Genomic DNA, 72,089 nt, shown 5'->3' with positions numbered 1-72,089 from the left:
GATTTCCTTGATGGCACTCCAGAGAAACCCCAAGAACACTGTTTCAAGGCTAGAGGGATCCTGAGGTCACTGTAGCAACACGAAAGAGCTCCGTGGGCCAAAAATCTACACGAGATGAGAGGTTAGTCCCTGGTTTCGACTCCCGAGGAATACCACCTTACCACAAGCACCTCAAGAGGAGGCTTCTCTCAGCTCTAGGTATGTGAGAGGGACCCTGAGTTTGCGGCCTCAAGTGGAATGGACACCGCGATGCCCTGACGCGAAATAAGGCTGGATATCCCTGCAGTGACTTGAATGCAGGCTCGTCTTGCATCTCCCAAGATGAAAGGATGTCTGAATCCCCTGTGGAGACCACAGAGAAAGACCTAGTTCCCCACCTCATCGCGACCGGAGGCCTCACATCCTTTGAAAACTACAGAGGTACGCGGAGATCAGTGCCTCCAAAGGAGACGATGCCTGACTCCTCGTGAAACTTGATAGGAGTCCCAGGATTCCTGTGGCACGTGGAAAGGGACCCTTGGTCTCCCGCCTCAGCTGGAGAGGCGTTAAAATTGCCGTGCCAAGCCTCGAGGAGAATCCCGAGTTGTCCCTCGCAACTAGGCAAGAGTCATGACGTGGCTGAACAAACACGTGGGTGGAAGGGCCATCCCCGTCGTAACTCGAGAATATACCCCAGGTTCCCGCCGCAACTCGAGAAAAACCATGAGACTTCCCCCTCGCCGCGAGATGAGGCCCGATTCCCCTGCACTGCGTGCAGAGCAATTCCGTGTTGCACATCACACATGAAAGGAGCCTTGATTTCCTTGATGGCACTCCAGAGAAACCCCAAGAACACTGTTTCAAGGCTAGAGGGATCCTGAGGTCACTGTAGCAACACGAAAGAGCTCCGTGGACCAAGAATCAACACGAGATGAGAGGTTAGTCCCTGGCTTCGACTCCTGAGGAATACCACCTTACCACAAGCACCTCAAGAGGAGGCTTCTCTCAGCTCTAGGTATGTGAGAGGGACCCTGAGTTTGCGGCCTCAAGTGGAATGGACACCGCGATGCCCTGACTCGAAATAAGGCCGGATATCCCTGCAGTGATTTCAATGCAGGCTCGTCTTGCATCTCCCAGGACGAAAGGATGTCTGAATCCCCTGTGGAAAGCACAGAGAAAGACTTAGTTCCCCACCTCATCGGGACCGATAGCCTCACATCCTTTGAAAACTCCAGAGGTACGCGGAGATGAGTGCCTCCAAAGGAGACGATGCCTGACTCCTCGTGAAACTTGATAGGAGTCCCAGGATTCCTGTGGCACGTGGAAAGGGACCCTTGGTCTCCCGCCTCAGCTGGAGAGGCGTCCCAATTGCCTTGCCAAGCCTCGAGGAGAATCCCGAGTTGTGTCTCGCAACTAGGCAAGAGTCCTGACGTGGCTGAACAAACACGTGTGTGGAAGGGCCATCCCCGTCGTAACTCGAGAATATACCCCAGGTTCCCGCCGCAACTCGAGAAAAACCATGAGACTTCCCCCTCGCCGTGAGATGAGGCCCGATTCCCCTGCACAGCGTGCAGAGCAATTCTGTGTTGCACATCACACATGAAAGGAGCCTTGATTTCCTTCATGGCACTCCAGAGAAACCCCAAGAACACTGTTTCAAGGCTAGAGGGATCCTGAGGTCACTGTAGCAACACGAAAGAGCTCCGTGGACCAAAAATCAACTCGAGATGAGAGGTTAGTCCCTGGCTTCGACTCCAGAGGAATACCACCTTACCACAAGCACCTCAAGAGGAGGCTTCTCTCAGCTCTAGGTATGTGAGAGGGACCCTGAGTTTGCGGCCTCAAGTGGAATGGACACCGCGATGCCCTGACTCGAAATAAGGCCGGATATCCCTGCAGTGACTTGAATGCAGGCTCGTCTTGCATCTCCGAAGATGAAAGGATGTCTGAATCCCCTGTGGAGACCACAGAGAAAGACCTAGTTCCCCACCTCATGGCGACCGGAGGCTTCACATCCTTTGAAAACTCCAGAGGTACGCGGAGATCAGTGCCTCCAAAGGAGACGATGCCTGAGTCCTCGTGAAACTTGATAGGAGTCCCAGGATTCCTGTGGCACGTGGAAAGGGACCCTTGGTCTCCCGCCTCAGCTGGAGAGGCGTCCCAATTGCCTTGCCAAGCCTCGAGGAGAATCCCGAGTTGTGTCTCGCAACTAGGCAAGAGTCCTGACATGGCTGAACAAACACGTGGGTGGAAGGGCCATCCCCGTCGTAACTCGAGAATATACCCCAGGTTCCCGCCGCAACTCGAGAAAAACCATGAGACTTCCCCCTCGCCGCGAGATGAGGCCCGATTCCCCTGCACTGCGTGCAGAGCAATTCTGTGTTGCACATCACACATGAAAGGAGCCTTGATTTCCTTCATGGCACTCCAGAGAAACCCCAAGAACACTGTTTCAAGGCTAGAGGGATCCTGAGGTCACTGTAGCAACACGAAAGAGCTCCGTGGACCAAAAATCAACTCGAGATGAGAGGTTAGTCCCTGGCTTCGACTCCAGAGGAATACCACCTTACCACAAGCACCTCAAGAGGAGGCTTCTCTCAGCTCTAGGTATGTGAGAGGGACCCTGAGTTTGCGGCCTCAAGTGGAATGGACACCGCGATGCCCTGACTCGAAATAAGGCCGGATATCCCTGCAGTGACTTCAATGCAGGCTCGTCTTGCATCTCCCAGGACGAAAGGATGTCTGAATCCCCTGTGGAAAGCACAGAGAAAGACTTAGTTCCCCACCTCATCGCGACCGATAGCCTCACATCCTTTGAAATCTCCAGAGGTACGCGGAGATCAGTGCCTCCAAAGGAGACGATGCCTGACTCCTCGTGAAACTTGATAGGAGTCCCAGGATTCCTGTGGCACTTGGAAAGGGACACTTGGTCTCCCGCCTCAGCTGCAGAGGCGTCCCAATTGCCCTGCAAAGCCTCGAGGAGAATCCAGAGTTGTCCCTCGCAACTAGGCAGGAGTCCTGACGTGGCTGAACACACACGTGTGTGGAAGGGCCATCCCCGTCGGAACTCGAGAATATACCCCAGGTTCCCGCCGCAACTCGAGAAAAACCATGAGACTTCCCCCTCGCCGCGAGATGAGGCAAGATTCCCCTGCACTGCGTGCAGAGCAATTCCGTGTTGCACATCACACATGAAAGGAGCCTTGATTTCCTTGACTGCACTCCAGAGAAACCCCAAGAACACTGTTTCAAGGCTAGAGGGATCCTGAGGTCACTGTAGCAACACGAAAGAGCTCCGTGGACCAAGAATCAACACAAGATGTGAGGTTAGTCCCTGGCTTCGACTCCTGAGGAATACCACCTTACCACAAGCACCTCAAGAGGAGGCTTCTCTCAGCTCTAGGTATGTGAGAGGGACCCTGAGTTTGCGGCCTCAAGTGGAATGGACACCGCGATGCCCTGACTCGAAATAAGGCCGGATATCCCTGCAGTGACTGGAATGCAGGCTCGTCTTGCATCTCCCAAGACGAAAGGGTGTCTGAATGCCCTGTGGAGACCACAGAGAAAGACCTAGTTCCCCACCTCATCGCGACAGGAGGCCTCAAATCCTTTGAAAACTCCAGAGGTACGCGGAGATCAGTGCCTCCAAAGGAGACGATGCCTGACTCCTCGTGAAACTTGATAGGAGACCCAGGATTCCTGTGGCACGTGGAAAGGGACCCTTGGTCTCCCGTCTCAGCTGGAGAGGCGTCCCAATTGCCCTGCCAAGCCTCGAGGAGAATCCCGAGTTGTCCCTCGCAACTAGGCAGGAGTCCTGACGTGGCTGAACAAACACGTGTGTGGAAGGGCCATCCCCGTCGTAACTCGAGAATATACCCCAGGTTCCCGTCGCAACTCGAGAAAAACCATGAGACTTCCCCCTCGATGCGAGATGAGGCCCGATTCCCCTGTACTGCGTGCAGAGCAATTCCGTTTTGCACATCACACATGAAAGGAGCCTTGATTTCCTTGATGGCACTCCAGAGAAACCCCAAGAACACTGTTTCAAGGATAGAGGGATCCTGAGGTCACTGTAGCAACACGAAAGAACTCTGTGGACCAAAAATCAACTCGAAAAGAGAGGTTAGTCCCTGGATTCGTCTCCAGAGGAATACCACCTTACCACAAGCACCTCAAGAGGAGGCTTCTCTCAGCTCTAGGTATGTGAGAGGGACCCTGAGTTTGCGGCCTCAAGTGGAATGGACACCGCGATGCCCTGACTCGAAATAAGGCCGGATATCCCTGCAGTGACTTCAATGCAGGCACGTCTTGCATCTCCCAGGACGAAAGGATGTCTGAATCCCCTGTGGAAAGCACAGAGAAAGACTTAGTTCCCCACCTCATCGCGACCGATAGCCTCACATCCTTTGAAAACTCCAGAGGTACACGGAGATCAGTGCCTCCAAAGGAGACGATGCCTGACTCCTCGTGAAATTGATAGGAGTCCCAGGATTCCTGTGGCACTTGGAAAGGGACACTTGGTCTCCCGCCTCAGCTGGAGAGGCGTCCCAATTGCCCTGCCAAGCCTCGAGGAGAATCCCGAGTTGTCCCTCGCAACTAGGCAGGAGTCCTGACATGGCTGAACACACACGTGTGTGGAAGGGCCATCCCCGTCGTAACTCGAGAATATACCCCAGGTTCCCGCCGCAACTCGAGAAAAACCATGAGACTTCCCCCTCGCAGCGAGATGAGGCCCGATTCCCCTGCACTGCGTGCAGAGCAATTCCGTGTTGCACATCACACATGAAAGGAGCCTTGATTTCCTTGATGGCACTCCAGAGAAACCCCAAGAACACTGTTTCAAGGCTAGAGGGATCCTGAGGTCACTGTAGCAACACGAAAGAGCTCGGTGGACCAAGAATCAACACGAGATGAGAGGTTAGTCCCTGGCTTCGACTCCAGAGGAATACCACCTTACCACAAGCACCTCAAGAGGAGGCTTCTCTCAGCTCTAGGTATGTGAGAGGGATCCTGAGTTTGCGGCCTCAAGTGGAATGGACACCGCGATGCCCTGACTCGAAATAAGGCCGGATATCCCTGCAGTGACTTGAATGCAGGCTCGTCTTGCATCTCCCAAGAAGAAAGGATGTCTGAATCCCCTGTGGAGACCACAGAGAAACACCTAGTTCCCCACCTCATCGCGCCCGGAGGCCTCACATCCTTTGAAAACTCCAGAGGTACGCGGAGATCAGTGCCTCCAAAGGAGACGATGCCTGACTCCTCGTGAAACTTGATAGGAGTCCCAGGATTCCTGTGGCACGTGGAAAGGGACGCTTGGTCTCCCGTCTCAGCTGGAGAGGCGTTCCAATTGCCCTGCCAAGCCTCGAGGAGAATCCAGAGTTGTCCCTCGCAACTAGGCAGGAGTCCTGACGTGGCTGAACAAACACGTGGGTGAAAGGGCCATCCCCGTCGTAACTCGAGAATATACCCCAGGTTCCCGCCGCAACTCGAGAAAAACCATGAGACTTCCCCCTCGATGCGAGATGAGGCCCGATTCCCCTGTACTGCGTGCAGAGCAATTCCGTCTTGCACATCACACATGAAAGGAGCCTTGATTTCCTTGATGGCACTCCAGAGAAGCCCCAAGAACACTGTTTCAAGGATAGAGGGATCCTGAGGTCACTGTAGCAACACGAAAGAACTCTGTGGACCAAAAATCAACTCGAAAAGAGAGGTTAGTCCCTGTATTCGTCTCCAGAGGAATACCACCTTACCACAAGCACCTCAAGAGGAGGCTTCTCTCAGCTCTAGGTATGTGAGAGGGACCCTGAGTTTGCGGCCTCAAGTGGAATGGACACCGCGATGCCCTGACTCGAAATAAGGCCGGATATCCCTGCAGTGACTTCAATGCAGGCACGTCTTGCATCTCCCAGGACGAAAGGATGTCTGAATCCCCTGTGGAAAGCACAGAGAAAGACTTAGTTCCCCACCTCTTCGCGACCGATATCCTCACATCCTTTGAAAACTCCAGAGGTACGCGGAGATCAGTGCCTCCAAAGGAGACGACGCCTGACTCCTCGTGAAACTTAATAGGAGTCCCAGGATTTTTGTGGGACGTGGAAAGGGACCCTTGGTCTCCCGCCTCAGCTGGAGAGGCGTTCCAATTGCCCTGCCAAGCCTCGAGGAGAATCCCGAGTTGTCCCTCGCAACTAGGCAGGAGTCCTGACGTGGCTGAACAAACACGTGTGTGGAAGGGCCATCCCCGTCGTAACTCGAGAATATACCCCAGGTTCCCGCCGCAACTCGAGAAAAACCATGAGACTTCCCCCTCGATGCGAGATGAGGCCCGATTCCCCTGTACTGCGTGCAGAGCAATTCCGTCTTGCACATCACACATGAAAGGAGCCTTGATTTCCTTGATGGCACTCCAGAGAAACCCCAAGAACACTGTTTCAAGGATAGAGGGATCCTGAGGTCACTGTAGCAACACGAAAGAACTCTGTGGACCAAAAATCAACTCGAAAAGAGAGGTTAGTCCCTGGATTCGTCTCCAGAGGAATACCACCTTACCACAAGCACCTCAAGAGGAGGCTTCTCTCAGCTCTAGGTATGTGAGAGGGACCCTGAGTTTGCGGCCTCAAGTGGGATGGACACCGCGATGCCCTGACTCGAAATAAGGCCGGATATCCCTGCAGTGACTTCAATGCAGGCACGTCTTGCATCTCCCAGGACGAAAGGATGTCTGAATCCCCTGTGGAAAGCACAGAGAAAGACTTAGTTCCCCACCTCATCGCGACCGATAGCCTCACATCCTTTGAAAACTCCAGAGGTACACGGAGATCAGTGCCTCCAAAGGAGACGATGCCTGACTCCTCGTGAAATTGATAGGAGTCCCAGGATTCCTGTGGCACTTGGAAAGGGACACTTGGTCTCCCGCCTCAGCTGGAGAGGCGTCCCAATTGCCCTGCCAAGCCTCGAGGAGAATCCCGAGTTGTCCCTCGCAACTAGGCAGGAGTCCTGACATGGCTGAACACACACGTGTGTGGAAGGGCCATCCCCGTCGTAACTCGAGAATATACCCCAGGTTCCCGCCGCAACTCGAGAAAAACCATGAGACTTCCCCCTCGCAGCGAGATGAGGCCCGATTCCCCTGCACTGCGTGCAGAGCAATTCCGTGTTGCACATCACACATGAAAGGAGCCTTGATTTCCTTGATGGCACTCCAGAGAAACCCCAAGAACACTGTTTCAAGGCTAGAGGGATCCTGAGGTCACTGTAGCAACACGAAAGAGCTCGGTGGACCAAGAATCAACACGAGATGAGAGGTTAGTCCCTGGCTTCGACTCCAGAGGAATACCACCTTACCACAAGCACCTCAAGAGGAGGCTTCTCTCAGCTCTAGGTATGTGAGAGGGATCCTGAGTTTGCGGCCTCAAGTGGAATGGACACCGCGATGCCCTGACTCGAAATAAGGCCGGATATCCCTGCAGTGACTTGAATGCAGGCTCGTCTTGCATCTCCCAAGAAGAAAGGATGTCTGAATCCCCTGTGGAGACCACAGAGAAACACCTAGTTCCCCACCTAATCGCGACCGGAGGCCTCACATCCTTTGAAAACTCCAGAGGTACGCGGAGATCAGTGCCTCCAAAGGAGACGATGCCTGACTCCTCGTGAAACTTGATAGGAGTCCCAGGATTCCTGTGGCACGTGGAAAGGGACGCTTGGTCTCCCGTCTCAGCTGGAGAGGCGTTCCAATTGCCCTGCCAAGCCTCGAGGAGAATCCCGAGTTGTCCCTGGCAACTAGGCAGGAGTCCTGACGTGGCTGAACAAACACGTGGGTGAAAGGGCAATCCCCGTCGTAACTCGAGAATATACCCCAGGTTCCCGCCGCAACTCGAGAAAAACCATGAGACTTCCCCCTCGATGCGAGATGAGGCCCGATTCCCCTGTACTGCGTGCAGAGCAATTCCGTCTTGCACATCACACATGAAAGGAGCCTTGATTTCCTTGATGGCACTCCAGAGAAGCCCCAAGAACACTGTTTCAAGGCTAGAGGGATCCTGAGGTCACTGTAGCAACACGAAAGAACTCTGTGGACCAAAAATCAAATCGAAAAGAGAGGTTAGTCCCTGTATTCGTCTCCAGAGGAATACCACCTTACCACAAGCACCTCAAGAGGAGGCTTCTCTCAGCTCTAGGTATGTGAGAGGGACCCTGAGTTTGCGGCCTCAAGTGGAATGGACACCGCGATGCCCTGACTCGAAATAAGGCCGGATATCCCTGCAGTGACTTCAATGCAGGCACGTCTTGCATCTCCCAGGACGAAAGGATGTCTGAATCCCCTGTGGAAAGCACAGAGAAAGACTTAGTTCCCCACCTCTTCGCGACCGATATCCTCACATCCTTTGAAAACTCCAGAGGTAACCGGAGATCAGTGCCTCCAAAGGAAACAATGCCTGACTCCTCGTGAAACTTGATAGGAGTCCCAGGATTCCTGTGGCACTTGGAAAGGGACACTTGGTCTCCCGCCTCAGCTGGAGAGGCGTCCCAATTGCCCTGCCAAGCCTCGAGGAGAATCCAGAGTTGTCCCTCGCAACTAGGCAGGAGTCCTGACGTCGCTGAAGAAACACGTGGGTGGAAGGGCCATCCCCGTCGTAACTCGAGAATATACCCCAGGTTCCCGCCGCAACTCGAGAAAAACCATGAGACTTCCCCCTCGCCGCGAGATGAGGCCCGATTCCCCTGCACTGCGTGCAGAGCAATTCCGTGTTGCACATCACACATGAAAGGAGCCTTGATTTCCTTGATGGCACTCCAGAGAAACCCCAAGAACACTGTTTCAAGGCTAGAGGGATCCTGAGGTCACTGTAGCAACATGAAAGAGCTCCGTGGGCCAAAAATCAACTCGAGATGCGAGGTTAGTCCCTGGCTTCGACTCCAGAGGAATACCACCTTACCACAAGCACCTCAAGAGGAGGCTTCTCTCAGCTCTAGGTATGTGAGAGGGACCCTGAGTTTGCGGCCTCAAGTGGAATGGACACCGCGATGCCCTGACTCGAAATAAGGCCGGATATCCCTGCAGTGACTGGAATGCAGGCTCGTCTTGCATCTCCCAAGACGAAAGGGTGTCTGAATCCCCTGTGGAGACCACAGAGAAAGACCTAGTTCCCCACCTCATCGCGACAGGAGGCCTCAAATCCTTTGAAAACTCCAGAGGTATGTGGAGATCAGTGCCTCCAAAGGAGACGATGCCTGACTCCTCGTGAAACTTGATAGGAGACCCAGGATTCCTGTGGCACGTGGAAAGGTACACTTGGTCTCCCGCCTCAGCTGGAGAGGCGTCCCAATTGCCCTGCAAAGCCTCGAGGAGAATCCCGAGTTGTCCCTGGCAACTAGGCGGGAGTCCTGACGTCGCTGAAGAAACACGTGTGTGGAAGGGCCATCCCCGTCGTAACTCGAGAATATACCCCAGGTTCCCGCCGCAACTTGAGAAAAACCATGAGACTTCCCCCTCGATGCGAGATGAGGCCCGATTCCCCTGTACTGCGTGCAGAGCAATTCCGTCTTGCACATCACACATGAAAGGAGCCTTGATTTCCTTGATGGCACTCCAGAGAAACCCCAAGAACACTGTTTCAAGGCTAGAGGGATCCTGAGGTCACTGTAGCAACACGAAAGAACTCTGTGGACCAAAAATCAACTCGAAAAGAGAGGTTAGTCCCTGGATTCGTCTCCAGAGGAATACCACCTTACCACAAGCACCTCAAGAGGAGGCTTCTCTCAGCTCTAGGTATGTGAGAGGGACCCTGAGTTTGCGGCCTCAAGTGGAATGGACACCGCGATGCCCTGACTCGAAATAAGGCCGGATATCCCTGCAGTGACTTCAATGCAGGCACGTCTTGCATCTCCCAGGACGAAAGGATGTCTGAATCCCCTGTGGAAAGCACAGAGAAAGACTTAGTTCCCCACCTCATCGCGACCGATAGCCTCACATCCTTTGAAAACTCCAGAGGTACACGGAGATCAGTGCCTCCAAAGGAGACGATGCCTGACTCCTCGTCAAACTTGATAGGAGTCCCAGGATTCCTGTGGCACGTGGAAACGGACACTTGGTCTCCCGCCTCAGCTGGAGAGGCGTCCCAATTGCCTTGCCAAGCCTCGAGGAGAATCCCGAGTTGTGTCTCGCAACTAGGCAAGAGTCCTGACGTGGCTGAACAAACACGTGTGTGGAAGGGCCATCCCCGTCGTAACTCGAGAATATACCCCAGGTTCCCGCCCCAACTCGAGAAAAACCATGAGACTTCCCCCTCGCCGCGAGATGAGGCCCGATTCCCGTGCACTGCATGCAGAGCAATTCTGTGTTGCACATCACACATGAAAGGAGCCTTGATTTCCTTCATGGCACTCCAGAGAAACCCCAAGAACACTGTTTCAAGGCTAGAGGGATCCTGAGGTCACTGTAGCAACACGAAAGAGCTCCGTGGACCAAAAATCAACTCGAGATGAGAGGTTAGTCCCTGGCTTCGACTCCAGAGGAATACCACCTTACCACAAGCACCTCAAGAGGAGGCTTCTCTCAGCTCTAGGTATGTGAGAGGGACCCTGAGTTTGCGGCCTCAAGTGGAATGGACACCGTGATGCCCTGATTCGAATTAAGGCCGGATATCCCTGTAGTGACTGGAATGCAGGCTCGTCTTGCATCTCCCAAGACGAAAGGGTGTCTGAATCCCCCGTGGAGACCACAGAGAAAGACCTAGTTCCCCACCTCATCGCGACAGGAGGCCTCACATCCTTTGAAAACTCCAGAGGTATGCGGAGATCAGTGCCTCCAAAGGAGACGATGCCTGACTCCTCGTGAAACTTGATAGGAGACCCAGGATTCCTGTGGCACGTGGAAAGGTACACTTGGTCTCCCGTCTCAGCTGGAGAGGCGTCCCAATTGCCCTGCAAAGCCTCGAGGAGAATCCCGAGTTGTCCCTGGCAACTAGGCGGGAGTCCTGACGTCGCTGAAGAAACACGTGGGTGGAAGGGCCATCCCCGTCGTAACTCGAGAATATACCCCAGGTTCCCGCCGCAACTCGAGAGAAACCATGAGACTTCCCCCTCGCCACGAGATGAGGCCCGATTCCCCTGCACTGCGTGCAGAGCAGTTCCGTGTTGCACATCACACATGAAAGGAGCCTTGATTTCCTTGATGGCACTCCAGAGAAAACCCAAGAACACTGTTTCAAGGCTAGAGGGATCCTGAGGTCACTGTAGCAACACGAAAGAGCTCCGTGGACCAAGAATCAACACGAGATGAGAGGTTAGTCCCTGGCTTCGACTCCAGAGGAATACCACCTTACCACAAGCACCTCAAGAGGAGGCTTCTCTCAGCTCTAGGTATGTGAGAGGGATCCTGAGTTTGCGGCCTCAAGTGGAATGGACACCGCGATGCCCTGACTCGAAATAAGGCCGGATATCCCTGCAGTGACTTGAATGCAGGCTCGTCTTGCATCTCCCAAGAAGAAAGGATGTCTGAATCCCCTGTGGAGACCACAGAGAAACACCTAGTTCCCCACCTCATCGCGACCGGAGGCCTCACATCCTTTGAAAACTCCAGAGGTACGCAGAGATCAGTGCCTCCAAAGGAGACGATGCCTGACTCCTCGTGAAACTTGATAGGAGTCCAGGATTCCTGTGGCACGTGGAAAGGGACCCTTGGTCTCCCGCCTCAGCTGGAGAGGCGTTCCAATTGCCCTGCCAAGCCTCGAGGAGAAAACCGAGTTGTCCCTGGCAACTAGGCAGGAGTCCTGACGTGGCTGAACAAACACGTGGGTGGAAGGGCCATCCCCGTCGTAACTCGAGAATATACCCCAGGTTCCCGCCGCAACTTGAGAAAAACCATGAGACTTCCCCCTCGCCGCGAGATGAGGCCCGATTCCCCTGCACTGCGTGCAGAGCAATTCCGTGTTGCACATCACACATGAAAGGAGCCTTGATTTCCTTGACTGCACTCCAGAGAAACCCCAAGAACACTGTTTCAAGGTTAGAGGGATCCTGAGGTCACTGTAGCAACACGAAAGAGCTCCGTGCACCAAGAATCAACACAAGATGAGAGGTTAGTCCCTGGCTTCGACTCCTGAGGAATACCACCTTACCACAAGCACCTCAAGAGGAGGCTTCTCTCAGCTCTAGGTATGTGAGAGGGATCCTGAGTTTGCGGCCTCAAGTGGAATGGACACCACGATGCCCAGACTCGAAATAAGGCCGGATATCCCTGCAGTGACTTGAATGCAGGCTTGTATTGCATCTCCCAAGAAGAAAGGATGTGTGAATCCCCTGTGGAGACCACAGAGAAAGACCTAGTTCCCCACCTCATCGCGATCGGAGGCCTCACATCCTTTGAAAACTCCAGAGGTACGCGGAGATCAGTGCCTCCAAAGGAGACGATGCCTGACTCCTCGTGAAACTTGATAGGAGTCCCAGGATTCCTGTGGCACTTGGAAAGGGACACTTGGTCTCCCGCCTCAGCTGGAGAGGCGTCCCAATTGCCTTGCCAAGCCTCGAGGAGAATCCAGAGTTGTCCCTCGCAACTAGGCAGGAGTCCTGACGTCGCTGAAGAAACACGTGGGTGGAAGGGCCATCCCCATGGTAACTCGAGAATATACCCCAGGTTCCCGCCGCAACTCGAGAAAAACCATGAGACTTCCCCCACGCCGCGAGATGAGGCCCGATTCCCCTGCACTGCGTGCAGAGCAACTCCGTGTTGCACATCACACATGAAAGGAGCCTTGATTTCCTTCATGGCACTCCAGAGAAACCCCAAGAACACTGTTTCAAGGCTAGAGGGATCCTGAGGTCAATGTAGCAACACGAAAGAGCTCCGTGGGCCAAAAATCAACTCGAGATGAGAGGTTAGTCCCTGGCTTCGACTCCAGAGGAATACCACCTTACCACAAGCACCTCAAGAGGAGGCTTCTCTCAGCTCTAGGTATGTGAGAGGGACCCTGAGTTTGCGGCCTCAAGTGGAATGGACACCGCGATGCCCTGACTCGAAATAAGGCTGGATATCCCTGCAGTGACTTGAATGCAGGCTCGTCTTTCATCTCCCAAGATGAAAGGATGTCTGAATCCCCTGTGGAGACCACAGAGAAAGACCTAGTTCCCCACCTCATCGCGACCGGAGGCCTCACATCCTTTGAAAACTCCAGAGGTACGCGGAGATCAGTGCCTCCAAAGGAGACGATGCCTGAGTCCTCGTGAAACTTGATAGGAGTCCCAGGATTCCTGTGGCACGTGGAAAGGGACCCTTGGTCTCCCGCCTCAGCTGGAGAGGCGTCCCAATTGCCTTGCCAAGCCTCGAGGAGAATCCCGAGTTGTGTCTCGCAACTAGGCAAGAGTCCGGACGTGGCTGAACAAACACGTGTGTGGAAGGGCCATCCCCGTCGTAACTCGAGAATATACCCCAGGTTCCCGCCGCAACTCGAGAAAAACCATGAGACTTCCCCCTCGCCGCGAGATGAGGCCCGATTCCCCTGCACTGCGTGCAGAGCAATTCTGTGTTGCACATCACACATGAAAGGAGCCTTGATTTCCTTCATGGCACTCCAGAGAAACCCCAAGAACACTGTTTCAAGGCTAGAGGGATCCTGAGGTCACTGTAGCAACACGAAAGAGCTCCGTGGACCCAAAATCAACTCGAGATGAGAGGTTAGTCCCTGGCTTCGACTCCAGAGGAATACCACCTTACCACAAGCACCTCAAGAGGAGGCTTCTCTCAGCTCTAGGTATGTGAGAGGGACCCTGAGTTTGGGGCCTCAAGTGGAATGGACACCGCGATGCCCTGACTCGAAATAAGGCCGGATATCCCTGAAGTGACTGGAATGCAGGCTCGTCTTGCATCTCCCAAGACGAAAGGGTGTCTGAATCCCCTGTGGAGACCACAGAGAAAGACCTAGTTCCCCACCTCATCGCGACAGGAGGCCTCAAATCCTTTGAAAACTCCAGAGGTATGCGGAGATCAGTGCCTCCAAAGGAGACGATGCCTGACTCCTCGTGAAACTTGATACGAGACCCAGGATTCCTGTGGCACGTGGAAAGGGACCCTTGGTCTCCCGTCTTAGCTGGAGAGGCGTCCCAATTGCCCTGCAAAGCCTCGAGGAGAATCCCGAGTTGTCCCTCGCAACTAGGCAGGAGTCCTGACATGGCTGAACACACACGTGTGTGGAAGGGCCATCCCCGTCGTAACTCGAGAATATACCCCAGGTTCCCGCCGCAACTCGAGAAAAACCATGAGACTTCCCCCTCGCCGCGAGATGAGGCCCGATTCCCCGGCACTGCGTGCAGAGCAATTCCGTGTTGCACATCACACATGAAAGGAGCCTTGATTTCCTTGATGGCACTCCAGAGAAACCCCGAGAACACTATTTCAAGGCTAGATGGATCCTGAGGTCACTGTAGCAACACGAAAGAGCTCCGTGGACCAAGAATCAACACGAGATGAGAGGTTAGTCCCTGGCTTCGACTCCTGAGGAATACCACCTTACCACAAGCACCTCAAGAGGAGGCTTCTCTCAGCTCTAGGTATGTGAGAGGGATCCTGAGTTTGCGGCCTCAAGTGGAATGGACACCGCGATGCCCTGACTCGAAATAAGGCCGGATATCCCTGCAGTGACTTGAATGCAGGATCGTCTTGCATCTCCCAAGAAGAAAGGATGTCTGAATCCCCTGTGGAGACCACAGAGAAACACCTAGTTCCCCACCTCATCGCGACCGGAGGCCTCACATCCTTTGAAAACTCCAGAGGTACGCGGAGATCAGTGCCTCCAAAGGAGACGATGCCTGACTCCTCGTGAAACTTGATAGGAGTCCCAGGATTCTTGTGGCACGTGGAAAGGGACACTTGGTCTCCCGCCTCAGCTGGAGAGGCGTCCCAATTGCCCTGCCAAGCCTCGAGGAGAATCCCGAGTTGTCCCTCGCAACTAGGCAGGAGTCCTGACGTGGCTGAACAAACACGTGGGTGGAAGGGCCATCCCCGTCGTAACTCGAGATTATACCCCAGGTTCCCTCCGCAACTCGAGAAAAACCATGAGACTTCCCCCTCGATGCGAGATGAGGCCCGATTCCCCTGTACTGCGTGCAGAGCAATTCCGTCTTGCACATCACACATGAAAGGAGCCTTGATTTCCTTGATGGCACTCCAGAGAAACCCCAAGAACACTGTTTCAAGGATAGAGGGATCCTGAGGTCACTGTATCAACACGAAAGAACTCTGTGGACCAAAAATCAACTCGAAAAGAGAGGTTAGTCCCTGGATTCGTCTCCAGAGGAATACCACCTTACCACAAGCACCTCAAGAGGAGGCTTCTCTCAGCTCTAGGTATGTGAGAGGGACCCTGAGTTTGCGGCCTCAAGTGGAATGGACACCGCGATGCCCTGACTCGAAATAAGGCCGGATATCCCTGCAGTGACTTCAATGCAGGCTCGTCTTGCATCTCCCAGGACGAAAGGATGTCTGAATCCCCTGTGGAAAGCACAGAGAAAGACTTAGTTCCCCACCTCATCGCGACCGATAGCCTCACATCCTTTGAAATCTCCAGAGGTACGCGGAGATCAGTGCCTCCAAAGGAGACGATGCCTGACTCCTCGTGAAACTTGATAGGAGTCCCAGGATTCCTGTGGCACTTGGAAAGGGACACTTGGTCTCCCGCCTCAGCTGCAGAGGCGTCCCAATTGCCCTGCAAAGCCTCGAGGAGAATCCAGAGTTGTCCCTCGCAACTAGGCAGGAGTCCTGACGTGGCTGCACACACGTGTGTGTGGAAGGGCCATCCCCGTCGGAACTCGAGAATATACCCCAGGTTCCCGCCGCAACTCGAGAAAAACCATGAGACTTCCCCCTCGCCGCGAGATGAGGCCCGATTCCCCTGCACTGCGTGCAGAGCAATTCCGTGTTGCACATCACACATGAAAGGAGCCTTGATTTCCTTGACTGCACTCCAGAGAAACCCCAAGAACACTGTTTCAAGGCTAGAGGGATCCTGAGGTCACTGTAGCAACACGAAAGAGCTCCGTGGACCAAGAATCAACACAAGATGAGAGGTTAGTCCCTGGCTTCGACTCCTGAGGAATACCACCTTACCACAAGCACCTCAAGAGGAGGCTTCTCTCAGCTCTAGGTATGTGAGAGGGATCCTGAGTTTGCGGCCTCAAGTGGAATGGACACCGCGATGCCCTGACTCGAAATAAGGCCGGATATCCCTGCAGTGACTTGAATGCAGGCTTGTATTGCATCTCCCAAGAAGAAAGGATGTGTGAATCCCCTGTGGAGACCACAGAGAAAGACCTAGTTCCCCACCTCATCGCGATCGGAGGCCTCACATCCTTTGAAAACTCCAGAGGTACGCGGAGATCAGTGCCTCCAAAGGAGACGATGCCTGACTCCTCGTGAAACTTGATAGGAGTCCCAGGATTCTTGTGGCACGTGGAAAGGGACCCTTGGTCTCCCGCCTCAGCTGGAGAGGCGTTCCAATTGCCCTGCCAAGCCTCGAGGAGCATCCCGAGTTGTCCCTCGCAACTAGGCAGGAGTCCTGACGTGGCTGAACAAACACGTGGGTGGAAGGGCCATCCCCGTCGTAACTCGAGAATATACCCCAGGTTCCCGCCGCAACTCGAGAAAAACCATGAGACTTCCCCCTCGCCGCGAGATGAGGCCCGCTTCCCCTGTACTACGTGCAGAGCAATTCCGTGTTGCACATCACACATGAAAGGAGCCTTGATTTCCTTCATGGCACTCCAGAGAAACCCCAAGAACACTGTTTCAAGGCTAGAGGGATCCTGAGGTCACTGTAGCAACACGAAAGAACTCTGTGGACCTAAAATCAACTCGAAAAGAGAGGTTAGTCCCTGGATTCCTCTCCAGAGGAATACCACCTTACCACAAGCACCTCAAGAGGAGGCTTCTCTCAGCTCTAGGTATGTGAGAGGGACCCTGAGTTTGCGGCCTCAAGTGGAATGGACACCGCGATGCCCTGACTCGAAATAAGGCCGGATATCCCTGCAGTGACTACAATGCAGGCTCGTCTTGCATCTCCCAGGACGAAAGGATGTCTGAATCCCCTCTGGAAAGCACAGAGAAAGACTTAGTTCCCCACCTCATCGCGACCGATAGCCTCACATCCTTTGAAAACTCCAGAGGTACGCGGAGATCAGTGCCTCCAAAGGAGACGATGCCTGACTCCTCGTGAAACTTGATAGGAGTCCCAGGATTCCTGTGGCACTTGGAAAGGGACACTTGGTCTCCCGCCTCAGCTGCAGAGGCGTCCCAATTGCCCTGCAAAGCCTCGAGGAGAATCCAGAGTTGTCCCTCGCAACTAGGCAAGAGTCATGACGTGGCTGAACAAACACGTGGGTGGAAGGGCCATCCCCGTCGTAACTCGAGAATATACCCCAGGTTCCCGCCGCAACTCGAGAAAAACCATGAGACTTCCCCCTCGCCGCGAGATGAGGCCCGATTCCCCTGCACTGCGTGCAGAGCAATTCCGTGTTGCACATCACACATGAAAGGAGCCTTGATTTCCTTGATGGCACTCCAGAGAAACCCCAAGAACACTGTTTCAAGGCTAGAGGGATCCTGAGGTCACTGTAGCAACACGAAAGAGCTCCGTGGACCAAGAATCAACACGAGATGAGAGGTTAGTCCCTGGCTTCGACTCCTGAGGAATACCACCTTACCACAAGCACCTCAAGAGGAGGCTTCTCTCAGCTCTAGGTATGTGAGAGGGACCCTGAGTTTGCGGCCTCAAGTGGAATGGACACCGCGATGCCCTGACTCGAAATAAGGCCGGATATCCCTGCAGTGACTTCAATGCAGGCTCGTCTTGCATCTCCCAGGACGAAAGGATGTCTGAATCCCCTGTGGAAAGCACAGAGAAAGACTTAGTTCCCCACCTCATCGGGACCGATAGCCTCACATCCTTTGAAAACTCCAGAGGTACGCGGAGATGAGTGCCTCCAAAGGAGACGATGCCTGACTCCTCGTGAAACTTGATAGGAGTCCCAGGATTCCTGTGGCACGTGGAAAGGGACCCTTGGTCTCCCGCCTCAGCTGGAGAGGCGTCCCAATTGCCTTGCCAAGCCTCGAGGAGAATCCCGAGTTGTGTCTCGCAACTAGGCAAGAGTCCTGACGTGGCTGAACAAACACGTGTGTGGAAGGGCCATCCCCGTCGTAACTCGAGAATATACCCCAGGTTCCCGCCGCAACTCGAGAAAAACCATGAGACTTCCCCCTCGCCGTGAGATGAGGCCCGATTCCCCTGCACAGCGTGCAGAGCAATTCTGTGTTGCACATCACACATGAAAGGAGCCTTGATTTCCTTCATGGCACTCCAGAGAAACCCCAAGAACACTGTTTCAAGGCTAGAGGGATCCTGAGGTCACTGTAGCAACACGAAAGAGCTCCGTGGACCAAAAATCAACTCGAGATGAGAGGTTAGTCCCTGGCTTCGACTCCAGAGGAATACCACCTTACCACAAGCACCTCAAGAGGAGGCTTCTCTCAGCTCTAGGTATGTGAGAGGGACCCTGAGTTTGCGGCCTCAAGTGGAATGGACACCGCGATGCCCTGACTCGAAATAAGGCCGGATATCCCTGCAGTGACTTGAATGCAGGCTCGTCTTGCATCTCCGAAGATGAAAGGATGTCTGAATCCCCTGTGGAGACCACAGAGAAAGACCTAGTTCCCCACCTCATGGCGACCGGAGGCTTCACATCCTTTGAAAACTCCAGAGGTACGCGGAGATCAGTGCCTCCAAAGGAGACGATGCCTGAGTCCTCGTGAAACTTGATAGGAGTCCCAGGATTCCTGTGGCACGTGGAAAGGGACCCTTGGTCTCCCGCCTCAGCTGCAGAGGCGTCCCAATTGCCCTGCAAAGCCTCGAGGAGAATCCAGAGTTGTCCCTCGCAACTAGGCAGGAGTCCTGACGTGGCTGAACACACACGTGTGTGGAAGGGCCATCCCCGTCGGAACTCGAGAATATACCCCAGGTTCCCGCCGCAACTCGAGAAAAACCATGAGACTTCCCCCTCGCCGCGAGATGAGGCCCGATTCCCCTGCACTGCGTGCAGAGCAATTCCGTGTTGCACATCACACATGAAAGGAGCCTTGATTTCCTTGACTGCACTCCAGAGAAACCCCAAGAACACTGTTTCAAGGCTAGAGGGATCCTGAGGTCACTGTAGCAACACGAAAGAGCTCCGTGGACCAAGAATCAACACAAGATGTGAGGTTAGTCCCTGGCTTCGACTCCTGAGGAATACCACCTTACCACAAGCACCTCAAGAGGAGGCTTCTCTCAGCTCTAGGTATGTGAGAGGGACCCTGAGTTTGCGGCCTCAAGTGGAATGGACACCGCGATGCCCTGACTCGAAATAAGGCCGGATATCCCTGCAGTGACTGGAATGCAGGCTCGTCTTGCATCTCCCAAGACGAAAGGGTGTCTGAATCCCCTGTGGAGACCACAGAGAAACACCTAGTTCCCCACCTCATCGCGACAGGAGGCCTCAAATCCTTTGAAAACTCCAGAGGTATGCGGAGATCAGTGCCTCCAAAGGAGACGATGCCTGACTCCTCGTGAAACTTGATAGGAGACCCAGGATTCCTGTGGCACGTGGAAAGGGGCCCTTGGTCTCCCGTCTCAGCTGGAGAGGCGTCCCAATTGCCCTGCAAAGCCTCGAGGAGAATCCCGAGTTGTCCCTCGCAACTAGGCAGGAGTCCTGACATGGCTGAACACACACGTGTGTGGAAGGGCCATCCCCGTCGTAACTCGAGAATATACCCCAGGTTCCCGCCGCAACTCGAGAAAAACCATGAGACTTCCCCCTCGCCGCGAGATGAGGCCCGATTCCCCTGCACTGCGTGCAGAGCAATTCCGTGTTGCACATCACACATGAAAGGAGCCTTGATTTCCTTGATGGCACTCCAGAGAAACCCCGAGAACACTGTTTCAAGGCTAGAGGGATCCTGAGGTCACTGTAGCAACACGAAAGAGCTCCGTGGACCAAGAATCAACACGAGATGAGAGGTTAGTCCCTGGCTTCGACTCCTGAGGAATACCACCTTACCACAAGCACCTCAAGAGGAGGCTTCTCTCAGCTCTAGGTATGTGAGAGGGATCCTGAGTTTGCGGCCTCAAGTGGAATGGACACCGCGATGCCCTGACTCGAAATAAGGCCGGATATCCCTGCAGTGACTTGAATGCAGGCTCGTCTTGCATCACCCAAGAAGAATGGATGTCAGAATCCCCTGTGGAGACCACAGAGAAACACCTAGTTCCCCACCTCATCGCGACCGGAGGCCTCACATCCTTTGAAAACTCCAGAGGTACGCGGAGATCAGTGCCTCCAAAGGAGACGATGCCTGACTCCTCGTGAAACTTGATAGGAGTCCCAGGATTCCTGTGGCACTTGGAAAGGGACACTTGGTCTCCCGCCTCAGCTGGAGAGGCGTCCCAATTGCCCTGCCAAGCCTCGAGGAGAATCCAGAGTTGTCCCTCGCAACTAGGCAGGAGTCCTGACGTCGCTGAAGAAACACGTGGGTGGAAGGGCCATCCCCGTCGTAACTCGAGAATATACCCCAGGTTCCCGCCGCAACTCGAGAAAAACCATGAGACTTCCCCGTCGCCGCGAGATGAGGCCCGATTCCCCTGCACTGCGTGCAGAGCAATTCCGTGTTGCACATCACACATGAAAGGAGCCTTGATTTCCTTCATGGCACTCCAGAGAAACCCCAAGAACACTGTTTCAAGGCTAGAGGGAACCTGAGGTCACTGTAGCAACACGAAAGAGCTCCGTGGGCCAAAAATCAACTCGAGATGAGAGGTTAGTCCCTGGCTTCGACTCCAGAGGAATACCACCTTACCACAAGCACCTCAAGAGGAGGCTTCTCTCAGCTCTAGGTATGTGAGAGGGACCCTGAGTTTGCGGCCTCAAGTGGAATGGACACCGCGATGCCCTGACTCGAAATAGGGCTGGATATCCCTGCAGTGACTTGAATGCAGGCTCGTCTTGCATCTCCCAAGATGAAAGGATGTCTGAATCCCCTGTGGAGACCACAGAGAAACACCTAGTTCCCCACCTCATCGCGACAGGAGGCCTCAAATCCTTTGAAAACTACAGAGGTATGCGGAGATCAGTGCCTCCAAAGGAGAGGATGCCTGACTCCTCGTGAAACTTGATAGGAGACCCAGGATTCCTGTGGCACGTGGAAAGGGACCCTTGGTCTCCCGTCTCAGCTGGAGAGGCGTCCCAATTGCCCTGCAAAGCCTCGAGGAGAATCCCGAGTTGTCCCTCGCAACTAGGCAGGAGTCCTGACATGGCTGAACACACACGTGTGTGGAAGGGCCATCCCCGTCGTAAGTCGAGAATGTACCCCAGGTTCCCGCCGCAACTCGAGAAAAACCATGAGACTTCCCCCTCGCCGCGAGATGAGGCCTGATTCCCCTGCACTGCGTGCAGAGCAATTCCGTGTTGCACATCACACATGAAAGGAGCCTTGATTTCCTTGATGGCACTCCAGAGAAACCCCAAGAACACTGTTTCAAGGCTAGAGGGATCCTGAGGTCACTGTAGGAACACGAAAGAGCTCCGTGGACCAAGAATCAACACGAGATGAGAGGTTAGTCCCTGGCTTCGACTCCTGAGGAATACCATCTTACCACAAGCACCTCAAGAGGAGGCTTCTCTCAGCTCTAGGTATGTGAAAGGGATCCTGAGATTGCGGCCTCAAGTGGAATGGACACCGCGATGCCCTGACTCGAAATAAGGCCGGATATCCCTGCAGTGACTTGAATTCAGGCTCGTCTTGCATCTCCCAAGAAGAATGGATGTCTGAATCCCCTGTGGAGACCACAGAGAAAGACCTAGTTCCCCACCTCATCGCGACCGGAGGCCTCACATCCTTTGAAAACTCCAGAGGTACGCGGAGATCAGTGCCTCCAAAGGAGACGATGCCTGACTCCTCGTGAAACTTGATAGGAGTCCCAGGATTCTTGTGGCATGTGGAAAGGGACCCTTGGTCTCCCGCCTCAGCTGGAGAGGCGTTCCAATTGCCCTGCCAAGCCTCGAGGAGAATCCCGAGTTGTCCCTCGCAACTAGGCAGGAGTCCTGACGTGGCTGAACAAACACGTGTGTGGAAGGGCCATCCCCATCGTAACTCGAGAATATACCCCAGGTTCCCGCCGCAACTCGAGAAAAACCATGAGACTTCCCCCTCGATGCGAGATGAGGCCCGATTCCCCTGTACTGCGTGCAGAGCAATTCCGTCTTGCACATCACACATGAAAGGAGCCTTGATTTCCTTGATGGCACTCCAGAGAAACCCCAAGAACACTGTTTCAAGGATAGAGGGATCCTGAGGTCACTGTAGCAACACGAAAGAACTCTGTGGACCAAAAATCAACTCGAAAAGAGAGGTTAGTCCCTGGATTCGTCTCCAGAGGAATACCACCTTACCACAAGCACCTCAAGAGGAGGCTTCTCTCAGCTCTAGGTATGTGAGAGGGACCCTGAGTTTGCGGCCTCAAGTGGAATTGACACCGCGATGCCCTGACTCGAAATAAGGCCGGATATCCCTGCAGTGACTTCAATGCAGGCTCGTCTTGCATCTCCCAGGACGAAAGGATGTCTGAATCCCCTGTGGAAAGCACAGAGAAAGACTTAGTTCCCCACCTCATCGCGACCGATAGCCTCACATCCTTTGAAAATTCCAGAGGTACGCGGAGATCAGTGCCTCCAAAGGAGACGATGCCTGACTCCTCGTGAAACTTGATAGGAGTCCCAGGATTCCTGTGGCACTTGGAAAGGGACACTTGGTCTCCCGCCTCAGCTGGAGAGGCGTCCCAATTGCCCTGCCAAGCCTCGAGGAGAATCCAGAGTTGTCCCTCGCAACTAGGCAGGAGTCCTGACGTCGCTGAAGAAACACGTGTGTGGAAGGGCCATCCCCGTCGTAACTCGAGAATATACCCCAGGTTCCCGCCGCAACTCGAGAAAAACCATGAGACTTCCCCCTCGCCGCGAGATGAGGCCCGATTCCCCTGCACTGCGTGCAGAGCAATTCCGTGTTGCACATCACACATGAAAGGAGCCTTGATTTCCTTGATGGCACTCCAGAGAAACCCCAAGAACACTGTTTCAAGGCTAGAGGGATCCTGAGGTCACTGTAGCAACACAAAAGAGCTCCGTGGACCAAGAATCAACACGAGATGAGAGGTTAGTCCCTGGCTTCGACTCCTGAGGAATACCACCTTACCACAAGCACTTCAAGAGGAGGCTTCTCTCAGCTCTAGGTATGTGAGAGGGATCCTGAGTTTGCGGCCTCAAGTGGAATGGACACCGCGATGACCTGACTCGAAATAAGGCCGGATATCCCTGCAGTGACTTCAATGCAGGATCGTCTTGCATCTCCCAAGAAGAAAGGATGTCTGAATCCCCTGTGGAGACCACAAAGAAAGACCTAGTTCCCCACCTCATCGCGACCGGAGGCCTCACATCCTTTGAAAACTCCAGAGGTATGCGGAGATCAGTGCCTCCAAAGGAGACGATGCCTGACTCCTCGTGAAAATTGATAGGAGTCCCAGGATTCTTGTGGCACGTGGAAAGGGAACCTTGGTCTCCCGCCTCAGCTAGAGAGGCGTTCCAATTGCCCTGCCAAGCCTCGAGGAGAATCCCGAGTTGTCCCTCGCAACTAGGCAGTAGTCCTGACGTGGCTGAACAAACACTTTGGTGGAAGGGCCATCCCCATCGTAACTCGAGAATATACCCCAGGTTCCCGCTGCAACTCGAGAAAAACCATGAGACTTCCACCTCGATGCGAGATGAGGCCCGATTCCCCTGTACTGCGTGCAGAGCTATTCCGTCTTGCACATCACACATGAAAGGAGCCTTGATTTCCTTGATGGCACTCCAGAGAAACCCCAAGAACACTGTTTCAAGGATAGAGGGATCCTGAGGTCACTGTAGCAACACGAAAGAACTCTGTGGACCAAAAATCAACTCGAAAAGAGAGGTTAGTCCCTGGATTCGTCTCCAGAGGAATACCACCTTACCACAAGCACCTCAAGAGGAGGCTTCTCTCAGCTCTAGGTATGTGAGAGGGACCCTGAGTTTGCGGCCTCAAGTGGAATGGACACCGCGATGCCCTGAAGCGAAATAAGGCTGGATATCCCTGCAGTGACTTGAATGCAGGCTCGTCTTTCATCTCCCAAGAAGAAAGGATGTCTGAATCCCCTGTGGAGACCACAGAGAAAGACCTAGTTCTCCACCTCATCGCGACCGGAGGCCTCACATCCTTTGAAAACTCCAGAGGTACGCGGAGATCAGTGCCTCCAAAGGAGACGATGCCTGACTCCTCGTGAAACTTGATAGGAGTCCCCGGATTCCTGTGGCACGTGGAAAGGGACCCTTGGTCTCCCGCCTCAGCTGGAGAGGCGTCCCAATTGCCTTGCCAAGCCTCGAGGAGAATCCCGAGTTGTGTCTCGCAACTAGGCAAGAGTCCTGAACTGGCTGAAGAAACACGTGTGTGGAAGGTCCATCCCCGTCGTAACTCGAGAATATACCCCAGGTTCCCGCCGCAACTCAAGAAAAACCATGAGACTTCCCCCTCGCCGCGAGATGAGGCCCGATTCCCCTGAACTGCGTGCAGAGCAATTCTGTGTTGCACATCACACATGAAAGGAGCCTTGATTTCCTTGATTGCACTCCAGAGAAACCCCAAGAACACTGTTTCAAGGCTAGAGGGATCCTGAGGTCACTGTAGCAACACGAAAGAGCTCCGTGGGCCAAAAATCAACTCGAGATGAGAGGTTAGTCCCTGGCTTCGACTCCAGAGGAATACCACCTTACCACAAGCACCTCAAGAGGAGGCTTCTCTCAGCTCTAGGTATGTGAGAGGGACCCTGAGTTTGCGGCCTCAAGTGGAATGGACACCGCGATGCCCTGACTCGAAATAAGGCCGGTATCGCTGCAGTGACTGGAATGCAGGCTCGTCTTGCATCTCCGAAGACGAAAGGGTGTCTGAATCCCCTGTGGAGACCACAGAGAAAGACCTAGTTCCCCATCTCATCGCGACAGGAGGCCTCAAATCCTTTGAAAACTCCAGAGGTATGCGGAGATCAGTGCCTCCAAAGGAGACGATGCCTGACTCCTCGTGAAACTTGATAGGAGACCCAGGATTCCTGTGGCACGTGGATAGGGACCCTTGGTCTCCCGTCTCAGCTGGAGAGGCGTCCCAATTGCCCTGCCAAGCCTCGTGGAGAATCCAGAGTTGTCCCTCGCAACTAGGCAGGAGTCCTGACGTCGCTGAAGAAACACGTGGGTGGAAGGGCCATCCCCGTCGTAACTCGAGAATATACCCCAGGTTCCCGCCGCAACTCGAGAAAAACCATGAGAGTTCCCCCTCGCCGCGAGATGAGGCCCGATTCCCCTGCACTGCGTGCAGAGCAATTCCGTGTTGCACATCACACATGAAAGGAGCCTTGATTTCCTTGATGGCACTCCAGAGAAACCCCAAGAACACTATTTCAAGGCTAGAGGGATCCTGAGGTCACTGTAGCAACACGAAAGAGCTCCGTGGACCAAGAATCAACACGAGATGAGAGGTTAGTCCCTGGCTTCGACTCCTGAGGAATACCACCTTACCACAAGCACCTCAAGAGGAGGCTTCTCTCAGCTCTAGGTATGTGAGACGGATCCTGAGTTTGCGGCCTCAAGTGGAATGGACACTGCAATGCCCTGACTCGAAATAAGGCCGGATATCCCTGCAGTGACTTGAATGCAGGCTCGTCTTGCATCTCCCAAGAAGAAAGGATGTCTGAATCCCCTGTGGAGACCACAGAGAAACACCTAGTTCCCCACCTCATCGCGACCGGAGGCCTCACATCCTTTGAAAACTCCAGAGGTACACGGAGATCAGTGCCTCCAAAGGAGACGATGCCTGACTCCTCGTGAAACTTGATAGGAGTCCCAGGATTCCTGTGGCACGTGGAAAGGGACCCTTGGTCTCCCGCCTCAGCTGGAGAGGCGACCCAATTGCCTTTCCAAGCCTCGAGGAGAATCCCGAGTTGTGTCTCGCAACTAGGCAAGAGTCCTGAACTGGCTGAACAAACACGTGTGTGGAAGGGCCATCCCCGTCGTAACTCGAGAATATACCCCAGGTTCCCGCCGCAATTCGAGAAAAACCATGAGACTTCCCCCTCGCCGCGAGATGAGGCCCGATTCCCCTGCACTGCGTGCAGAGCAATTCTGTGTTGCACATCACACATGAAAGGAGCCTTGATTTCCTTCATGGCACTCCAGAGAAACCCCAAGAACACTGTTTCAAGGCTAGAGGGATCCTGAGGTCACTGTAGCAACACGAAAGAGCTCCGTGGACCAAAAATCAACTCGAGATGAGAGGTTAGTCCCTGGCTTCGACTCCAGAGGAATACCACCTTACCACAAGCACCTCAAGAGGAGGCTTCTCTCAGCTCTAGGTATGTGAGAGGGACCCTGAGTTTGCGGCCTCAAGTGGAATGGACACCGCGATGCCCTGACTCGAAATAAGGCCGGATATCCCTGCATTGACTGGAATGCAGGCTCGTCTTGCATCTCCCAAGACGAAAGGGTGTCTGAATGCCCTGTGGAGACCACAGAGAAAGACCTAGTTCCCCACCTCATCGCGACAGGAGGCCTCAAATCCTTTGAAATCTCCAGAGGTATGCGGAGATCAGTGCCTCCAAAGGAGACGATGCCTGACTCCTCGTGAAACTTGATAGGAGACCCAGGATTCCTGTGGCACTTGGAAAGGGACCCTTGGTCTCCCGTCTCAGCTGGAGAGGCGTCCCAATTGCCCTGCAAAGCCTCGAGGAGAATCCCGAGTTGTCCCACGCAACTAGGCAGGAGTCCTGACATGGCTGAACACACACGTGTGTGGAAGGGCCATCCCCGTCGTAACTCGAGAATATACCCCAGGTTCCCGCCGCAACTCGAGAAAAACCATGAGACTTCCCCCTCGCCGCGAGATGAGGCCCGATTCCCCTGCACTGCGTGCAGAGCAATTCCGTGTTGCACATCACACATGAAAGGAGCCTTGATTTCCTTGATGGCACTCCAGAGAAACCCCAAGAACACTGTTTCAAGGCTAGAGGGATCCTGAGGTCACTGTAGCAACACGAAAGAGCTCCGTGGACCAAGAATCAACACGAGATGAGAGGTTAGTCCCTGGCTTCGACTCCTGAGGAATACCACCTTACCACAAGCACCTCAAGAGGAGGCTTCTCTCAGCTCTAGGTATGTGAGAGGGATCCTGAGTTTGCGGCCTCAAGTGGAATGGACACCGCGATGCCCTGACTCGAAATAAGGCCGGATATCCCTGCAGTGACTTGAATGCAGGCTCGTCTTGCATCTGCCAAGAAGAAAGGATGTCTGAATCCCCTGTGGAGACCACAGAGAAACACCTAGTTCCCCACCTCATCGCGACCGGAGGCCTCACATCCTTTGAAAACTCCAGAGGTACGCGGAGATCAGTGCCTCCAAAGGAGACGATGCCTGACTCCTCGTGAAACTTGATAGGAGTCCCAGGATTCTTGTGGCAGGTGGAAAGGGACCCTTGGTCTCCCGCCTCAGCTGGAGAGGCGTCCCAATTGGCTTGCCAAGCCTCAAGGAGAATCCCGAGTTGAGTCTCGCAACTAGGCAAGAGTCCTGACGTGGCTGAACAAACACGTGTGTGGAAGGGCCATCCCCGTCGTAACTCGAGAATATACCCCAGGTTCCCGCCGCAACTCGAGAAAAACCATGAGACTTCCCCCTCACCGCGAGATGAGGCCCGATTCCCCTGCACTGCGTGCAGAGCAATTCTGTGTTGCACATCACACATGAAAGGAGCCTTGATTTCCTTGATGGCACTCCAGAGAAACCCCAAGAACACTGTTTCAAGGCTAGAGGGATCCTGAGGTCACTGTAGCAACACGAAAAAGCTCCGTGGACCAAAAATCAACTCGAGATGAGAGGTTAGTCCCTGGCTTCGACTGCAGAGGAATACCACCTTACCACAAGCACCTCAAGAGGAGGCTTCTCTCAGCTCTAGGTATGTGAGAGGGACCCTGAGTTTGCGGCCTGAAGTGGAATGGACACCGCGATGCCCTGACTCGAAATAAGGCCGGATATCCCTGCAGTGACTGGAATGCAGGCTCGTCTTGCATCTCCCAAGACGAAAGGGAGTCTGAATCCCCTGTGGAGACCACAGAGAAAGACCTAGTTCCCCACCTCATCGCGACAGGAGGCCTCAAATCCTTTGAATACTCCAGAGGTATGCGGAGATCAGTGCCTCCAAAGGAGACGATGCCTGACTCCTCGTGAAACTTGATAGGAGACCCAGGATTCCTGTGGCACGTGGAAAGGGACCCTTGGTCTCCCGTCTCAGCTGGAGAGGCGTCCCAATTGCCCTGCAAAGCCTCGAGGAGAATCCAGAGTTGTCCCTCGCAACTAGGCAGGAGTCCTGACGTCGCTGAAGAAACACGTGGGTGGAAGGGCCATCCCCGTCGTAACTCGAGAATATACCCCAGGTTCCCGCCGCAACTCGAGAAAAACCATGAGACTTCCCCCTCGCCGCGAGATGAGGCCCGATTCCCCTGCACTGCGTGCAGAGCAATTCCGTGTTGCACATCACACATGAAAGGAGCCTTGATTTCCTTGATGGCACTCCAGAGAAACCCCAAGAACACTGTTTCAAGGCTAGAGGGATCCTGAGGTCACTGTAGCAACACGAAAGAGCTCCGTGGACCAAGAATCAACACGAGATGAGAGGTTAGTCCCTGGCTTCGACTCCTGAGGAATACCACCTTACCACAAGCACCTCAAGAGGAGGCTTCTCTCAGCTCTAGGTATGTGAGAGGGATCCTGAGTTTGCGGCCTCAAGTGGAATGGACACCGCGATGCCCTGACTCGAAATAATGCCGGATATCCCTGCAGTGACTGGAATGCAGGCTCGTCTTGCATCTCCCAAGAAGAAAGGATGTCTGAATCCCCTGTGGAGACGACAGAGAAACACCTAGTTCCCCACCTCATCGCGACCGGAGGCCTCACATCCTTTGAAAACTCCAGAGGTACGCGGAGATCAGTGCCTCCAAAGGAGACGATGCCTGACTCCTCGTGAAACTTGATAGGAGTCCCAGGATTCCTGTGGCACGTGGAAAGGGACCCTTGGTCTACCGCCTCAGCTGGAGAGGCGTCCCAATTGCCTTTCCAAGCCTCGAGGAGAATCCCGAGTTGTGTCTCGCAACTAGGCAAGAGTCCTGAACTGGCTGAACAAACACGTGTGTGGAAGGGCCATCCCCGTCGTAACTCGAGAATATACCCCAGGTTCCCGCCGCAACTCGAGAAAAACCATGAGACTTCCCCCTCACCGCGAGATGAGGCCCGATTCCCCTGCACTGCGTGCAGAGCAATTCCGTCTTGCACATCACACATGAAAGGAGCCTTGATTTCCTTCATGGCACTCCAGAGAAACCCCAAGAACACTGTTTCAAGGCTAGAGGGATCCTGAGGTCACTGTAGCAACACGAAAGAGCTCCGTGGGCCAAAAATCAACTCGAGATGAGAGGTTAGTCCCTGGCTTCGACTCCAGAGGAATACCACCTTACCACAAGCACCTCAAGAGGAGGCTTCTCTCAGCTCTAGGTATGTGAGAGGGACCCTGAGTTTGCGGCCTCAAGTGGAATGGACACCGCGATGCCCTGACTCGAAATAAGGCCGGATATCCCTGCAGTGACTGGAATGCAGGCTCGTCTTGCATTTCCCAAGACGAAAGGATGTCTGAATCCCCTGTGGAGACCACAGAGAAACACCTAGTTCCCCACCTCATCGCGACCGGAAGCCTCACATCCTTTTAAAACTCCAGAGGTAGGCGGAGATCAGTGCCTCCAAAGGAGACGATGCCTGACTCCTCGTGAAACTTGATAGGAGTCCCAGGATTCTTGTGGCACATGGAAAGGGACCCTTGGTCTCCCGCCTCAGCTGGAGAGGCGTTCCAATTGCCCTGCCAAGCCTCGAGGAGAATCCCGAGTTGTCCCTCGCAACTAGGCAGGAGTCCTGACGTGGCTGAACAAACACGTGGGTGGAAGGGCCATCCCCGTCGTAACTCGAGAATACACCCCAGGTTCCCGCCGCAACTCGAGAAAAATCATGAGACTTCCCCCTCGCTGCGAGATGAGGCCCGATTCCCCTGCACTGCATGCAGAGCAATTCTGTGTTGCACATCACACATGAAAGGAGCCTTGATTTCCTTCATGGCACTCCAGAGAAACCCCAAGAACACTGTTTCAAGGCTAGAGGGATCCTGAGGTCACTGTAGCAACATGAAAGAGCTCCGTGGGCCAAAAATCAACTCGAGATGAGAGGTTAGTCCCTGGCTTCGACTCCAGAGGAATACCACCTTACCACAAGCACCTCAAGAGAAGGCTTCTCTCAGCTCTAGGTATGTGAGAGGGACCCTGAGTTTGCGGCCTCAAGTGGAATGGACACCGCGATGCCCTGACGCGAAATAAGGCTGGATATCCCTGCAGTGACTTGAATGCAGGCTCGTCTTGCATCTCCCAAGAAGAAAGGATGTCTGAATCCCCTGTGGAGACCACAGAGAAAGACCTAGTTCCCCACCTCATCACGACCGGAGGCCTCACATCCTTTGAAAACTCCAGAGGTACGCGGAGATCAGTGCCTCCAAAGGAGACGATGCCTGACTCCTCGTGAAACTTGATCGGAGTCCCAGGATTCCTGTGGCACGTGGAAAGGGACCCTTGGTCTCCCGCCTCAGCTGGAGAGGCGTCCCAATTGCCTTGCCAAGCCTCGAGGAGAATCCCGAGTTGAGTCTCGCAACTAGGCAAGAGTCCTGATCTGGCTGAACAAACACGTGTGTGGAAGGGCCATCCCCGTCGTAACTCGAGAATATACCCCAGGTTCCCGCCGCAACTCGAGAAAAACCATGAGACTTCCCCCTCGCCGCGAGATGAGGCCCGATTCCCCTGCACTGCGTGCAGAGCAATTCTGTGTTGCACATCACACATGAAAGGAGCCTTGATTTCCTTGATGGCACTTCAGAGAAACCCCAAGAACACTGTTTCAAGGCTAGAGGGATCCTGAGGTCACTGTAGCAACACGAAAAAGCTCCGTGGACCAAAAATCAACTCGAGATGAGGGGTTAGTCCCTGGCTTCGACTGCAGAGGAATACCACCTTACCACAAGCACCTCAAGAGGAGGCTTCTCTCAGCTCTAGGTATGTGAGAGGGACCCTGAGTTTGCGGCCTCAAGTGGAATGGACACCGCGATGCCCTCACTCGAAATAAGGCCGGTATCCCTGCAGTGACTGGAATGCAGGCTCGTCTTGCATCTCCGAAGACGAAAGGGTGTCTGAATCCCCTGTGGAGACCACAGAGAAAGACCTAGTTCCCCATCTCATCGCGACAGGAGGCCTCAAATCCTTTGAAAACTCCAGAGGTATGTGGAGATCAGTGCCTCCAAAGGAGACGATGCCTGACTCCTCGTGAAACTTGATAGGAGACCCAGGATTCCTGTGGCACGTGGAAAGGGACCCTTGGTCTCCCGTCTCAGCTGGAGAGGCGTTCCAATTGCCCTGCCAAGCCTCGAGGAGAATCCCGAGTTGTCCCTCGCAACTAGGCAGGAGTCCTGACGTGGCTGAACAAACACGTGGGTGGAAGGGCCATCCCCGTCGTAACTCGAGAATACACCCCAGGTTCCCGCCGCAACTCGAGAAAAATCATGAGACTTCCCCCTCGCTGCGAGATGAGGCCCGATTCCCCTGCACTGCATGCAGAGCAATTCTGTGTTGCACATCACACATGAAAGGAGCCTTGATTTCCTTCATGGCACTCCAGAGAAACCCCAAGAACACTGTTTCAAGGCTAGAGGGATCCTGAGGTCACTGTAGCAACATGAAAGAGCTCCGTGGGCCAAAAATCAACTCGAGATGAGAGGTTAGTCCCTGGCTTCGACTCCAGAGGAATACCACCTTACCACAAGCACCTCAAGAGGAGGCTTCTCTCAGCTCTAGGTATGTGAGAGGGACCCTGAGTTTGCGGCCTCAAGTGGAATGGACACCGCGATGCCCTGACGCGAAATAAGGCTGGATATCCCTGCAGTGACTTGAATGCAGGCTCGTCTTGCATCTCCCAAGAAGAAAGGATGTCTGAATCCCCTGTGGAGACCACAGAGAAAGACCTAGTTCCCCACCTCATCACGACCGGAGGCCTCACATCCTTTGAAAACTCCAGAGGTACGCGGAGATCAGTGCCTCCAAAGGAGACGATGCCTGACTCCTCGTGAAACTTGATCGGAGTCCCAGGATTCCTGTGGCACGTGGAAAGGGACCCTTGGTCTCCCGTCTCAGCTGGAGAGGCGTCCCAATTGCCTTGCCAAGCCTCGAGGAGAATCCCGAGTTGAGTCTCGCAACTAGGCAAGAGTCCTGATCTGGCTGAACAAACACGTGTGTGGAAGGGCCATCCCCGTCGTAACTCGAGAATATACCCCAGGTTCCCGCCGCAACTCGAGAAAAACCATGAGACTTCCCCCTCGCCGCGAGATGAGGCCCGATTCCCCTGCACTGCGTGCAGAGCAATTCTGTGTTGCACATCACACATGAAAGGAGCCTTGATTTCCTTGATGGCACTTCAGAGAAACCCCAAGAACACTGTTTCAAGGCTAGAGGGATCCTGAGGTCACTGTAGCAACACGAAAAAGCTCCGTGGACCAAAAATCAACTCGAGATGAGGGGTTAGTCCCTGGCTTCGACTGCAGAGGAATACCACCTTACCACAAGCACCTCAAGAGGAGGCTTCTCTCAGCTCTAGGTATGTGAGAGGGACCCTGAGTTTGCGGCCTCAAGTGGAATGGACACCGCGATGCCCTCACTCGAAATAAGGCCGGTATCCCTGCAGTGACTGGAATGCAGGCTCGTCTTGCATCTCCGAAGACGAAAGGGTGTCTGAATCCCCTGTGGAGACCACAGAGAAAGACCTAGTTCCCCATCTCATCGCGACAGGAGGCCTCAAATCCTTTGAAAACTCCAGAGGTATGTGGAGATCAGTGCCTCCAAAGGAGACGATGCCTGACTCCTCGTGAAACTTGATAGGAGACCCAGGATTCCTGTGGCACGTGGAAAGGGACCCTTGGTCTCCCGTCTCAGCTGGATAGGCGTCCCAGTTGCCCTGCCAAGCCTCGAGGAGAATCCAGAGTTGTCCCTCGCAACTAGGCAGGAGTCCTGACGTCGCTGAAGAAACACGTGGGTGGAAGGGCCATCCCCGTCGTAACTCGAGAATATACCCCAGGTTCCCGCCGCAACTCGAGAAAAACCATGAGACTTCCCCCTCGCCGCGAGATGAGGCCCGATTCCCCTGCACTGCGTGCAGAGCAATTCCGTGTTGCACATCACACATGAAAGGAGCCTTGATTTCCTTGATGGCACTCCAGAGAAACCCCAAGAACACTGTTTCAAGGCTAGAGGGATCCTGAGGTCACTGTAGCAACACGAAAGAGCTCCGTGGACCAAGAATCAACACGAGATGAGAGGTTAGTCCCTGGCTTCGACTCCTGAGGAATACCACCTTACCACAAGCACCTCAAGAGGAGGCTTCTCTCAGCTCTAGGTATGTGAGAGGGATCCTGAGTTTGCGGCCTCAAGTGGAATGGACACCGCGATGCCCTGACTCGAAATAAGGCCGGATATCCCTGCAGTGACTTGAATGCAGGCTCGTCTTGCATCTCCCAAGAAGAAAGGATGTCTGAATCCCCTGTGGAGACCACAGAGAAAGACCTAGTTCGCCACCTCATCGCGACCGGAGGCCTCACATCCTTTGAAAACTCCAGAGGTACGCGGAGATCAGTGCCTCCAAAGGAGACGATGCCTGACTCCTCGTGAAACTTGATAGGAGTCCCAGGATTCCTGTGGCACGTGGAAAGGGACCCTTGGTCTCCCGCCTCAGCTGGAGAGGCGTCCCAGTTGCCTTGCCAAGCCTCGAGGAGAATCCCGAGTTGAGTCTCGCAACTAGGCAAGAGTCCTGACGTGGCTGAACAAACACGTGTGTGGAAGGGCCATCCCCGTCGTAACTCGAGAATATACCCCAGGTTCCCGCCGCAACTCGAGAAAAACCATGAGACTTCCCCCTCGCCGCGAGATGAGGCCCGATTCCCCTGCACTGCGTGCAGAGCAATTCTGTGTTGCACATCACACATGAAAGGAGCCTTGATTTCCTTGATGGCACTCCAGAGAAACCCCAAGAACACTGTTTCAAGGCTAGAGGGATCCTGAGGTCACTGTAGCAACACGAAAGAACTCCGTGGACCAAAAATCAACTCGAGATGAGAGGTTAGTCCCTGGCTTCGACTGCAGAGGAATACCACCTTACCACAAGCACCTCAAGAGGAGGCTTCTCTCAGCTCTAGGTATGTGAGAGGGACCCTGAGTTTGCGGCCTGAAGTGGAATGGACACCGCGATGCCCTGACTCGAAATAAGGCCGGATATCCCTGCAGTGACTTGAATGCAGGCTCGTCTTGCATCTCCCAAGACGAAAGGGAGTCTGAATCCCCTGTGGAGACCACAGAGAAAGACCTAGTTCCCCACCTCATCGCGACAGGAGGCCTCAAATCCTTTGAATACTCCAGAGGTATGCGGAGATCAGTGCCTCCAAAGGAGACGATGCCTGACTCCTCGTGAAACTTGATAGGAAACCCAGGATTCCTGTGGCACGTGGAAAGGGACCCTTGGTCTCCCGTCTCAGCTGGAGAGGCGTCCCAATTGCCCTGCAAAGCCTCGAGGAGAATCCAGAGTTGTCCCTCGCAACTAGGCAGGAGTCCTGACGTCGCTGAAGAAACACGTGGGTGGAAGGGCCATCCCCGTCGTAACTCGAGAATATACCCCAGGTTCCCGCCGCAACTCGAGAAAAACCATGAGACTTCCCCCTCGCCGCGAGATGAGGCCCGATTCCCCTGCACTGCGTGCAGAGCAATTCCGTGTTGCACATCACACATGAAAGGAGCCTTGATTTCCTTGATGGCACTCCAGAGAAACCCCAAGAACACTGTTTCAAGGCTAGAGGGATCCTGAGGTCACTGTAGCAACACGAAAGAGCTCCGTGGACCAAGAATCAACACGAGATGAGAGGTTAGTCCCTGGCTTCGACTCCTGAGGAATACCACCTTACCACAAGCACCTCAAGAGGAGGCTTCTCTCAGCTCTAGGTATGTGAGAGGGATCCTGAGTTTGCGGCCTCAAGTGGAATGGACACCGCGATGCCCTGACTCGAAATAATGCCGGATATCCCTGCAGTGACTGGAATGCAGGCTCGTCTTGCATCTCCCAAGAAGAAAGGATGTCTGAATCCCCTGTGGAGACGACAGAGAAACACCTAGTTCCCCACCTCATCGCGACCGGAGGCCTCACATCCTTTGAAAACTCCAGAGGTACGCGGAGATCAGTGCCTCCAAAGGAGACGATGCCTGACTCCTCGTGAAACTTGATAGGAGTCCCAGGATTCCTGTGGCACGTGGAAAGGGACCCTTGGTCTACCGCCTCAGCTGGAGAGGCGTCCCAATTGCCTTTCCAAGCCTCGAGGAGAATCCCGAGTTGTGTCTCGCAACTAGGCAAGAGTCCTGAACTGGCTGAACAAACACGTGTGTGGAAGGGCCATCCCCGTCGTAACTCGAGAATATACCCCAGGTTCCCGCCGCAACTCGAGAAAAACCATGAGACTTCCCCCTCGCCGCGAGATGAGGCCCGATTCCCCTGCACTGCGTGCAGAGCAATTCTGTGTTGCACATCACACATGAAAGGAGCCTTGATTTCCTTCATGGCACTCCAGAGAAACCCCAAGAACACTGTTTCAAGGCTAGAGGGATCCTGAGGTCACTGTAGCAACACGAAAGAGCTCCGTGGGCCAAAAATCAACTCGAGATGAGAGGTTAGTCCCTGGCTTCGACTCCAGAGGAATACCACCTTACCACAAGCACCTCAAGAGGAGGCTTCTCTCAGCTCTAGGTATGTGAGAGGGACCCTGAGTTTGCGGCCTCAAGTGGAATGGACACCGCGATGCCCTGACTCGAAATAAGGCCGGATATCCCTGCAGTGACTGGAATGCAGGCTCGTCTTGCATCTCCCAAGACGAAAGGATGTCTGAATCCCCTGAGGAGACCACAGAGAAACACCTAGTTCCCCACCTCATCGCGACCGGAAGCCTCACATCCTTTTAAAACTCCAGAGGTAGGCGGAGATCAGTGCCTCCAAAGGAGACGATGCCTGACTCCTCGTGAAACTTGATAGGAGTCCCAGGATTCTTGTGGCACGTGGAAAGGGACCCTTGGTCTCCCGCCTCAGCTGGAGAGGCGTTCCAATTGCCCTGCCAAGCCTCGAGGATAATTCCGAGTTTTCCCTCGCAACTAGGCAGGAGTCCTGACGTGGCTGAACAAACACGTGGGTGGAAGGGCCATCCCCGTCGTAACTCGAGAATACACCCCAGGTTCCCGCCGCAACTCGAGAAAAATCATGAGACTTCCCCCTCGCTGCGAGATGAGGCCCGATTCCCCTGCACTGCATGCAGAGCAATTCTGTGTTGCACATCACACATGAAAGGAGCCTTATTTCCTTCATGGCACTCCAGAGAAACCCCAAGAACACTGTTTCAAGGCTAGAGGGATCCTGAGGTCACTGTAGCAACATGAAAGAGCTCCGTGGGCCAAAAATCAACTCGAGATGAGAGGTTAGTCCCTGGCTTCGACTCCAGAGGAATACCACCTTACCACAAGCACCTCAAGAGGAGGCTTCTCTCAGCTCTAGGTATGTGAGAGGGACCCTGAGTTTGCGGCCTCAAGTGGAATGGACACCGCGATGCCCTGACGCGAAATAAGGCTGGATATCCCTGCAGTGACTTGAATGCAGGCTCGTCTTGCATCTCCCAAGAAGAAAGGATGTCTGAATCCCCTGTGGAGACCACAGAGAAAGACCTAGTTCCCCACCTCATCACGACCGGAGGCCTCACATCCTTTGAAAACTCCAGAGGTACGCGGAGATCAGTGCCTCCAAAGGAGACGATGCCTGACTCCTCGTGAAACTTGATCGGAGTCCCAGGATTCCTGTGGCACGTGGAAAGGGACCCTTGGTCTACCGCCTCAGCTGGAGAGGCGTCCCAATTGCCTTGCCAAGCCTCGAGGAGAATCCCGAGTTGAGTCTCGCAACTAGGCAAGAGTCCTGACGTGGCTGAACAAACACGTGTGTGGAAGGGCCATCCCCGTCGTAACTCGAGAATATACCCCAGGTTCCCGCCGCAACTCGAGAAAAACCATGAGACTTCCCCCTCGCCGCGAGATGAGGCCCGATTCCCCTGCACTGCGTGCAGAGCAATTCTGTGTTGCACATCACACATGAAAGAAGCCTTGATTTCCTTGATGGCACTTCAGAGAAACCCCAAGAACACTGTTTCAAGGCTAGAGGGATCCTGAGGTCACTGTAGCAACACGAAAAAGCTCCGTGGACCAAAAATCAACTCGAGATGAGGGGTTAGTCCCTGGCTTCGACTGCAGAGGAATACCACCTTACCACAAGCACCTCAAGAGGAGGCTTCTCTCAGCTCTAGGAATGTGAGAGGGACCCTGAGTTTGCGGCCTCAAGTGGAATGGACACCGCGATGCCCTGACTCGAAATGAGGCCGGATATCCCTGCAGTGACTGGAATGCAGGCTCGTCTTGCATCTCCTAAGACGAAAGGGAGTCTGAATCCCCTGTGGAGACCACAGAGAAAGACCTAGTTCCCCACCTCATCGCGACAGGAGGCCTCAAATCCTTTGAAAACTCCAGAGGTATGCGGAGATCAGTGCCTCCAAAGGAGACGATGCCTGACTCCTCGTGAAACTTCATAGGAGACCCAGGATTCCTGTGGCACGTGGAAAGGGACCCTTGGTCTCCCGTCTCAGCTGGAGAGGCGTCCCAATTTCCCTGCAAAGCCTCGAGGAGAATCCCGAGTTGTCGCGCGCAACTAGGCAGGAGTCCTGACGTCACTGAAGAAACAGGTGTGTGGAAGGGCCATCCCCGTCGTAACTCGAGAATATACCCCAGGTTCCCGCCGCAACTCGAGAAAAACCATGAGACTTCCCCCTCGCCGCGAGATGAGGCCCGATTCCCCTGCACTGCGTGCAGAGGAATTCCGTGTTGCACATCACACATGAAAGGAGCCTTGATTTCCTTGATGGCACTCCAGAGAAACCCCAAGAACACTGTTTCAAGGCTAGAGGGATCCTGAGGTCACTGTAGCAACACGAAAGAGCTCCGTGGACCAAGAATCAACACGAGATGAGAGGTTAGTCCCTGGCTTCGACTCCTGAGGAATACCACCTTACCACAAGCACCTCAAGAGGAGGCTTCTCTCAGCTCTAGGTATGTGAGAGGGATCCTGAGTTTGCGGCCTCAAGTGGAATGGACACCGCGAGGCCCTGACTCGAAATAAGGCCGGATATCCCTGCAGTGACTTGAATGCAGGCTCGTCTTGCATCTCCCAAGAAGAAAGGATGTCTGAATCCCCTGTGGAGACCACAGAGAAACACCTAGTTCCCCACCTCATCGCGACCGGAGGCCTCACATCCTTTGAAAACTCCAGAGGTACGCGGAGATCAGTGCCTCCAAAGGAGACGATGCCTGACTCCTCGTGAAACTTGATAGGAGTCCCAGGATTCTTGTGGCACGTGGAAAGGGACCCTTGGTCTCCCGCCTCAGCTGGAGAGGCGTTCCAATTGCCCTGCCAAGCCTCGATGAGAATCCCGAGTTGTCCCTCACAACTAGGCAGGAGTCCTGACGTGGCTGAAGAAACACGTGGGTGGAAGGGCCATCCCCGTCGTAACTCGAGAATATACCCCAGGTTCCCGCCGCAACTCGAGAAAAACCATGAGACTTGCCCCTCGATGCGAGATGAGGCCCGATTCCCCTGTACTGCGTGCAGAGAAATTCCGTCTTGCACATCACACATGAAAGGAGCCTTGATTTCCTTGATGGCACTCCAGAGAAACCCCAAGAACACTGTTTCAAGGCTAGAGGGATCCTGAGGTCACTGTAGCAACACGAAAGAGCTCCGTGGACCAAAAATCAACTCGAGATGAGAGGTTAGTCCCTGGCTTCGACTCCAGAGGAATACCACCTTACCACAAGCACCTCAAGAGGAGGCTTCTCTCAGCTCTAGGTATGTGAGAGGGACCCTGAGTTTGCGGCCTCAAGTGGAATGGACACCGCGATGCCCTCACTCGAAATAAGGCCGGTATCCCTGCAGTGACTGGAATGCAGGCTCGTCTTGCATCTCCGAAGACGAAAGGGTGTCTGAATCCCCTGTGGAGACCACAGAGAAAGACCTAGTTCCCCATCTCATCGCGACAGGAGGCCTCAAATCCTTTGAAAACTCCAGAGGTATGTGGAGATCAGTGCCTCCAAAGGAGACGATGCCTGACTCCTCGTGAAACTTGATAGGAGACCCAGGATTCCTGTGGCACGTGGAAAGGGACCCTTGGTCTCCCGTCTCAGCTGGAGAGGCGTCCCAGTTGCCCTGCCAAGCCTCGAGGAGAATCCAGAGTTGTCCCTCGCAACTAGGTAGGAGTCCTGACGTCGCTGAAGAAACACGTGGGTGGAAGGGCCATCCCCGTCGTAACTCGAGAATATACCCCAGGTTCCCGCCGCAACTCGAGAAAAACCATGAGACTTCCCCCTCGCCGCGAGATGAGGCCCGATTCCCCTGCACTGCGTGCAGAGCAATTCCGTGTTGCACATCACACATGAAAGGAGCCTTGATTTCCTTGATGGCACTCCAGAGAAACCCCAAGAACACTGTTTCAATGCTAGAGGGATCCTGAGGTCACTGTAGCAACACGAAAGAGCTCCGTGGACCAAGAATCAACACGAGATGAGAGGTTAGTCCCTGGCTTCGACTCCTGAGGAATACCACCTTACCACAAGCACCTCAAGAGGAGGCTTCTCTCAGCTCTAGGTATGTGAGAGGGACCCTGAGTTTGCGGCCTCAAGTGGAATGGACACCGCGATGCCCTGACTCGAAATAAGGCCGGATATCCCTGCAGTGACTTGAATGCAGGCTCGTCTTGCATCTCCCAAGAAGAAAGGATGTCTGAATCCCCTGTGGAGACCACAGAGAAAGACCTAGTTCGCCACCTCATCGCGACCGGAGGCCTCACATCCTTTGAAAACTCCAGAGGTACGCGGAGATCAGTGCCTCCAAAGGAGACGATGCCTGACTCCTCGTGAAACTTGATAGGAGTCCCAGGATTCCTGTGGCACGTGGAAAGGGACCCTTGGTCTCCCGCCTCAGCTGGAGAGGCGTCCCAGTTGCCTTGCCAAGCCTCGAGGAGAATCCCGAGTTGAGTCTCGCAACTAGGCAAGAGTCCTGACGTGGCTGAACAAACACGTGTGTGGAAGGGCCATCCCCGTCGTAACTCGAGAATATACCCCAGGTTCCCGCCGCAACTCGAGAAAAACCATGAGACTTCCCCCTCGCCGCGAGATGAGGCCCGATTCCCCTGCACTGCGTGTAGAGCAATTCTGTGTTGCACATCACACATGAAAGGAGCCTTGATTTCCTTGATGGCACTCCAGAGAAACCCCAAGAACACTGTTTCAAGGCTAGAGGGATCCTGAGGTCACTGTAGCAAGACGAAAGAGCTCCGTGGGCCACAAATCAACTCGAGATGAGAGGTTAGTCCCTGGCTTCGACTCCAGAGGAATACCACCTTACCACAAGCACCTCAAGAGGAGGCTTCTCTCAGCTCTAGGTATGTGAGAGGGACCCTGAGTTTGCGGCCTCAAGTGGAATGGACACCGCGATGCCCTGACTCGAAATAAGGCCGGATATCCCTGCAGTGACTGGAATGCAGGCTCGTCTTGCATCTCCCAAGACGAAAGGGTGTCTGAATCCCCTGTGGAGACCACAGAGAAAGACCTAGTTCCCCACCTCATCGCGACAGGAGGCCTCAAATCCTTTGAAAACTCCAGAGGTACGCGGAGATCAGTGCCTCCAAAAGAGACGATGCCTGACTCCTCGTGAAACTTGATAGGAGTCCCACGATTCCTGTGGCACGTGGAAAGGGACCCTTGGTCTCCCGCCTCAGCTGGAGAGGCGTTCCAATTGCCCTGCCAAGCCTCGAGGAGAATCCCGAGTTGTCCCTCGCAACTAGGCAGGAGTCCTGACGTGGCTGAACAAACACGTGGGTGGAAGGGCCATCCCCGTCGTAACTCGAGAATATACCCCAGGTTCCCGCCGCAACTCGAGAAAAACCATGAGACTTCCCCCTCGATGCGAGATGAGGCCCGATTCCCCTGTACTGCGTACAGAGCAATTCCGTCTTGCACATCACACATGAAAGGAGCCTTGATTTCCTTGATGGCACTCCAGAGAAACCCCAAGAACACTGTTTCAAGGATAGAGGGATCCTGAGGTCACTGTAGCAACACGAAAGAACTCTGTGGACCAAAAATCAACTCGAAAAGAGAGGTTAGTCCCTGGATTCGTCTCCAGAGGAATACCACCTTACCACAAGCACCTCAAGAGGAGGCTTCTCTCAGCTCTAGGTATGTGAGAGGGACCCTGAGTTTGCGGCCTCAAGTGGAATGGACACCGCGATGCCCTGACTCGAAATAAGGCTGGATATCCCTGCAGTGACTTGAATGCAGGCTCGTCTTGCATCTCCAAGGACGAAAGGATGTCTGAATCCCCTGTGGAATGCACAGAGAAAGACTTAGTTCCCCACCTCATCGCGACCGATAGCCTCACATCCTTTGAAAACTCCAGAGGTACGCGGAGATCAGTGCCTCCAAAGGAGACGATGCCTGACTCCTCGTGAAACTTGATAGGAGTCCCAGGATTCCTGTGGCACGTGGAAAGGGACACTTGGTCTCCCGCCTCAGCTGGAGAGGCGTCCCAATTGCCCTGCCAAGCCTCGAGGAGAATCCAGAGTTGTCCCTCGCAACTAGGCAGGAGTCCTGACGTCGCTGAAGAAACACGTGGGTGGAAGGGCCATCCCCGTCGTAACTCGAGAATATACCCCAGGTTCCCGCCGCAACTCGAGAAAAACCATGAGACTTCCCCCTCGCCGCGAGATGAGGCCCGATTCCCCTGCACTGCGTGCAGAGCAATTCCGTGTTGCACATCACACATGAAAGGAGCCTTGATTTCCTTGATGGCACTCCAGAGAAACCCCAAGAACACTGTTTCAAGGCTAGAGGGATCCTGAGGTCACTGTAGCAACACGAAAGAGCTCCGTGGGCCAAAAATCAACTCGAGATGAGAGGTTAGTCCCTGGCTTCGACTCCAGAGGAATACCACCTTACCACAAGCACCTCAAGAGGAGGCTTCTCTCAGCTCTAGGTATGTGAGAGGGACCCTGAGTTTGCGGCCTCAAATGGAATGGACACCGCGATGCCCTGACGTGAAATAAGGCTGGATATCCCTGCAGTGACTTGAATGCAGGCTCGTCGTGCATCTCCCAAGATGAAAGGATGTCTGAATCCCCTGTGGAGACCACAGAGAAAGACCTAGTTCCCCACCTCATCGCGACCGGAGGCCTCACATCCTTTGAAAACTCCAGAGGTACGTGGAGATCAGTGCCTCCAAAGGAGACGATGCCTGACTCCTCGTGAAACTTGATAGGAGTCCCAGGATTCTTGTGGCACGTGGAAAGGGACCCTTGGTCACCCGCCTCAGCTGGAGAGGCGTCCCAGTTGCCCTGCCAAGCCTCGAGGAGAATCCCGAGTTGTCCCTCACAACTAAGCAGGAGTCCTGACTTTCCTGAACAAACACGTGGGTGGAAGGGCCATCCCCGTCGTAACTCGAGATTATACCCCAGGTTCCCGCCGCAACTCGAGAAAAACCATGAGACTTCCCCCTCGCCGCGAGATGAGGCCCGATTCCCCTGCACTGCGTGCAGACCAATTCCGTCTTGCACATCACACATGAAAGGAGCCTTGATTTCCTTGATGGCACTCCAGAGAAACCCCAAGAACACTGTTTCAAGGATAGAGGGATCCTGAGGTCACTGTAGCAACACGAAAGAACTCTGTGAACCAAAAATCAACTCGAAAAGAGAGGTTAGTCCCTGGATTCGTCTCCAGAGGAATACCACCTTACCACAAGCACCTCAAGAGGAGGCTTCTCTCAGCTCTAGGTATGTGAGAGGGACCCTGAGTTTGCGGCCTCAAGTGGAATGGACACCGCGATGCCCTGACTCGAAATAAGGCCGGATATCCCTGCAGTGACTTCAATGCAGGCTCGTCTTGCATCTCCCAGGACGAAAGGATGTCTGAATCCCCTGTGGAAAGCACAGAGAAAGACTTAGTTCCCCACCTCATCGCGACCGATAGCCTCACATCCTTTGAAAACTCCAGAGGTACGCGGAGATCAGTGCCTCCAAAGGAGACGATGCCTGACTCCTCGTGAAACTTGATAGGAGTCCCAGGATTCCTGTGGCACTTGGAAAGGGACACTTGGTCTCCCGCCTCAGCTGGAGAGGCGTCCCAATTGCCCTGCCAAGCCTCGAGGAGAATCCAGAGTTGTCCCTCGCAACTAGGCAGGAGTCCTGACGTCGCTGAAGAAACACGTGGGTGGAAGGGCCATCCCCGTCGTAACTCGAGAATATACCCCAGGTTCCCGCCGCAACTCGAGAAAAACCATGAGACTTCCCCCTCGCCGCGAGATGAGGCCCGATTCCCCTGCACTGCGTGCAGAGCAATTCCGTGTTGCACATCACACATGAAAGGAGCCTTGATTTCCTTGATGGCACTCCAGAGAAACCCCAAGAACACTGTTTCAAGGCTAGAGGGATCCTGAGGTCACTGTAGCAACACGAAAGAGCTCCGTGGGCCAAAAATCAACTCGAGATGAGAGGTTAGTCCCTGGTTTCGACTCCAGAGGAATACCACCTTACCACAAGCACCTCAAGAGGAGGCTTCTCTCAGCTCTAGGTATGTGAGAGGGACCCTGAGTTTGCGGCCTCAAGTGGAATGGACACCGCGATGCCCTGACGCGAAATAAGGCTGGATATCCCTGCAGTGACTTGAATGCAGGCTCGTCTGGCATCTCCCAAGATGAAAGGATGTCTGAATCCCCTGTGGAGACCACAGAGAAAGACCTAGTTCCCCACCTCATCGCGACCGGAGGCCTCACATCCTTTGAAAACTCCAGAGGTACGCGGAGATCAGTGCCTCCAAAGGAGACGATGCCTGACTCCTCGTGAAACTTGATAGGAGTCCCAGGATTCCTGTGGCACTTGGAAAGGGACACTTGGTCTCCCGCCTCAGCGGGAGAGGCGTCCCAATTGCCCTGCCAAGCCTCGAGGAGAATCCAGAGTTGTCCCTCGCAACTAGGCAGGAGTCCTGACGTCACTGAAGAAACACGTGGGTGGAAGGGCCATCCCCGTCGTAACTCGAGAATATACCCCAGGTTCCCGCCGCAACTCGAGAAAAACCATGAGACTTCCCCCTCGCCGCGAGATGAGGCCCGATTCCCCTGCAATGCGTGCAGAGCAATTCCGTGTTGCACATCACACATGAAAGGAGCCTTGATTTCCTTGATGGCACTCCAGAGAAACCCCAAGAACACTGTTTCAAGGCTAGAGGGATCCTGAGGTCACTGTAGCAACACGAAAGAGCTCCGTGGGCCAAAAATCAACTCGAGATGAGAGGTTAGTCCCTGGCTTCGACTCCAGAGGAATACCACCTTACCACAAGCACCTCAAGAGGAGGCTTCTCTCAGCTCTATGTATGTGAGAGGGACCCTGAGTTTGCGGCCTCAAGTGGAATGGACACCGCGATGCCCTGACGCGAAATAAGGCTGGATATCCCTGCAGTGACTTGAATGCAGGCTCGTCTTGCATCTCCCAAGATGAAAGGATGTCTGAATCCCCTGTGGAGACCACAGAGAAAGACCTAGTTCCCCACCTCATCGCGACCGGAGGCCTCACATCCTTTGAAAACTCCAGAGGTACGCGGAGATCAGTGCCTCCAAAGGAGACGATGCCTGACTCCTCGTGAAACTTGATAGGAGTCCCAGGATTCCTGTGGCACGTGGAAAGGGACACTTGGTCTCCCGTCTCAGATGGAGAGGCGTTCCAATTGCCCTGCCAAGCCTCGAGGAGAATCCCGAGTTGTGTCTCGCAACTAGGCAAGAGTCCTGACGTGGCTGAACAAACACGTGTGTGGAAGGGCCATCCCCGTCGTAACTCGAGAATATACCCCAGGTTCCCGCCGCAACTCGAGAAAAACCATGAGACTTCCCCCTCGCCGCGAGATGAGGCCCGATTCCCCTGCACTGCGTGCAGAGCAATTCCGTGTTGCACATCACACATGAACGGAGCCTTGATTTCCTTCATGGCACTCCAGAGAAACCCCAAGAACACTGTTTCAAGGCTAGAGGGATCCTGAGCTCACTGTAGCAACACGAAAGAGCTCCGTGGACCAAGAATCAACACGAGATGAGAGGTTAGTCCCTGGCTTCGACTCCTGAGGAATACCACCTTACCACAAGCACCTCAAGAGGAGGCTTCTCTCAGCTCTAGGTATGTGAGAGGGATCCTGAGTTTCGGCCTCAAGTGGAATGGACACCGCGATGCCCTGACTCGAAATAAGGCCGGATATCCCTGCAGTGACTTGAATGCAGGCTCGTCTTGCATCTCCCAAGAAGAAAGGATGTTTGAATCCCCTGTGGAGACCACAGAGAATCACCTAGTTCCCCACCTCATCGCGACCGGAGGCCTCACATCCTTTGAAAACTCCAGAGGTACGCGGAGATCAGTGCCTCCAAAGGAGACGATGCCTGACTCCTCGTGAAACTTGATAGGAGTCCCAGGATTCTTGTGGCACGTGGAAAGGGACCCTTGGTCTCCCGCCTCAGCTGGAGAGGCGTTCCAATTGCCCTGCCAAGCCTCGAGGAGAATCCAGAGTTTTCCCTCGCAACTAGGCAGGAGTCCTGACGTGGCTGAACAAACACGTGGGTGGAAGGGCCATTCCCGTCGTAACTCGAGAATATACCCCAGGTTCCCACCGCAACTCGAGAAAAACCATGAGACTTCCCCCTCGATGCGAGATGAGGCCCGATTCCCCTATACTGCGTGCAGAGCAATTCCGTCTTGCACATCACACATGAAAGGAGCCTTGATTTCCTTGATGGCACTCCAGAGAAACCCCAAGAACACTGTTTCAAGGATAGAGGGATCCTGAGGTCACTGTAGCAACACAAAAGAACTCTGTGGACCAAAAATCAACTCGAAAAGAGAGGTTAGTCCCTGGATTCGCTCCAGAGGAATACCACCTTACCACAAGCACCTCAAGAGGAGGCTTCTCTCAGCTCTAGGTATGTGAGAGGGACCCTGAGTTTGCGGCCTCAAGTGGAATGGACACCGCGATGCCCTGACTCGAAATAAGGCCGGATATCCCTGCAGTGACTTCAATGCAGGCTCGTCTTGCATCTCCCAGGACGAAAGGATGTCTGAATCCCCTGTGGAAAGCACAGAGAAAGACTTAGTTCCCCACCTCATCGCGACCGATAGCCTCACATCCTTTGAAAACTCCAGAGGTACGCGGAGATCAGTGCCTCCAAAGGAGACGATGCCTGACTCCTCGTGAAACTTGAGAGGAGTCCCAGGATTCCTGTGGCACTTGGAAAGGGACACTTGGTCTCCCGCCACAGCTGGAGAGGCGTTCCAATTCCCCTGCCAAGCCTCGAGGAGAATCCCGAGTTGTCCCTCGCAACTAGGCAGGAGTCCTGACGTGGCTGAACAAACACGTGGGTGGAAGGGCCATCCCCGTCGTAACTCGAGAATATACCCCAGGTTCCGGCCGCAACTCGAGAAAAACCATGAGACTTGCCCCTCGATGCGAGATGAGTCCCGATTCCCCTGTACTGCGTGCAGAGCAATTCCGTCTTGCACATCACACATGAAAGGAGCCTTGATTTCCTTGATGGCACTCCAGAGAAACCCCAAGAACACTGTTTCAAGGATAGAGGGATCCTGAGGTCACTGTAGCAACACGAAAGAACTCTGTGGACCAAAAATCAACTCGAAAAGAGAGGTTAGTCCCTGGATTCGTCTCCAGAGGAATACCACCTTAACACAAGCACCACAAGAGGAGGCTTCTCTCAGCTCTAGGTATGTGAGAGGGACCCTGAGTTTGCGGCCTCAAGTGGAATGGACACCGCGATGCCCTGACTCGAAATAAGGCTGAATATCCCTGCAGTGACTTCAATGCAGGCTCGTCTTGCATCTCCCAGGACGTAAGGATGTCTGAATCCCCTGTGGAAAGCACAGAGAAAGACTTAGTTCCCCACCTCATCACGACCGATAGCCTCACATCCTTTGAAAACTCCAGAGGTACGCGGAGATCAGTGCCTCCAAAGGAGATGATGCCTGACTCCTCTTGATACTTGATAGGAGTCCCAGGATTCCTGTGGCACTTGGAAAGGGACACTTGGTCTCCCGCCTCAGCTGGAGAGGCGTCCCAATTCCCCTGCCAAGCCTCGAGGAGAATCCAGAGTTGTCCCTCGCAACTAGGCAGGAGTCCTGACATCGCTGAAGAAACACGTGGGTGGAAGGGCCATCCCCGTCGTAACTCGAGAATATACCCCAGGTTCCCGCCGCAACTCGAGAAAAACCATGAGACTTCCCCCTCGCCGCGAGATGAGGCCCGATTCCCCTGCACTGCGTGCAGAGCAATTCCGTGTTGCACATCACCCATGAAAGGAGCCTTGATTTCCTTCATGGCACTCCAGAGAAACCCCAAGAACACTGTTTCAAGGCTAGAGGGATCCTGAGGTCACTGTAGCAACACGAAAGAGCTCCGTGGACCAAAAATCAACTCGAGATGAGAGGTTAGTCCCTGGCTTCGACTCCAGAGGAATACCACCTTACCACAAGCACCTCAAGAGGAGGTTTCTCTCAGCTCTAGGTATGTGAGAGGGACCCTGAGTTTGCGGCCTCAAGTGGAATGGACACCGCGATGCCCTGACTCGAAATAAGGCCGGATATCCCTGCAGTGACTGGAATGCAGGCTCGTCTTGCATCTCCGAAGACGAAAGGGTGTCTGAATCCCCTGTGGAGACCACAGAGAAAGACCTAGTTCCCCATCTCATCGCGACAGGAGGCCTCAAATCCTTTGAAAACTCCAGAGGTATGCGGAGATCAGTGCCTCCAAAGGAGACGATGCCTGACTCCTCGTGAAACTTGATAGGAGACCCAGGATTCCTGTGGCACTGGAAAGGGACCCTTCGTCTCCCGTCTCAGCTGGAGAGGCGTCCCAATTGCCCTGCCAAGCCTCGAGGAGAATCCCGAGTTGTCCCTCGCAACTAGGCAGGAGTCCTGACGTCGCTGAAGAAACACGTGGGTGGAAGGGCCATCCCCGTCGTAACTCGAGAATATACCCCAGGTTCCCGCCGCAACTCGAGAAAAACCATGAGACTTCCCCCTCGCCGCGAGATGAGGCCCGATTCCCCTGCACTGCCGGGAGAGCAATTCTGTGTTGCACATCACACATGAAAGGAGCCTTGATTTCCTTGATGGCACTCCAGAGAAACCCCGAGAACACTGTTTCAAGGCTAGAGGGATCCTGAGGTCACTGTAGCAACACGAAAAAGCTCCGTGGACCAAAAATCAACTCGAGTTGAGAGGTTAGTCCCTGGCTTCGACTCCAGAGGAATACCACCTTACCACAAGCACCTCAAGAGGAGGCTTTTCTCAGCTCTAGGTATGTGAGAGGGACCCTGAGTTTGCGGCCTCAAGTGGAATGGACACCGCGATGCCCTGACTCGAAATAAGGCCGGATATCCCTGCAGTGACTGGAATGCAGGCACGTCTTACATCTCCCAGGACGAAAGGGTGTCTGAATCCCCTGTGGAGACCACAGAGAAAGACGAAGTTCCCCACCTCATCGCGACAGGAGGCCTCAAATCCTTTGAAAACTCCAGAGGTACGCGGAGATCAGTGCCTCCAAAGGAGACGATGCCTGACTCCTCGTGAAACTTGATAGGAGACCCAGGATTCCTGTGGCACGTGGAAAGGGACCCTTGGTCTCCCGTCTCAGCTGGAGAGGCGTCCCAATTGCCCTGCCAAGCCTCGAGGAGAATCCCGAGTTGTCCCTCGCAACTAGGCAGGAGTCCTGACATGGCTGAACACACACGTGTGTGGAAGGGCCATCCCCGTCGTAACTCGAGAATATACCCCAGGTTCCCGCCGCAACTCGAGAAAAACCATGAGACTTCCCCCTCGCCGCGAGATGAGGCCCGATTCCCCTGCACTGCGTGCAGAGCAATTCCGTGTTGCACATCACACATGAACGGAGCCTTGATTTCCTTCATGGCACTTCAGAGAAACCCCAAGAACACTGTTTCAAGGCTAGAGGGATCCTGAGGTCACTGTAGCAACACGAAAGAGCTCCGTGGACCAAGAATCAACACGAGATGAGAGGTTAGTCCCTGGCTTCGACTCCTGAGGAATACCACCTTACCACAAGCACCTCAAGAGGAGGCTTCTCTCAGCTCTAGGTATGTGAGAGGGATCCTGAGTTTCGGCCTCAAGTGGAATGGACACCGCGATGCCCTGACTCGAAATAAGGCCGGATATCCCTGCAGTGACTTGAATGCAGGCTCGTCTTGCATCTCCCAAGAAGAAAGGATGTCGGAATCCCCTGTGGAGACCACAGAGAATCACCTAGTTCCCCACCTCATCGCGACCGGAGGCCTCACATCCTTTGAAAACTCCAGAGGTACGCGGAGATCAGTGCCTCCAAAGGAGACGATGCCTGACTCCTCGTGAAACTTGATAGGAGTCCCAGGATTCTTGTGGCACGTGGAAAGGGACCCTTGGTCTCCCGCCTCAGCTGGAGAGGCGTTCCAATTGCCCTGCCAAGCCTCGAGGGGAATCCAGAGTTGTCCCTCGCAACTAGGCAGGAGTCCTGACGTGGCTGAAAAAACACGTGGGTGGAAGGGCCATTCCCGTCGTAACTCGAGAATATACCCCAGGTTCCCACCGCAACTCGAGAAAAACCATGAGACTTCCCCCTCGATGCGAGATGAGGCCCGATTCCCCTATACTGCGTGCAGAGCAATTCCGTCTTGCACATCACACATGAAAGGAGCCTTGATTTCCTTGATGGCACTCCAGAGAAACCCCAAGAACACTGTTTCAAGGCTAGAGGGATCCTGAGGTCACTGTAGCAACATGAAAGAACTCTGTGGACCAAAAATCAACTCGAAAAGAGAGGTTAGTCCCTGGATTCGCTCCAGAGGAATACCACCTTACCACAAGCACCTCAAGAGGAGGCTTCTCTCAGCTCTAGGTATGTGAGAGGGACCCTGAGTTTGCGGCCTCAAGTGGAATGGACACCGCGATGCCCTGACTCGAAATAAGGCCGGATATCCCTGCAGTGACTTCAATGCAGGCTCGTCTTGCATCTCCCAGGACGAAAGGATGTCTGAATCCCCTGTGGAAAGCACAGAGAAAGACTTAGTTCCCCACCTCATCGCGACCGATAGCCTCACATCCTTTGAAAACTCCAGAGGTACGCGGAGATCAGTGCCTCCAAAGGAGACGATGCCTGACTCCTCGTGAAACTTGATAGGAGTCCCAGGATTCCTGTGGCACTTGGAAAGGGACACTTGGTCTCCCGCCACAGCTGGAGAGGCGTTCCAATTGCCCTGCCAAGCCTCGAGGAGAATCCCGAGTTGTCCCTCGCAACTAGGCAGGAGTCCTGACGTGGCTGAACAAACACGTGGGTGGAAGGGCCATCCCCGTCGTAACTCGAGAATATACCCCAGGTTCCGGCCGCAACTCGAGAAAAACCATGAGACTTGCCCCTCGATGCGAGATGAGGCCCGATTCCCCTGTACTGCGTGCAGAGCAATTCCGTCTTGCACATCACACATGAAAGGAGCCTTGATTTCCTTGATGGCACTCCAGAGAAACCCCAAGAACACTGTTTCAAGGATAGAGGGATCCTGAGGTCACTGTAGCAACACGAAAGAACTCTGTGGACCAAAAATCAACTCGAAAAGAGAGGTTAGTCCCTGGATTCGTCTCCAGAGGAATACCACCTTAACACAAGCACCACAAGAGGAGGCTTCTCTCAGCTCTAGGTATGTGAGAGGGACCCTGAGTTTGCGGCCTCAAGTGGAATGGACACCGCGATGCCCTGACTCGAAATAAGGCCGAATATCCCTGCAGTGACTTCAATGCAGGCTCGTCTTGCATCTCCCAGGACGTAAGGATGTCTGAATCCCCTGTGGAAAGCACAGAGAAAGAGTTAGTTCCCCACCTCATCACGACCGATAGCCTCACATCCTTTGAAAACTCCAGAGGTACGCGGAGATCAGTGCCTCCAAAGGAGACGATGCCTGACTCCTCGTGAAACTTGATAGGAGTCCCAGGATTCCTGTGGCACGTGGAAAGGGACCCTTGGTCTCCCGTCTCAGCTGGAGAGGCGTCCCAGTTGCCTTGCCAAGCCTCGAGGAGAATCGCGAGTTGAGTCTCGCAACTAGGCAAGAGTCCTGACGTGGCTGAACAAACACGTGTGTGGAAGGGCCATCCCCGTCGTAACTCGAGAATATACCCCAGGTTCCCGCCGCAACTCGAGAAAAACCATGAGACTTCCCCCTCGCCGCGAGATGAGGCCCGATTCCCCTGCACTGCGTGCAGAGCAATTCTGTGTTACACATCACACATGAAAGGAGCCTTGATTTCCTTGATGGCACTCCAGAGAAACCCCAAGAACACTGTTTCAAGGCTAGAGGGATCCTGAGGTCACTGTAGCAACACGAAAGAGCTCCGTGGGCCAAAAGTCAACTCGAGATGAGAGGTTAGTCCCTGGCTTCGACTCCAGAGGAATACCACCTTACCACAAGCACCTCAAGAGGCGGCTTCTCTCAGCTCTAGGTATGTGAGAGGGACCCTGAGTTTGCGGCCTCAAGTGGAATGGACACCGCGATGCCCTGACTCGAAATAAGGCCGGATATCCCTGCAGTGACTGGAATGCAGGCTCGTCTTGCATCTCCAAGGACGAAAGGGTGTCTGAATCCCCTGTGGAGACCACAGAGAAAGACCTAGTTCCCCACCTCATCGCGACAGGAGGCCTCAAATCCTTTGAAAACTCCAGAGGTATGCGGAGATCAGTGCCTCCAAAGGAGACGATGCCTGACTCCTCGTGAAACTTGATAGGAGACCCAGGATTCCTGTGGCACGTGGAAAGGGACCCTTAGTCTCCCGTCTCAGCTGGAGAGGCGTCCCAATTGCCCTGCAAAGCCTCGAGGAGAATCCAGAGTTGTCCCTCGCAACTAGGCAGAAGTCCTGACGTCGCTGAAGAAACACGTGGGTGGAAGGGCCATCCCCGTCGTAACTCGAGAATATACCCCAGGTTCCCGCCGCAACTCGAGAAAAACCATGAGACTTCCCCCTCGCCGCGAGATGAGGCCCGATTCCCCTGCACTGCGTGCAGAGCAATTCCGTGTTGCACATCACACATGAAAGGAGCCTTGATTTCCTTGATGGCACTCCAGAGAAACCCCAAGAACACTGTTTCAAGGCTAGAGGGATCCTGAGGTCACTGTAGCAACACGAAAGAGCTCCGTGGACCAAGAATCAACACGAGATGAGAGGTTAGTCCCTGGCTTCGACTCCTGAGGAATACCACCTTACCACAAGCACCTCAAGAGGAGTCTTCTCTCAGCTCTAGGTATGTGAGAGGTACCCGGAGTTTGCGGCCTCAAGTGGAATGGACACCGCGATGCCCTGACTCGTAATAAGGCCGGATATCCCTGCAGTGACTGGAATGCAGGCTCGTCTTGCATCTCCCAAGAAGAAAGGATGTCTGAATCCCCTGTGGAGACCACAGAGAAACACCTAGTTCCCCACCTCATCGCGACCGGAGGCCTCACATCCTTTGAAAACTCCAGAGGTACGCGGAGATCAGTGCCTCCAAAGGAGACGATGCCTGACTCCTCGTGAAACTTGATAGGAGTCTCAGGATTCTTGTGGCACGTGGAAAGGGACACTTGGTCTCCCGCCTCAGCTGGAGAGGCGTCCCAATTGCCCTGCCAAGCCTCGAGGAGAATCCCGAGTTGTCCCTCGCAACTAGGCAGGAGTCCTGACGTGGCTGAATAAACACGTGGGTGGAAGGGCCATCCCCGTCGTAACTCGAGAATATACCCCAGGTTCCCGCCGCAACTCGAGAAAAACCATGAGACTTCCCTCTCGATGCGAGATGAGGCCCGATTCCCCTGTACTGCGTGCAGAGCAATTCCGTCTTGCACATCACACATGAAAGGAGCCTTGATTTCCTTGATGGCACTCCAGAGAAACCCCAAGAACACTGTTTCAAGGATAGAGGGATCCTGAGGTCACTGTAGCAACACGAAAGAACTCTGTGGACCAAAAATCAACTCAAAAAGAGAGATTAGTCCCTGGATTCGTCTCCAGAGGAATACCACCTTACCACAAGCACCTCAAGAGGAGGCTTCTCTCAGCTCTAGGTATGTGAGAGGGACCCTGAGTTTGCAGCCTCAAGTGGAATGGACACCGTGATGCCCTGACTCGAAATAAGGCTGGATATCCCTGCAGTGACTTGAATGCAGGCTCGTCTTGCATCTCCCAAGAAGAAAGGATGTCTGAATCCCCTGTGGAGACCACAGAGAAACACCTAGTTCCCCACCTCATCGCGACCGGAGGCCTCACATCCTTTGAAAACTCCAGAGGTACGCGGAGATCAGTGCCTCCAAAGGAGACGATGCCTGACTCCTTGTGAAACTTGATAGGAGTCCCAGGATTCTTGTGGCACGTGGAAAGGGACCCTTGGTCTCCCGCCTCACCTGGAGAGGCGTTCCAATTGCCCTGCCAAGCCTCGAGGAGAATCCCGAGTTGTCCCTCGCAACTAGGCAGGAGTCCTGACGTCGCTGAAGAAACACGTGGGTGGAAGGGCCATCCCCGTCGTAACTCGAGAATACACCCCAGGTTCCCGCCGCAACTCGAGAAAAACCATGAGACTTCCCCCTCGCCGCGAGATGAGGCCCGATTCCCCTGCACTGCGTGCAGAGCAATTCCGTGTTGCACATCACACATGAAAGGAGCCTTGATTTCCTTGATGGCACTCCAGAGAAACCCCAAGAACACTGTTTCAAGGCTAGAGGGATCCTGAGGTCACTGTAGCAACACGAAAGAGCTCCGTGGACCAAAAATCAACTCGAGATGAGAGGTTAGTCCCTGGCTTCGACTCCAGAGGAATACCACCTTACCACAAGCACCTCAAGAGGAGGCTTCTCTCAGCTCTAGGTATGTGAGAGGGATCCTGAGTTTGCGGCCTCAAGTGGAATGGACACCGCGATGCCCTGACTCGAAATAAGGCCGGATATCCCTGCAGTGACTTGAATGCAGGCTCGTCTTGCATCTCCCAAGAAGAAAGGATGTCTGAATCCCCTGTGGAGACCACAGAGAAACACCTAGTTCCCCACCTCATCGCGACCGGAGGCCTCACATCCTTTGAAAACTCCAGAGGTACGCGGAGATCAGTGCCTCCAAAGGAGACGATGCCTGACTCCTTGTGAAACTTGATAGGAGTCCCAGGATTCTTGTGGCACGTGGAAAGGGACCCTTGGTCTCCCGCCTCACCTGGAGAGGCGTTCCAATTGCCCTGCCAAGCCTCGAGGAGAATCCCGAGTTGTCCCTCGCAACTAGGCAGGAGTCCTGACGTCGCTGAAGAAACACGTGGGTGGAAGGGCCATCCCCGTCGTAACTCGAGAATACACCCCAGGTTCCCGCCGCAACTCGAGAAAAACCATGAGACTTCCCCCTCGCCGCGAGATGAGGCCCGATTCCCCTGCACTGCGTGCAGAGCAATTCCGTGTTGCACATCACACATGAAAGGAGCCTTGATTTCCTTGATGGCACTCCAGAGAAACCCCAAGAACACTGTTTCAAGGCTAGAGGGATCCTGAGGTCACTGTAGCAACACGAAAGAGCTCCGTGGGCCAAAAATAAACTCGAGATGAGAGGTTAGTCCCTGGCTTCGACTCCAGAGGAATACCACCTTACCACAAGCACCTCAAGAGGAGGCTTCTCTCAGCTCTAGGTATGTGAGAGGGACCCTGAGTTTGCGGCCTCAAGTGGAATGGACACCGCGATGCCCTGACGTGAAATAAGGCTGGATATCCCTGCAGTGACTTGAATGCAGGCTCGTCTTGCATCTCCCAAGATGAAAGGATGTCTGAATCCCCTGTGGAGACCACAGAGAAAGACCTAGTTCCCCACCTCATCGCGACCGGAGGCCTCACATCCTTTGAAAACTCCAGAGGTACGCGGAGATCAGTGCCTCCAAAGGAGACGATGCCTGACTCCTCGTGAAACTTGATAGGAGTCCCAGGATTCTTGTGGCACGTGGAAAGGGACCCTTGGTCACCCGCCTCAGGTGGAGAGGCGTTCCAATTGCCCTGCCAAGCCTCGAGGAGAATCCCGAGTTGTCCCTCACAACTAAGCAGGAGTCCTGACGTGGCTGAACAAACACGTGGGTGGAAGGGCCATCCCCGTCGTAACTCGAGAATATACCCCAGGTTCCCGCCGCAACTCGAGAAAAACCATGAGACTTCCCCCTCGCCGCGAGATGAGGCCCGATTCCCCTGTACTGCGTGCAGAGCAATTCCGTGTTGCACATCACACATGAAAGGAGCCTTGATTTCCTTGATGGCACTCCAGAGAAACCCCAAGAACACTGTTTCAAGGCTAGAGGGATCCTGAGGTCACTGTAGCAACACGAAAGAGCTCCGTGGGCCAAAAATAAACTCGAGATGAGAGGTTAGTCCCTGGCTTCGACTCCAGAGGAATACCACCTTACCACAAGCACCTCAAGAGGAGGCTTCTCTCAGCTCTAGGTATGTGAGAGGGACCCTGAGTTTGCGGCCTCAAGTGGAATGGACACCGCGATGCCCTGACGTGAAATAAGGCTGGATATCCCTGCAGTGACTTGAATGCAGGCTCGTCTTGCATCTCCCAAGATGAAAGGATGTCTGAATCCCCTGTGGAGACCACAGAGAAAGACCTAGTTCCCCACCTCATCGCGACCGGAGGCCTCACATCCTTTGAAAACTCCAGAGGTACGCGGAGATCAGTGCCTCCAAAGGAGACGATGCCTGACTCCTCGTGAAACTTGATAGGAGTCCCAGGATTCTTGTGGCATGTGGAAAGGGACCCTTGGTCACCCGCCTCAGGTGGAGAGGCGTTCCAATTGCCCTGCCAAGCCTCGAGGAGAATCCCGAGTTGTCCCTCACAACTAAGCAGGAGTCCTGACGTGGCTGAACAAACACGTGGGTGGAAGGGCCATCCCCGTCGTAACTCGAGAATATACCCCAGGTTCCCGCCGCAACTCGAGAAAAACCATGAGACTTCCCCCTCGCCGCGAGATGAGGCCCGATTCCCCTGTACTGCGTGCAGAGCAATTCCGTCTTGCACATCACACATGAAAGGAGCCTTGATTTCCTTGATGGCACTCCAGAGAAACCCCAAGAACACTGTTTCAAGGATAGAGGGATCCTGAGGTCACTATAGCAACACGAAAGAACTCTGTGGACCAAAAATCAACTCGAAAAGAGAGGTTAGTCCCTGGATTCGTCTCCAGAGGAATACCACCTTACCACAAGCACCTCAAGAGGAGGCTTCTCTCAGCTCTAGGTATGTGAGAGGGACCCTGAGTTTGCGGCCTCAAGTGGAATGGACACCGCGATGCCCTGACTCGAAATAAGGCCGGATATCCCTGCAGTGACTTCAATGCAGGCTCGTCTTGCATCTCCCAGGACGAAAGGATGTCTGAATCCCCTGTGGAAAGCACAGAGAAAGACTTAGTTCCCCACCTCATCGCGACCGATAGCCTCACATCCTTTGAAAACTCCAGAGGTACGCGGAGATCAGTGCCTCCAAAGGAGACGATGCCTGACTCCTCGTGAAACTTGATAGGAGTCCCAGGATTCCTGTGGCACTTGGAAAGGGACACTTGGTCTCCCGCCTCAGCTGGAGAGGCGTCCCAATTGCCCTGCCAAGCCTCGAGGAGAATCCAGAGTTGTCCCTCGCAACTAGGCAGGAGTCCTGACGTCGCTGAAGAAACACGTGGGTGGAAGGGCCATCCCCGTCGTAACTCGAGAATATACCCCAGGTTCCCGCCGCAACTCGAGAAAAACCATGAGACTTCCCCCTCGCCGCGAGATGAGGCCCGATTCCCCTGCACTGCGTGCAGAGCAATTCCGTGTTGCACATCACACATGAAAGGAGCCTTGATTTCCTTGATGGCACTCCAGAGAAACCCCAAGAACACTGTTTAAAGGCTAGAGGGATCCTGAGGTCACTTTAGCAACACGAAAGAGCTCCGGGGACCAAGAATCAACACGAGATGAGAGGTTAGTCCCTGGCTTCGACTCCTGAGGAATACCACCTTACCACAAGCACCTCAAGAGGAGGCTTCTCTCAGCTCTAGGTATGTGAGAGGGATCCTGAGTTTGCGGCCTCAAGTGGAATGGACACCGCGATGCCCTGACTCGAAATAAGGCCGGATATCCCTGCAGTGACTTGAATGCAGGCTCGTCTTGCATCTCCCAAGAAGAAAGGATGTCTGAATCCCCTGTGGAGACCACAGAGAAACACCTAGTTCCCCACCTCATCGCGACCGGAGGCCTCACATCCTTTGAAAACTCCAGAGGTACGCGGAGATCAGTGCCTCCAAAGGAGACGATGCCTGACTCCTTGTGAAACTTGATAGGAGTCCCAGGATTCTTGTGGCACGTGGAAAGGGACCCTTGGTCTCCCGCCTCACCTGGAGAGGCGTTCCAATTGCCCTGCCAAGCCTCGAGGAGAATCCCGAGTTGTCCCTCGCAACTAGGCAGGAGTCCTGACGTCGCTGAAGAAACACGTGGGTGGAAGGGCCATCCCCGTCGTAACTCGAGAATACACCCCAGGTTCCCGCCGCAACTCGAGAAAAACCATGAGACTTCCCCCTCGCCGTGAGATGAGGCCCGATTCCCCTGCACTGCGTGCAGAGCAATTCCGTGTTGCACATCACACATGAAAGGAGCCTTGATTTCCTTGATGGCACTCCAGAGAAACCCCAAGAACACTGTTTCAAGGCTAGAGGGATCCTGAGGTCACTGTAGCAACACGAAAGAGCTCCGTGGGCCAAAAATAAACTCGAGATGAGAGGTTAGTCCCTGGCTTCGACTCCAGAGGAATACCACCTTACCACAAGCACCTCAAGAGGAGGCTTCTCTCAGCTCTAGGTATGTGAGAGGGACCCTGAGTTTGCGGCCTCAAGTGGAATGGACACCGCGATGCCCTGACGTGAAATAAGGCTGGATATCCCTGCAGTGACTTGAATGCAGGCTCGTCTTGCATCTCCCAAGATGAAAGGATGTCTGAATCCCCTGTGGAGACCACAGAGAAAGACCTAGTTCCCCACCTCATCGCGACCGGAGGCCTCACATCCTTTGAAAACTCCAGAGGTACGCGGAGATCAGTGCCTCCAAAGGAGACGATGCCTGACTCCTCGTGAAACTTGATAGGAGTCCCAGGATTCTTGTGGCACGTGGAAAGGGACCCTTGGTCACCCGCCTCAGGTGGAGAGGCGTTCCAATTGCCCTGCCAAGCCTCGAGGAGAATCCCGAGTTGTCCCTCACAACTAAGCAGGAGTCCTGACGTGGCTGAACAAACACGTGGGTGGAAGGGCCATCCCCGTCGTAACTCGAGAATATACCCCAGGTTCCCGCCGCAACTCGAGAAAAACCATGAGACTTCCCCCTCGCCGCGAGATGAGGCCCGATTCCCCTGTACTGCGTGCAGAGCAATTCCGTCTTGCACATCACACATGAAAGGAGCCTTGATTTCCTTGATGGCACTCCAGAGAAACCCCAAGAACACTGTTTCAAGGATAGAGGGATCCTGAGGTCACTATAGCAACACGAAAGAACTCTGTGGACCAAAAATCAACTCGAAAAGAGAGGTTAGTCCCTGGATTCGTCTCCAGAGGAATACCACCTTACCACAAGCACCTCAAGAGGAGGCTTCTCTCAGCTCTAGGTATGTGAGAGGGACCCTGAGTTTGCGGCCTCAAGTGGAATGGACACCGCGATGCCCTGACTCGAAATAAGGCCGGATATCCCTGCAGTGACTTCAATGCAGGCTCGTCTTGCATCTCCCAGGACGAAAGGATGTCTGAATCCCCTGTGGAAAGCACAGAGAAAGACTTAGTTCCCCACCTCATCGCGACCGATAGCCTCACATCCTTTGAAAACTCCAGAGGTACGCGGAGATCAGTGCCTCCAAAGGAGACGATGCCTGACTCCTCGTGAAACTTGATAGGAGTCCCAGGATTCCTGTGGCACTTGGAAAGGGACACTTGGTCTCCCGCCTCAGCTGGAGAGGCGTCCCAATTGCCCTGCCAAGCCTCGAGGAGAATCCAGAGTTGTCCCTCGCAACTAGGCAGGAGTCCTGACGTCGCTGAAGAAACAGGTGGGTGGAAGGGCCATCCCCGTCGTAACTCAAGAATATACCCCAGGTTCCCGCCGCAACTCGAGAAAAACCATGAGACTTCCCCCTCGCCGCGAGATGAGGCCCGATTCCCCTGCACTGCGTGCAGAGCAATTCCGTGTTGCACATCACACATGAAAGGAGCCTTGATTTCCTTGATGGCACTCCAGAGAAACCCCAAGAACACTGTTTAAAGGCTAGAGGGATCCTGAGGTCACTTTAGCAACACGAAAGAGCTCCGTGGACCAAGAATCAACACGAGATGAGAGGTTAGTCCCTGGCTTCGACTCCTGAGGAATACCACCTTACCACAAGCACCTCAAGAGGAGGCTTCTCTCAGCTCTAGGTATGTGAGAGGGATCCTGAGTTTGCGGCCTCAAGTGGAATGGACACCGCGATGCCCTGACTCGAAATAAGGCCGGATATCCCTGCAGTGACTTGAATGCAGGCTCGTCTTGCATCTCCCAAGAAGAAAGGATGTCTGAATCCCCTGTGGAGACCACAGAGAAACACCTAGTTCCCCACCTCATCGCGACCGGAGGCCTCACATCCTTTGAAAACTCCAGAGGTACGCGGAGATCAGTGCCTCCAAAGGAGACGATGCCTGACTCCTTGTGAAACTTGATAGGAGTCCCAGGATTCTTGTGGCACGTGGAAAGGGACCCTTGGTCTCCCGCCTCACCTGGAGAGGCGTCCCAATTGCCCTGCCAAGCCTCGAGGAGAATCCCGAGTTGTCCCTCGCAACTAGGCAGGAGTCCTGACGTCGCTGAAGAAAGACGTGGGTGGAAGGGCCATCCCCGTCGTAACTCGAGAATACACCCCAGGTTCCCGCCGCAACTCGAGAAAAACCATGAGACTTCCACCTCGCCGCGAGATGAGGCCCGATTCCCCTGCACTGCGTGCAGAGCAATTCCGTGTTGCACATCACACATGAAAGGAGCCTTGATTTCCTTGATGGCACTCCAGAGAAACCCCAAGAACACTGTTTCAAGGCTAGAGGGATCCTGAGGTCACTGTAGCAACACGAAAGAGCTCCGTGGGCCAAAAATCAACTCGAGATGAGAGGTTAGTCCCTGGCTTCGACTCCAGAGGAATACCACCTTACCACAAGCACCTCAAGAGGAGGCTTCTCTCAGCTCTAGGTATGTGAGAGGGACCCTGAGTTTGCGGCCTCAAGTGGAATGGACACCGCGATGCCCTGACGTGAAATAAGGCTGGATATCCCTGCAGTGACTTGAATGCAGGCTCGTCTTGCATCTCCCAAGATGAAAGGATGTCTGAATCCCCTGTGGAGACCACAGAGAAAGACCTAGTTCCCCACCTCATCGCGACCGGAGGCCTCACATCCTTTGAAAACTCCAGAGGTACGCGGAGATCAGTGCCTCCAAAGGAGACGATGCCTGACTCCTCGTGAAACTTGATAGGAGTTCCAGGATTCTTGTGGCACGTGGAAAGGGACCCTTGGTCACCCGCCTCAGGTGGAGAGGCGTTCCAATTGCCCTGCCAAGCCTCGAGGAGAATCCCGAGTTGTCCCTCACAACTAAGCAGGAGTCCTGACGTGGCTGAACAAACACGTGGGTGGAAGGGCCATCCCCGTCGTAACTCGAGAATATACCCCAGGTTCCCGCCGCAACTCGAGAAAAACCATGAGACTTCCCCCTCGCCGCGAGATGAGGCCCGATTCCCCTGTACTGCGTGCAGAGCAATTCCGTCTTGCACATCACACATGAAAGGAGCCTTGATTTCCTTGATGGCACTCCAGAGAAACCCCAAGAACACTGTTTCAAGGATAGAGGGATCCTGAGGTCACTATAGCAACACGAAAGAACTCTGTGGACCAAAAATCAACTCGAAAAGAGAGGTTAGTCCCTGGATTCGTCTCCAGAGGAATACCACCTTACCACAAGCACCTCAAGAGGAGGCTTCTCTCAGCTCTAGGTATGTGAGAGGGACCCTGAGTTTGCGGCCTCAAGTGGAATGGACACCGCGATGCCCTGACTCGAAATAAGGCCGGATATCCCTGCAGTGACTTCAATGCAGGCTCGTCTTGCATCTCCCAGGACGAAAGGATGTCTGAATCCCCTGTGGAAAGCACAGAGAAAGACTTAGTTCCCCACCTCATCGCGACCGATAGCCTCACATCCTTTGAAAACTCCAGAGGTACGCGGAGATCAGTGCCTCCAAAGGAGACGACGCCTGACTCCTCGTGAAACTTGATAGGAGTCCCAGGATTCCTGTGGCACTTGGAAAGGGACACTTGGTCTCCCGCCTCAGCTGGAGAGGCGTCCCAATTGCCCTGCCAAGCCTCGAGGAGAATCCAGAGTTGTCCCTCGCAACTAGGCAGGAGTCCTGACGTCGCTGAAGAAACACGTGGGTGGAAGGGCCATCCCCGTCGTAACTCGAGAATATACCCCAGGTTCCCGCCGCAACTCGAGAAAAACCATGAGACTTCCCCCTCGCCGCGAGATGAGGCCCGATTCCCCTGCACTGCGTGCAGAGCAATTCCGTGTTGCACATCACACATGAAAGGAGCCTTGATTTCCTTGATGGCACTCCAGAGAAACCCCAAGAACACTGTTTAAAGGCTAGAGGGATCCTGAGGTCACTTTAGCAACACGAAAGAGCTCCGTGGACCAAGAATCAACACGAGATGTGAGGTTAGTCCCTGGCTTCGACTCCTGAGGAATACCACCTTACCACAAGCACCTCAAGAGGAGGCTTCTCCCAGCTCTAGGTATGTGAGAGGGATCCTGAGTTTGCGGCCTCAAGTGGAATGGACACCGCGATGCCCTGACTCGAAATAAGGCCGGATATCCCTGCAGTGACTTGAATGCAGGCTCGTCTTGCATCTCCCAAGAAGAAAGGATGTCTGAATCCCCTGTGGAGACCACAGAGAAACACCTAGTTCCCCACCTCATCGCGACCGGAGGCCTCACATCCTTTGAAAACTCCAGAGGTACGCGGAGATCAGTGCTTCCAAAGGAGACGATGCCTGACTCCTTGTGAAACTTGATAGGAGTCCCAGGATTCTTGTGGCACGTGGAAAGGGACCCTTGGTCTCCCGCCTCACCTGGAGAGGCGTTCCAATTGCCCTGCCAAGCCTCGAGGAGAATCCCGAGTTGTCCCTCGCAACTAGGCAGGAGTCCTGACGTCGCTGGAGAAACACGTGGGTGGAAGGGCCATCCCCGTCGTAACTCGAGAATACACCCCAGGTTCCCGCCGCAACTTGAGAAAAACCATGAGACTTCCCCCTCGCCGCGAGATGAGGCCCGATTCCCCTGCACTGCATGCAGAGCAATTCCGTGTTGCACATCACACATGAAAGGAGCCTTGATTTCCTTGATGGCACTCCAGAGAAACCCCAAGAACACTGTTTCAAGGCTAGAGGGATCCTGAGCTCACTGTAGCAAACGAAAGAGCTCCGTGGACCAAGAATCAACACGAGATGAGAGGTTAGTCCCTGGCTTCGACTCCAGAGGAATACCACCTTACCACAAGCACCTCAAGAGGAGGCTTCTCTCAGCTCTAGGTATGTGAGAGGGATCCTGAGTTTGCGGCCTCAAGTGGAATGGACACCGCGATGCCCTGACTCGAAATAAGGCCGGATATCCCTGCAGTGACTGGAATGCAGGCTCGTCTTGCATCTCCCAAGAAGAAAGGATGTCTGAATCCCCTGTGGAGACCACAGAGAAACACCTAGTTCCCCACCTCATCGCGACCGGAGGCCTCACATCCTTTGAAAACTCCAGAGGTACGCGGAGATCAGTGCCTCCAAAGGAGACGATGCCTGACTCCTCGTGAAACTTGATAGGAGTACCAGGATTCTTGTGGCACGTGGAAAGGGACCCTTGGTCTCCCGCCTCAGCTGGAGAGGCGTTCCAATTGCCCTGCCAAGCCTCGAGGAGAATCCCGAGTTGTCCCTCGCAACTAGGCAGGAGTCCTGACGTGGCTGAACAAACACGTGGGTGGAAGGGCCATCCCCGTCGTAACTCGAGAATATACCCCAGGTTCCGGCCGCAACTCGAGAAAAACCATGAGACTTCCCCCTCGATGCGAGATGAGGCCCGATTCCCCTGTACTGCGTGCAGAGCAATTCCGTCTTGCACATCACACATGAAAGGAGCCTTGATTTCCTTGATGGCACTCCAGAGAAACCCCAAGAACACTGTTTCAAGGATAGAGGGATCCTGAGGTCACTGTAGCAACACGAAAGAACTCTGTGGACCAAAAATCAACTCAAAAAAAGAGGTTAGTCCCTGGATTCGTCTCCAGAGGAATACCACCTTACCACAAGCACCTCAAGAGGAGGCTTCTCTCAGCTCTAGGTATGTGAGAGGGACCCTGAGTTTGCAGCCTCAAGTGGAATGGACACCGCGATGCCCTGACTCGAAATAAGGCTGGATATCCCTGCAGTGACTTGAATGCAGGCTCGTCTTGCATCTCCAAGGACGAAAGGATGTCTGAATCCCCTGTGGAAAGCACAGAGAAAGACTTAGTTCCCCACCTCATCCCGACCGATAGCCTCACATCCTTTGAAAACTCCAGAGGTACGCGGAGATCAGTGCCTCCAAAGGAGACGATGCCTGACTCCTCGTGAAACTTGATAGGAGTCCCAGGATTCTTGTGGCACGTGGAAAGGGACCCTTGGTCACCCGCCTCAGCTGGAGAGGCGTTCCAATTGCCCTGCCAAGCCTCGAGGAGAATCCCGAGTTGTCCCTCGCAACTAGGCAGGAGTCCTGACGTCGCTGAAGAAACACGTGGGTGGAAGGGCCATCCCCGTCGTAACTCGAGAATATACCCCAGGTTCCCGCCGCAACTCGAGAAAAACCATGAGACTTCCCCCTCGCCGCGAGATGAGGCCCGATTCCCCTGCACTGCGTGCAGAGCAATTCCGTCTTGCACATCACACATGAAAGGAGCCTTGATTTCCTTGATGGCACTCCAGAGAAACCCCAAGAACACTGTTTCAAGGCTAGAGGGATCCTGAGGTCACTGTAGCAACACGAAAGAGCTCCGTGGGCCAAAAATCAACTCGAGATGAGAGGTTAGTCCCTGGCTTCGACTCCAGAGGAATACCACCTTACCACAAGCACCTCAAGAGGAGGCTTCTCTCAGCTCTAGGTATGTGAGAGGGACCCTGAGTTTGCGGCCTCAAATGGAATGGACACCGCGATGCCCTGACGTGAAATAAGGCTGGATATCCCTGCAGTGACTTGAATGCAGGCTCGTCTTGCATCTCCCAAGATGAAAGGATGTCTGAATCCCCTGTGGAGACCACAGAGAAAGACCTAGTTCCCCACCTCATCGCGACCGGAGGCCTCACATCCTTTGAAAACTCCAGAGGTACGCGGAGATCAGTGCCTCCAAAGGAGACGATGCCTGACTCCTCGTGAAACTTGATAGGAGTCCCAGGATTCTTGTGGCACGTGGAAAGGGACCCTTGGTCACCCGCCTCAGCTGGAGAGGCGTTCCAATTGCCCTGCCAAGCCTCGAGGAGAATCCCGAGTTGTCCCTCACAACTAAGCAGGAGTCCTGACGTGGCTGAACAAAAACGTGGGTGGAAGGGCCATCCCCGTCGTAACTCGAGAATATAACCCAGGTTCCCGCCGCAACTCGAGAAAAACCATGAGACTTCCCCCTCGCCGCGAGATGAGGCCCGATTCCCCTGTACTGCGTGCAGAGCAATTCCGTCTTGCACATCACACATGAAAGGAGCCTTGATTTCCTTGATGGCACTCCAGAGAAACCCCAAGAACACTGTTTCAAGGATAGAGGGATCCTGAGGTCACTATAGCAACACAAAAGAACTCTGTGGACCAAAAATCAACTCGAAAAGAGAGGTTAGTCCCTGGATTCGTCTCCAGAGGAATACCACCTTACCACAAGCACCTCAAGAGGAGGCTTCTCTCAGCTCTAGGTATGTGAGAGGGACCCTGAGTTTGCGGCCTCAAGTGGAATGGACACCGCGATGCCCTGACTCGAAATAAGGCCGGATATCCCTGCAGTGACTTCAATGCAGGCTCGTCTTGCATCTCCCAGGACGAAAGGATGTCTGAATCCCCTGTGGAAAGCACAGAGAAAGACTTAGTTCCCCACCTCATCGCGACCGATAGCCTCACATCCTTTGAAAACTCCAGAGGTACGCGGAGATCAGTGCCTCCAAAGGAGACGATGCCTGACTCCTCGTGAAACTTGATAGGAGTCCCAGGATTCCTGTGGCACTTGGAAAGGGACACTTGGTCTCCCGCCTCAGCTGGAGAGGCGTCCCAATTGCCCTGCCAAGCCTCGAGGAGAATCCCGAGTTGTCCCTCGCAACTAGGCAGGAGTCCTGACGTCGCTGAAGAAACACGTGGGTGGAAGGGCCATCCCCATCGTAACTCGAGAATATACCCCAGGTTCCCGCCGCAACTCGAGAAAAACCATGAGACTTCCCCCTCGCCGCGAGATGAGGCCCGATTCCCCTGCACTGCGTGCAGAGCAATTCCGTGTTGCACATCACACATGAAAGGAGCCTTGATTTCCTTGATGGCACTCCAGAGAAACCCCAAGAACACTGTTTCAAGGCTAGAGGGATCCTGAGGTCACTGTAGCAACACGAAAGAGCTCCGTGGACCAAGAATCAACACGAGATGAGAGGTTAGTCCCTGGCTTCGACTCCTGAGGAATACCACCTTACCACAAGCACCTCAAGAGGAGGCTTCTCTCAGCTCTAGGTATGTGAGAGGGATCCTGAGTTTGCGGCCTCAAGTGGAATGGACACCGCGATGCCCTGACTCGAAATAAGGCCGGATATCCCTGCAGTGACTTGAATGCAGGCTCGTCTTGCATCTCCCAAGAAGAAAGGATGTCTGAATCCCCTGTGGAGACCACAGAGAAACACCTAGTTCCCCACCTCATCGCGACCGGAGGCCTCACATCCTTTGAAAACTCCAGAGGTATGCGGAGATCAGTGCCTCCAAAGGAGACGATGCCTGACTCCTTGTGAAACTTGATAGGAGTCCCAGGATTCTTGTGGCACGTGGAAAGGGACCCTTGGTCTCCCGCCTCACCTGGAGAGGCGTTCCAATTGCCCTGCCAAGCCTCGAGGAGAATCCAGAGTTGTCCCTCGCAACTAGGCAGGAGTCCTGACGTCGCTGAAGAAACACGTGGGTGGAATGGCCATCCCCGTCGTAACTCGAGAATACACCCCAGGTTCCCGCCGCAACTTGAGAAAAACCATGAGACTTCCCCCTCGCCGCGAGATGAGGCCCGATTCCCCTGCACTGCATGCAGAGCAATTCTGTGTTGCACATCACACATGAAAGGAGCCTTGATTTCCTTCATGGCACTCCAGAGAAACCCCAAGAACACTGTTTCAAGGCTAGAGGGATCCTGAGGTCACTGTAGCAACACGAAAGAGCTCCGTGGGCCAAAAATCAACTCGAGATGAGAGGTTAGTCGCTGGCTTCGACTCCAGAGGAATACCACCTTACCACAAGCACCTCAAGAGGAGGCTTCTCTCAGCTCTAGGTATGTGAGAGGGACCCTGATTTTGCGGCCTCAAGTGGAATGGACACCGCGATGCCCTGACGCGAAATAAGGCTGGATGTCCCTGCAGTGACTTGAATGCAGGCTCGTCTTGCATCTCCCAAGAAGAAAGGATGTCTGAATCCCCTGTGGAGACCACAGAGAAAGACTTAGTTCCCCACCTCATCGCGACCGGAGGCCTCACATCCTTTGAAAACTCCAGAGGTACGCGGAGATCAGTGCCTCCAAAGGAGACGATGCCTGAGTCCTCGTGAAACTTGATAGGAGTCCCAGGATTCCTGTGGCACGTGGAAAGGGACCCTTGGTCTCCCGCCTCAGCTGGAGAGGCGTCCCAGTTGCCTTGCCAAGCCTCGAGGAGAATCGCGAGTTGAGTCTCGCAACTAGGCAAGAGTCCTGACGTGGCTGAACAAACACGTGTGTGGAAGGGCCATCCCCGTCGTAACTCGAGAATATACCCCAGGTTCCCGCCCCAACTCGAGAAAAACCATGAGACTTCCCCCTCGCCGCGAGATGAGGCCCGATTCCCCTGCACTGCGTGCAGAGCAATTCTGTGTTGCACATCACACATGAAAGGAGCCTTGATTTCCTTGATGGCACTCCAGAGAAACCCCAAGAACACTGTTTCAAGGCTAGAGGGATCCTGAGGTCACTGTAGCAAGACGAAAGAGCTCCGTGGGCCAAAAGTCAACTCGAGATGAGAGGTTAGTCCCTGGCTTCGACTCCAGAGGAATACCACCTTACCACAAGCACCTCAAGAGGAGGCTTCTCTCAGCTCTAGGTATGTGAGAGGGACCCTGAGTTTGCGGCCTCAAGTGGAATGGACACCGCGATGCCCTGACTCGAAATAAGGCCGGATATCCCTGCAGTGACTGGAATGCAGGCTCGTCTTGCATCTCCCAAGACGAAAGGGTGTCTGAATCCCCTGTGGAGACCACAGAGAAAGACCTAGTTCCCCACCTCATCGCGACAGGAGGCCTGAAATCCTTTGAAAACTCCAGAGGTATGCGGAGATCAGTGCCTCCAAAGGAGACGATGCCTGACTCCTCGTGAAACTTGATAGGAGACCCAGGATTCCTGTGGCACGTGGAAAGGGACCCTTGGTCTCCTGTCTCAGCTGGAGAGGCGTCCCAATTGCCCTGCAAAGCCTCGAGGAGAATCCAGAGTTGTCCCTCGCAACTAGGCAGGAGTCCTGACGTCGCTGAAGAAACACGTGGGTGGAAGGGCCATCCCCGTCGTAACTCGAGAATATACCCCAGGTTCCCGCCGCAACTCGAGAAAAACCATGAGACTTCCCCCTCGCCGCGAGATGAGGCCCGATTCCCCTGAACTGCATGCAGAGCAATTCCGTGTTGCACATCACACATGAAAGGAGCCTTGATTTCCTTGAATGCACTCCAGAGAAACCCCAAGAACACTGTTTCAAGGCTAGAGGGATCCTGAGCTCACTGTAGCAAACGAAAGAGCTCCGTGGACCAAGAATCAACACGAGATGAGAGGTTAGTCCCTGGCTTCGACTCCTGAGGAATACCACCTTACCACAAGCACCTCAAGAGGAGGCTTCTCTCAGCTCTAGGTATGTGAGAGGGATCCTGAGTTTGCTGCCTCAAGTGGAATGGACACCGCGATGCCCTGACTCGAAATAAGGCCGGATATCCCTGCAGTGACTGGAATGCAGGCTCGTCTTGCATCTCCCAAGAAGAAAGGATGTCTGAATCCCCTGTGGAGACCACAGAGAAACACCTAGTTCCCCACCTCATCGCGACCGGAGGCCTCACATCCTTTGAAAACTCCAGAGGTACGCGGAGATCAGTGCCTCCAAAGGAGACGATGCCTGACTCCTCGTGAAACTTGATAGGAGTCCCAGGATTCTTGTGGCACGTGGAAAGGGACCCTTGGTCTCCCGCCTCAGCTGGAGAGGCGTTCCAATTGCCCTGTCAAACCTCGAGGAGAATCCCGAGTTGTCCCTCGCAACTAGGCAGGAGTCCTGACGTGGCTGAACAAACACGTGGGTGGAAGGGCCATCCCCGTCGTAACTCGAGAATATACCCCAGGTTCCCGCCGCAACTCGAGAAAAACCATGAGACTTCCCCCTCGATGCGAGATGAGGCCCGATTCCCCTGTACTGCGTGCAGAGCAATTCTGTCTTGCACATCACACATGAAAGGAGCCTTGATTTCCTTGATGGCACTCCAGAGAAACCCCAAGAACACTGTTTCAAGGATAGAGGGATCCTGAGGTCACTGTAGCAACACGAAAGAACTCTGTGGACCAAAAATCAACTCAAAAAGAGAGGTTAGTCCCTGGATTCGTCTCCAGAGGAATACCACCTTACAACAAGCACCTCAAGAGGAGGCTTCTCTCAGCTCTAGGTATGTGAGAGGGACCCTGAGTTTGCAGCCTCAAGTGGAATGGACACCACGATGCCCTGACTCGAAATAAGGCTGGATATCCCTGCAGTGACTTGAATGCAGGCTCGTCTTGCATCTCCAAGGACGAAAGGATGTCTGAATCCCCTGTGGAAAGCACAGAGAAAGACTTAGTTCCCCACCTCATCGCGACCGATAGCCTCACATCCTTTGAAAATTCCAGAGGTACGCGGAGATCAGTGCCTCCAAAGGAGACGATGCCTGACTCCTCGTGAAACTTGATAGGAGTCCCAGGATTCTTGTGGCACGTGGAAAGGGACCCTTGGTCACCCGCCTCAGCTGGAGAGGCGTCCCAATTGCCCTGCCAATCCTCGAGGAGAATCCCGAGTTGTCCCTCGCAACTAGGCAGGAGTCCTGACGTTGCTGAAGAAACACGTGGGTGGAAGGGCCATCCCCGTCGTAACTCGAGAATATACCCCAGGTTCCCGCCGCAACTCGAGAAAAACCATGAGACTTCCCCCTCGCCGCGAGATGAGGCCCGATTCCCCTGCACTGCGTGCAGAGCAATTCCGTGTTGCACATCACACATGAAAGGAGCCTTGATTTCCTTGATGGCACTCCAGAGAAACCCCAAGAACACTGTTTCAAGGCTAGAGGGATCCTGAGGTCACTGTAGCAACACGAAAGAGCTCCGTGGGCCAAAAATCAACTCGAGATGAGAGGTTAGTCCCTGGCTTCGACTCCAGAGGAATACCACCTTACCACAAGCACCTCAAGAGGAGGCTTCTCTCAGCTCTAGGTATGTGAGAGGGACCCTGAGTTTGCGGCCTCAAATGGAATGGACACCGCGATGCCCTGACGTGAAATAAGGCTGGATATCCCTGCAGTGACTTGAATGCAGGCTCGTCTTGCATCTCCCAAGATGAAAGGATGTCTGAATCCCCTGTGGAGACCACAGAGAAAGACCTAGTTCCCCACCTCATCGCGACCGGAGGCCTCACATCCTTTGAAAACTCCAGAGGTACGCGGAGATCAGTGCCTCCAAAGGAGACGATGCCTGACTCCTCGTGAAACTTGATAGGAGTCCCAGGATTCTTGTGGCACGTGGAAAGGGACCCTTGGTCACCCGCCTCAGCTGGAGAGGCGTTCCAATTGCCCTGCGAAGCCTCGAGGAGATTCCCGAGTTGTCCCTCACAACTAAGCAGGAGTCCTGACGTGGCTGAACAAACACGTGGGTGGAAGGGCCATCCCCGTCGTAACTCGAGAATATACCCCAGGTTCCCGCCGCAACTCGAGAAAAACCATGAGACTTCCCCCTCACCGCGAGATGAGGCCCGATTCCCCTGCACTGCGTGCAGAGCAATTCCGTCTTGCACATCACACATGAAAGGAGCCTTGATTTCCTTGATGGCACTCCAGAGAAACCCCAAGAACACTGTTTCAAGGATAGAGGGATCCTGAGGTCACTATAGCAACACGAAAGTACTCTGTGGACCAAAAATCAACTCGAAAAGAGAGGTTAGTCCCTGGATTCGTCTCCAGAGGAATACCACCTTACCACAAGCACCTCAAGAGGAGGCTTCTCTCAGCTCTAGGTATGTGAGAGGGACCCTGAGTTTGCGGCCTCAAGTGGAATGGACACCGCGATGCCCTGACTCGAAATAAGGCCGGATATCCCTGCAGTGACTGGAATGCAGGCTCGTCTTGCATCTCCCAAGAAGAAAGGATGTCTGAATCCCCTGTGGAGACCACAGAGAAACACCTAGTTCCCCACCTCATCGCGACCGGAGGCCTCACATCCTTTGAAAACTCCAGAAGTACGCGGAGATCAGTGCCTCCAAAGGAGACGATGCCTGACTCCTCGTGAAACTTGATAGGAGTCCCAGGATTCTTGTGGCACGTGGAAAGGGACCCTTGGTCTCCCGCCTCAGCTGGAGAGGCGTTCCAATTGCCCTGCCAAGCCTCGAGGAGAATCCCGAGTTGTCCCTCGCAACTAGGCAGGAGTCCTGACGTGGCTGAACAAACACGTGGGTGGAAGGGCCATCCCCGTCGTAACTCGAGAATATACCCCAGGTTCCCGCCGCAACTCGAGAAAAACCATGAGACTTCCCCCTCGATGCGAGATGAGGCCCGATTCCCCTGTACTGCGTGCAGAGCAATTCCGTCTTGCACATCACACATGAAAGGAGCCTTGATTTCCTTGATGGCACTCCAGAGAAACCCCAAGAACACTGTTTCAAGGATAGAGGGATCCTGAGGTCACTGTAGCAACACGAAAGAACTCTGTGGACCAAAAATCAACTCAAAAAAAGAGGTTAGTCCCTGGATTCGTCTCCAGAGGAATACCACCTTACCACAAGCACCTCAAGAGGAGGCTTCTCTCAGCTCTAGGTATGTGAGAGGGACCCTGAGTTTGCAGCCTCAAGTGGAATGGACACCGCGATGCCCTGACTCGAAATAAGGCTGAATATCCCTGCAGTGACTTGAATGCAGGCTCGTCTTGCATCTCCAAGGACGAAAGGATGTCTGAATCCCCTGTGGAAAGCACAGAGAAAGACTTAGTTCCCCACCTCATCCCGACCGATAGCCTCACATCCTTTGAAAACTCCAGAGGTACGCGGAGATTAGTGCCTCCAAAGGAGACGATGCCTGACTCC

Source organism: Cervus elaphus, chromosome 32 (assembly GCF_910594005.1).
Source record: "Cervus elaphus chromosome 32, mCerEla1.1, whole genome shotgun sequence".
In the NCBI taxonomy this organism is placed as follows: domain Eukaryota; kingdom Metazoa; phylum Chordata; class Mammalia; order Artiodactyla; family Cervidae; genus Cervus; species Cervus elaphus.
This window is presented reverse-complemented; position numbering follows the sequence as displayed.